Source organism: Tursiops truncatus, chromosome 8, assembly GCF_011762595.2.
Source record: "Tursiops truncatus isolate mTurTru1 chromosome 8, mTurTru1.mat.Y, whole genome shotgun sequence".
NCBI lineage: Eukaryota > Metazoa > Chordata > Mammalia > Artiodactyla > Delphinidae > Tursiops > Tursiops truncatus.
Window position 1 is genome coordinate 22,841,937 of NC_047041.1, and position 72,089 is coordinate 22,914,025.

The window sequence follows — 72,089 nt, forward strand, 5'->3', positions numbered from 1 at the left end:
AGGGAGAGGACTCAAACCAATAAAATAGAAATGAAAAAGGAGAAGTTACAACAGACACCAAAGCAATACAAGCATCCTAAGAGACTACTACAAGCAACTCTATGACAATAAAATGGACAAATTCTTAGAAAGGTATAACCTTCCATGACTGAACCAGAAAGAAACAGAAACTATGAACAGACCAATCACAAGTAATGAAACTGAAACTGTGATTAAAAATCTTCCAACAAACAAACGTCCAGGATCAGATGGCTCCACAGGTGAATTCTATCAAACATTTAGAGAAGACATAACACCCATCCTTCTCAAACTCTTCCAAAAAGCTGCAGAGGTGGGAACACTCCCAAACTCATTCTATGACACCACCATCACCCTGATACCAAAACAAGACAAAGATACTACAAAAAAAGAAAATTACAGACCAATATCAGTGATTATTATAGATGCAAAACTCCTCAAAAAAATACTAGCAAGCAGAATCCAGTAACACATTAAAAGGATCATACACCAAGATCAAGTGGAATTTAACCCAGGGATGCAAGGATTCTTCAATATACACAAATCAATCAATGTGATACACCATATTAACAAATTGAAGAATCAAAACCATATGATCATCTCAATAGGTGCAAAAAAAGCTCGACAAATTTCAACACCCATTTATGAGAAAAACTCTCCAGAAAGTGGGCATAGAGGGAACCTACCTCAATATAATAAAGGCCATATATGAAAAACCCACAGCAAACATCATATTCAATAGTAAAAAACTGAATGCATTTCCTCTAAGATAAGGAAGGAGACAAGGATGTCTACTCTCACCACTATTATTCAACATAGTTTTGGAAGTCCTAGCCATGGCAATCAGAAAAGAAAAAGAAATAAAAGGAATACAAATTGGTAAAGAAGACGTCAAGCAGTCACTGTTTGCAGATGACATAATACTATACATAGAGAATCCTAAAAATGCCACCAGAAAACTACCAGAGCTAATCAATGAATTTGGTAAAGTTGCAGGATATATAATTAATGCACAGAAATCTCTTGCATTCCTATACACTAATGATGAAAAATCTGAAACAGAAATTATGGACACACTCCCATTTACCATTGCAACAAAAAGAATAAAATACCTAGGAATAAACCTACCTAGAGAAACAAAATACCTGTATGCAGAAAACTATAAGACACTGATGAAAGATATTAAAGATGATACCAACAGACGGAGAGATATACCATGTTCTTGGATTGGAAGAATCAATATTGTGAAAATGACTATACTACCCAAAGCAATCTACAGATTCAATGCAATCCCTATCAAATTACCAATGGCATTTTTTATGGAACTAGAACAAATCACCTTAAAATTTGTATGGGGACACAAAAGGCCCCGAATAGCCAAAGCAGTCTTGAGGGAAAAGACGGAGCTGGAGGAATCAGACTCCCTCACTTCAGACTATACTACAAACCTACAGTAATCAAGACAATATGGTACTGGCACAAAAACAGAAACATAGATCAATGGAACAAGATAGAAAGCCCAGAGATAAACCCACACACCTATTGTCAACTAATCTAACAAAGAAGCCAAAGATATACAATGGAGAAAAGATAGTCTCTTCAATAAGTGGTGCTGGGAAAACTGGACACCTACATGTAAAAGAATGAAATTAGAACACTCCCAAACACCATACACAAAAATAAACTCACAATGGATTAGAGACCTAAATGTAAGACTGGACACTATAAAACTCTTAGAGGAAAACATAGGAAGGACACTCTTTGACATAAACTACAGCAAGATCTTTTTTGATCCACCTCCTAGAGTAATGGAAATAAAAACAAAAATAAACAAATGGGACCTAATGAAACTTCAAAGCTTTTGCACAACACAGGAAACCAAAAACAAGACAAAAAGACAACCCTCAGAATGAGAGAAAATATTTGCAAATGAATCAACAAAGGATTAATCTCCAAAATATATAAACAGCTCATGCAGCTCAATATTAAAGTAACTAACAACACAATCCAAAAATTGGCAGAAGACCTAAATAGACATTTCTCCAAAGAAGACATACAGATGACCAAGAAGCACATGAAAAGCTGCTCAACATCACTAATTATTAGAGAAATGCAAATCAAAAGTACAATGAGGTATCACCTCACACCAGTTAGAATGGGCATCATCAGAAAATCTACAAACAACAAATGCTGGAGGGGATGCAGAGAAAAGGGGAGCCTCTTGCACTGTTGGTGGGAATGTAAACTGATACAGCCACTATGGAGAACAGTATGGAGGTTCCTTACAAAACTATAACTAGAATTACCATATGATCCAGCAATCTCACTACTGGGCATATATCCAGAGAAAACCATAATTCAAAAAGAGACATGCACCCCAATGTTCATTGCAGCTCTATTTACAATAGCCAGGTCATGGAAGCAAACTAAATACCCATCGACAGATGAATGGATAAATAAGTTGTGGTACATATATACAATGGAATATTACTCAGCCATAAAAAGGAACAAAATTGAGTCATTTGTTGAGAAGTGGTTGGATCTAGAGACTGTCATACAGAGTGAAGTAAGTCAGAAAGAGAAAAACAAATATCGTATATTAACGCATGTATGTGGAACCTAGAAAAATGGTACAGATGAACCGGTTTGCAGGCCAGAAGTTGAGACAGAGATGTAGAGAACAAAGGTATGGACATCAAGGGTGGAAACCGCCGTGGGTTCGGGAAGGTTGTGTGCTGAATTGGGTGATTGGGATTGACATGTATACACTGATGTGTATAAACTTGATGACTAATAAGAACCTGCAGTATAAAAAAACAAACAAACAAACAAAAAACACTTTCTTTTCTTTAGTTTTTCTTTCTTTATTTCTTTCTTTCTTTCTTTCTTTCTTTCTTTCTTTCTTTCTTTCTTTCTTTCTTTCTTTCTCTTTCTTTCTTTCTGTTTTTTCTCACTTTGCTTCCAAGCCGTGTGGCTGACAGGCTTTAGGTGCTCCGGCCGGGTGTGAGGCATGTGACTCTGAGGTGGGAGAGCTGAGTTCAGCACATTGGCCCACCAGAGACCTCCTGGCTCCATGTATATCAAACGGCAAAAGCTCTCCCAGAGACTCCAATTCAACACTAAGACCTAGCTCCACTGAACAACCAGCAAGCTACAGTGCTGGACACCATATGCCAAACAACTAGCAAGACAGGAACACAACCCCACCCATTAGCAGAGAGACTGCCTAAAATAATAATAAGTTCACAAACACCCCAAAACACACCACCAGACGTGGTCCTGCCCAAGAGAAAGGCAAGATCCAGCTTCATCCACAATAACACAAACACCAGTCCTATCCACCGGGAAGTCTACACAACCCACTTAACTACCTTAACCCACTGAGAGCAGAGACCAAAAAAATGGGAAGAACGGCCTGGCAGCCTGCAAAAAAGAGACCCCAAATACATTAAGTTAAGCAAAATAAGAAGACAGAGAAATACACAGCAGATAAAGGAGCAAGGTAAAATCCCACCAGACCAAAAAAAAAAAAAAAAAAAGGAAGAGGAAATAGGCAGTCTCCCTGAAAATGAATTCAGAGTAATTATAGTAAAGGTGATCCAACATCTTGGAAATAGAATGGAGAAAATAAAAGAAACGTTCAACAAGGACCTAGAGGAACTAAAGAGCAAACAGACAATGATGAACAACACATAACTGAAATTAAAAATTCTCTAGAAGGAAGCAATAGCAGAATAACCAAGGCAGAAGAATGCATAAGTGACCTGGAAGATAAAATAGTGCAAATAACTATCACAGAGTGTAATAAAGAAAAAAAAAATGAAAAGAATTGAGGACAATCTCAGAGTCTCCTGGGACAACATTGAATACACCAATATTGAAATTATAGGGGTCCCAGAGAAGAAGAGAAAAAAAAAAGGGACGGAGAAAATATTTAAAAAGATTATACTTGAAAACTTCCTTAATATGGGGAAGGAGATAGTAAAGCAAGTCCAGGAAGCACAGAAAGTCCCATACAGGATAAACCCAAGGAGAAATATGCCAAGACACATATTAATCAAACTATCAAAAATTAAATACAAAGAAAAAATATTAAAAGCAGCAAGGGAAAAGCAACAAATAATGTACGAGGGAATCCCCTTAAGGTTAATAGCTGATCTTTCAGCAGAAACTCTGCAAGCCAGAAGGGAGTGGAAAGACATATTTAAAGTAATGAAAGTGAAAAACCTACAACCAAGATTACTCTACTCAGCAAGGATCTCATTCAGATTTGACAGAGAAATGAAAACGTTTACAGAAAAGCAAAAGCTAAGAGAATTCAGCACCACCAAACCAGCTGTACAACAAATGATAAAGGAACTTATCTAGGCAGGAAACAGAAGAAAAGGAAAAGACCTACAATAACAAACCCAAAACAGTTAAGAAAATGGTAATAGGAACATACATATCGATAACTACCTTAAATATAAACGGATTAAATGCTCAAACCAAAATATATAGGTTGACTGAATGGATACAAAAACAAGACCTGTATATATGCTGTCTACAAGAAACCCACATCAGACCTAGGGACACATACAGAGTGAAGGGTAGGGGATGGAAAAAGATATTCCATGCAAATGGAAATCAAAAGAAAGCTGGAGTAGCTATTCACATATCAGACAAAATAGACTTTAAAACAAAGACTATTAAGGAGACAAAGAAGGACACTACATAATGATCAAGGGATCAATCCAAGAAGATATAACAATTGTAAATATTTATGCACCCAAAACAGGAGCACCTCAATACATAAGGCAAATACTAACAGCCATAAAAGGGGAAATCGACAGTAACACATTCATAATAGGGGCCCTTAACAGCCCACTTTCACCAATGGACAGATCATCCAAAATGAAAATAAATAAGGAAACAAGCTTTAAATGATACATTAAACAAGATGGACTTAATTGATATTTATAGGACATTTCATCCCAAACAACAGATTACAGTTCTCCAGTGTGCGTGGAACATTCTCCAGGATAGATCCAATCTTGGGTCACAAATCAAGCCTTGGTAAATTTAAGAAAATTGAAATTGTGTTACGCATCTCCTCCTACCACAATGCTCTGAGATTAGAAATAAATTACAGGAAAAAAATGTAAACAACACAAACACATGGAGGCTAAGCACTACACTAATAGATAAGCAAGAGATTACAGAGAAATCAAAGAGGAAATTAAAGACTACCAAGAGACAAATGACCATGAAAACATGATGATCCAAACCTATAGGATGCAGCAAAAGCAGTTCTAAGAGGAAAGTTTATAGCACTAAAATCCTACTTCAAGAAACAAGGAACATCTCAAATAAGCAACCTAACCTTACACCTAAAGCAAATAGAGAAAGGAGAACAAAAAACCCCCAAAGTTAGCAGAAGGATAGATATCAGAAACATCAGGTCAGAAATAAATGAAAAAGAAATGAAGGAAATGATAACAAAGATCAATAAAACTAAAAGATGGTTCTTTGAGAAGATAAAAAAATTGATAAACCATTCACCAGACTCATCCAGAAACAAAGGGAGAAGACTCAAATCAATAGAATTAGAAATGAAAAAGGAGAAGTAACAACTGACACTGCAGAAATACAAAGGATCACGAGAGATTACTACAAGAAACTATATGCCAGTAAAATAGACAAACTGGAAGAAATGGACAAATTCTTAGAAAAGCACAAACTTCTGAGTTTGAACAAGGAAGAAATACAAAATATAAACAGACCAACCACAAGCACTGAAACTGAAACTGTGATTAAAAATCTTCCAACAAACAAAAGCCCAGGACCCAAATGGCTTCCCAGGCGAATTCTATCAAACATTTAGAGAAGAGCTAACACCTATCCTTCTCAAACTCTTCCAAAATATAGCAGAAGGAGGACCACTCCCAAACTCATTCTATGAGGCCACCATCACTCCTATACCAAAACCACACAAAGATGTCACACAGGGCTTCCCTGGTGGCGCAGTGGTTGAGAGTCCGCCTCCTGATGCAGGAGATATGGGTTCGTGCTCCGGTCTGGGAGGATCCCACATGTCGCGGAGTGGCTGGGCCCGTGAGCCATGGCCGCTGAGCCTGCGCATCCGGAGCCTGTGCTCTGCAATGGGAGAGGCCACAACAGTAGGAGGCCCGTGTAATTCAAAAAAAAAAAAAAAAAAAAAAAAGATGTCACACAAAAAAAGAAAACTACAGGCCAATATCACTGATGAACATAGATGTAAAAAGCCTTAATAAAACACTAGCAAACAGAATCCAACAGCACATTAAAAGGATCATACACCATGATCAAGTGGGGTTTATCCCACTTGATGCAAGGATTCTTCAATATATACAAATCAATCAATGTTATACACCATATTAAAAACTTGAAGGGAAAAAAACGTATGATCATCTCAATAGATGCAGAAAAAGCTTTTGACAAAATTCAACATCCATTTATGATAAAAACCCACCAGAAAGTAGGCATAGAGGGAACTTACTTCAACATAATAAAGGCCATATATGAAAACCCACAACCAACATCCTTCTCAACGGTGAAAAACTGAAACAATTTCCACTAAGATAAGGAACAAGACAAGGTTGCCCACTCTCACTACTATTATTCAGCATAGTTTTGGCAGCTTTAGCCACAGCAATCGGAGAAGAAAAAGAAGTAAAAGGAATCCAAATCAGAAAAGAAGAAGTAAAACTGTCACTGCTTGCAGATGATATGATACTATATATAGAGAATCCTAAAGATGCTACCAGGAAACTACTAGGACTAATCAATGAATTTGGTAAGGTAGCAGGATACAACATTAATGCACAGAAATCTCTTTCATTCCTATACAGTAATGATGAAAAATCTGAAAGAGAAATTAAGGAAACACTCCCATTTACTACTGCAACAAAACGAATAAAATACCTAGCAATAAACCTACTTAAGGAGACAAATGACCTGTATGCAGAAAACTACAAGACACTGATGAAAGACATTAAAGATGATACAAACAGATGGAGAGATATACCATGTTCTTGGATTGGAAGAATTAACATTGTGAAAATGACTATACTACCCAAAGCAATCTACAGATTCAGTGCAATCCCTATCAAACCACCAATGGCATTTTCATAGAACTAGTGCAAAATATTTCACAATTTGTGTGTAAACACAAAAGACCCCAAATAGCCAAAGCAATCTTGAGACAGAAAAACAGAGCAGGAGGAATCTGGCTCCCAGACTTCAGACTATACTACAAAGCTACAGTAATCAAGACAGTCTGGTACTGGCACAAAAACAGAAACATAGATCAATGGAATAGGATAGAAAGCCCAGAGATAAACCCATGCACATATGATCACCTTGTCTTTGATAAAGGATCTAAGAATATACAATGTAGAAAAGACAGCCTCTTCAATAAGTGGTGCTTGGAAAACTGGACAGCTACATGTAAAAGAATGAAATTAGAGCACTCCCTGACACAATACACAAAAATAAACTCAAAATGGATTAAAGACTTAAATGTAAGGCCAGACACTATAGAACTCTTAGAGGAAAGCATAGGCAGAACACTCCATGACATAAATCATAGAAAGATCCTATTTGAATCACCTCCTAGGGAAATAGAAATAAAAACAAAAATAAACAAATGGGACCTAATGAAACTTAAGGTCTTTGCACAGCAAAGGAAACCATAAACCAGATGATAAGACAACCCTCAGAATGGGAGAAAATATTTGCAAATGAAGCAACTGACAAAGAATTAATCTCCAAAATTTACAAGCAGCTCATGCAGCTCGATATCAAGAAAAACAAACAATGCAATCCAAGAATGGGCAGAAGACCTAAATAGACTTTTCTCCAAAGAAGGTATACAGATTGCCAACAAACACATGAAACGATGTTCGACATCACTAATCATTAGAGAAATTCTAATCAAAACTACAATGAGGTATCACCTCACACAGGTCAGAATGGCCATCTTAAAAAAATCTACAGACAATAAATGCTGGAGAGGGTGTGGAGAAAAGGGAACCCTCTTGCACTGTTGGTGGGAATGTTAATTGATACAGCCACTATGGAGAACAGTATGGAGGTTCCTTAAAAATCTTAAACTAGAACTACCATACGACCCAGATCCCACTACTGTGCATATACCCTAAGAAAACCATAATTCAAAAGGAGTTATGTATCACAATGTTCATTGCAGCTTTATTTACAATAGCTAGGACATGGAAGCAACCTAAGTGTCCATCGACAGATTAATGGATAAAGAAGATGTGACACATATATAGAGTGGAATATTAGCCATAAAGAGAAACAAAATTGAGTTGTTTGTAGTGAGGTGGATGGACCTAGAGACTGTCATACAGAGTGAAGTAAGTTAGAAAGAGGAAAACAAATACCATATGCTAACAAATATATATGGAATCTAAAAAAAAAAAAAAAAAAAAAGGTTCTGAAGAACCTTGGGACAAGACAGGAATTAAGACCCAGATGTAGAGAATGGACTTGAGGACATGGGGAGGGGGAAGGGTAAGCTGGGACAAAGTGAGAGAGTGACATGGACATATATACACTGCCAAATGTAACATAGATAGCTAGTGGGAAGAAGCCACATAGCCCAGGGAGATCAGCTCAGTGCTTTGTGTCCACCTAGAGGGGTGGGATAGGGAGGGTGGGAGGGAGATGCAAGAGGGAGGAGATATGGGGATATATGTATATGTATAGCTGATTCAGTTTGGTATACAGCAGAAACTAACACACCATTGTAAAGCAATTATACTCCACTAAAGATGTTAAAAACAATATTAATTTTTTTAAAAACCCTATGAATGTTTAAAAAAAAGAGTTAATTATAGCCCATACTAGGGTTACCAATGTGTTTTCCTAGAATATACATTGTAACAGGGCAAATTCTAATATTTTTGCTTTCCCACCCTGATTATATGTAGGACACTATATGTTCATTCTTGAGTATTGCTTCCACGGAAAGGGAGAAATTAGAAATCACTTTGCCAAGGTCATTGTTTTTTTTAAATAGTAAAGCAGCCAAGAGTGGGAACAACTGCCCCCTACTCTCCAAATCTATGTCTCCTTTAGACAATTTCTCTGAGAAATAAACCAAGACCCTTTGTCTCACGTCCGTCATACCTTTTAACTAAGGTTTACAAAATAATATTTTCAATGCCCTTGATGGTGTGATCTTCTCTCTCATATGCGAAGCACATCTGTTGAATTCAAAGACACCTGACTGCTTTCCCAAAGTTGACTCAGCAAGAGCACTCGGAACTCAAGTTAAGGCCCCAGGAGGGCAAGTGTTGGGAGTTCATGCTTTGCCCTTGGGAAGAAATCTCCTCCTGCCTACACTATTAGAAAATAATTCCTAACTGTTTTTTTACTGTATTTGTAAAAGGGCCTCAGGAGCCCAATCTTCCTGCATCTTGAGAAAAGAGGTTGGAATGAAATCAACGCTAATGTTACAAATAAAGTTATTATTCATTAGAAGAAAAATTGGAAGTTTGAATAACGAGTATTACAGCCATTGCCTGTTCCTAAAAGCATTTTCATACAGGGCAGATACTGGTTACAGCATGCTGTATTTATGTAATCCAACAGGAACAAGTTAATTTAATGACAGAGGGAAGAGAATGGATCTCAGAAAACAAGAGCCAGTGACATGTTACAACTTTTCTTTCTTTCTTTTGGTTTAACATATTTGTAAGCTGCCATTCGTTATAATAATTGACAAAACTGTGCAGACGTTTTGCTTTCTGGAAATTTGGATGTCATATGTCATGCCTAAGATTCATCAGTAATGAGTTAAATTGGGCTATTGGACTTGTGGAGGCACTTCTGTTCTTAGCCTAATGATTTGTTTATTTAACCATTTTTGTTAGAGAAAGCCCAGAAAAAAGGAGATTTGATTTTAAAAATTAATCTTGAGAATAAATGTGTAAATACAAATACAGTGTTTTGTGGCCAATTCAGTTCTCAATCAATACCATTTTGAAATGCTAACTGTAATGAAGACAATGGACACTAATTAAATAAGCAAGATACACATCATCATGAAAAGGCCAGCTTATTAATTTTCTGATGGTTATACTTAGAACAATAGCAACAAAATAAGTCTTTTGCATCCATTGAACCTCTGCGCAGGCTTTCAGTACTAGATGTTATAAAATAGACAAATCTTCTAAACATGCCAGTCAATCGGAGGTATATTTACAAGATGATTAACTCTCAGGTCTTTATAAGGTCTTTGGAAGCCTACAGAAATTAGCTTTTCCCTATGTTTTCTTATAAGACATTGTTTAAAATAATCTCACCCACTAATAATTAATATTTCTTGACCCTTCTATGTCTAAAGTTAGATAGCCCAGGGTTCAAGTGCAAATTCTCCCACTTATTAGCTGTGTGATTCTGATATCTTTTATATCTCTGTAAGCTTGGCACAAATAAGTATTAATATCTATTAACTTCTATTATTATATTATTATTATTACTATAACAGCCATCAGTGCTGGCTGTTCAATGGTGGTTTCATCACCCCTTGTTCTACTCTGATCCCTCATCTGACCATGCATGTGCATTCAATCTTACTTTAGTTTGTGCAGTTACTCAGTGCTTATGCTTGGGTCAGAATGTGCCTGGCCACTCTCCACTTCAACCTTGTCACTTGGTGGATGGAAGATTGCAGAGGGTAAAAAGGATCATAGTTATTTTGAGCCCATTATACAGCAGACATCTCACTAACCATGTAGCAAATGTTATCTTATCATCATTTAACTCTTATAGAACTGTTAGGTAGGTGTTATTACCTCCATTTTTAAAATGAAGAAATTGAAATTTTAAAATGGCAAGGTAACTTGCCCCAAGTCACAAAGGAACAATTGGTAGGATTCTGACTCAAGTCAAAGTCTCCACATCATGAAAACTTACTTTATTAGGTCAGACTGCTTTCAGATGTCAGGAGCTCAGTCCATTAACTAACTCAGTGCCTAACATAACACTAAATGCTTAGTAAATAATATTTCTGATGGCTGTTATAGTAATAATAATGATATAATAATAGAAGCTAATAGATATTAATACTTATCTGTGCCAAGCTTACAGAGGTAAAAAAGATATCAGAATCACACAGCTAATAAATGGGAGAATTTGCACTTGAACCCTGGGCTATCTAACTCTGAAAAACATATCTTAAATTTCTATGTCATAGTACTCCCCTAAAGCCTTAGCAGTATAAATTAACATCCTCAGAATGAAGGCTGATGGGAAGGCCAACATGCTTTACAAATAAGCTTTGTTTTTCTAAGGTCCTTTAGGATCTGTATATTTCATAATTGGAACCGCATCTGCACTCCCCGTGACCGGTCTTCAGTGAGTGTAAAGGCTGCTAGTCCTGTTCGTATCCTGCCGTTGTTTGTTCATGATTACACATCCCATTTAGGTTGATTTTTCAACACTCAGCATCCTGTGGGTGCTCTACTGGAACTACCAACTGATGTACAAATACAGAAATTTCTATTGGTTTTGTGATTTTCTTTATTCACAGACATATTTTGGTCACATTTTAGTCACTTCCTCCTTAGCCTCTGCTTGCATAATTACTCCTCCTTATATATAGGACCTTGCAATTTTTATTTTCTGCTACATATCTTTATTTATTTATTTTTCTTTCATAATTGAGAATTTATTGGTTGTTTTGAGAATCAGTACTCAGACATTTCAATTTGTACACAATTCTTTTTTTTTAAAGTTAATTAATTAAATAATTTATTTTTGGCTGCACTGGGTCTTCGTTGCTGTGCACGAGATTTCTCTAGTTGCAGCGAGCTAGGGTTACTCTTCGTTGCAGTGCCCGGGCTTCTCATTGCGGTGGCTTCTCTTTGTTGCAGAGCACGGTCTCTAGGCACGTGGGCTTCAGTAGTTGCGGCATGTGGCTCCATAGTTGTGGTGCACGAGCTTAGTTGATCTGCGGCATGTGGGATCTTCCTGGACCAGGGCTCGAACCCGTGTCCCCTGCATTGGCAGATGGATTCTTAACCATTGCGCCATCAGGGAAGTCCCTGTACACAATTCTTAACATATATACCAAAAATCTAAAAAATCATGTAGTTATGGTTCTTTCCTGAAAAGTTATTGCAGCGACTTTCCAGCTTAAAATTTGGAGGCAAATTTTCCTTAACAGGATAGCAAGTACCAATATCTTCAAATATTGATATGCTGTTCCGTCATAAGTCCCACTAACTCACAATTTAATATCATATACTGTATATACTCAAATTGTCAATCATTCACAGTACATTAACAAAGTTACTAGAACTGTACTACCACGACCAAAGATGTTACAGAACACACAAAATTCTGACCAGGAGAGCCAAGATCAAGGAGTGAGTGGTTTGCTTTAGGAAAAATTCTACCGAAAACAATATGGGAAGAGAAGTAATTTAAAGTTGGGGGTGGGAGGGAGGGATGAATTGTGAGATTGGGGTTGACATATATACACTACTGATACTATGCATAAAATAGATAGCTAATGAGAACCTACCGCAGAGCACAGGGAACTCTACCCAGTGCTTCGTGGTGACCTAAATTCGAAGGAAATCAAAAAAAGAGGGGATGCATGAATATGTACAGCTGATTCACCTTGCCACACAGTATAAACCAACACAACACTGTAAAGCAACCACACTCCAACCAAAATTAAAAAAAAAAAAAGTGTTCAAGACATTAAATGCACAACTGACTCCAAATGCCATTTAGTATGCTTTGTATTATAGGATATAATAGCTACCCCCATCTGTGGAATGTTAAGCTGACACCGAAGACAATCAAAGCCTCCCATATTCAATATCTCACTATTTTCTGGTTGTACCAAAAAATAAACACCCAGCAAATGATCTCACCTTAAAAAAAAAAAAATTACCCTTAAAAAATTTTTAAGGGTAAAAAATTGGGGATGAGGGGGTATTCCCTCCTTTTTAAAAATGTTTCTAGAGCTACTAAAAAACTGGCATTTACAAAATAGTTGATAAAAATATTCCTCTGGATTGTGCAAGAAGAGAGACAGGGACCACTGATAGGACCAGGTGTGTGATATTAATCAGACTTGGCTTCTTTCTTTCCGGCTTCATCAGAAGCTGGGCTCTCCTCGTTTTTAGTTTCTGCATTTTCTGCAGGTACATCTTCTTTAGTCTCTTGGTTAGCCTCTTCAGTCTGTTTTCCCTTTGCTCCCCTTTTCCCTTTTGTTTGCACTTTTGTCTGAAGATTTATTCTTTCCTGCCTCCTTTCTGGGCTTCGTTTCCACTTTTGCAGGAGCCGGTGTAGCTGACAACCTCGCCGATCTCCTCTTGGGCTCCTCCTCCGCCGCCCCCTCGGCAGAGCTGAGCTTCCTCTCGGGCACCATGGCGGCGGTGAAGCTGCCACTTCCCGCAGCCCTGCTGCATATCGCGGCTGCCGGGCGACTCGGCGGAAAATGCCGGCGGGGACAAGAGTTGCTGCGGCCAAGGTGGTGGCCCGGCCCACCCGATCTGACAAAACCCGCCGGCCCAGACCTTGCACTTTCCTTCTTCTCTTCGGTCATCTTTTATGTTAGTCAGATCATCGTGGTCACACACAAGCGGTCACTGGTGTTATGACCTTTAGCATCAGAAGAGTCATTCAGCGGCAGTAGAAGTAAAAGTTAAAAATCACTTGCCACTTTCAGTAAAGGAAGAAAAATGTAGCTTAAAAAGACGTTTATGAAGTAAGCTAAGCTTTTAAAAATTTCTGTATGGTTCGGACTGGGATGGTGTAAATATACTGTACATCCATGGGCAATTATAAATTAAACCTGAGCTGTGAAATCTGACCTCTTTACCTACCTGATCATGAACAAACGTGAGAAAGAAAAACACTTAGATTTGAATTTCTTTTTTGATTCTTCTACATCTCACAGTTTGGCAGAATTGCTAATAAGGAGTGAAATGTCCAAAGAGGTTGCCTCAGAAAGGCAGAGAAGCAAAGAGGCTGTATGATCCACACTGAATAATTTTGTCTCAAGGAATCAGATGTGCGATGTGCTGCCTAATTATAGGAAATGGCAAATTGAGAAAAACACTGTAGTCATGAAAAATCCCCAGAAGATATCTGACAATGTCCCAGAAATCTGTTTCCATTCCAAATGCTGCCAAATTCTTAATGGCAGAAGGAAATCAAACTTTGACTCTCCTTGTGAGTCATGAAATCAAACCCAATGGACAAAAGGCTGTTCTTGCCTGGGTTATGACACCAGCTGTCTGAAGGGACTGTTCTAATTATCACTAGTCTTATTCGTTCCAAGGTTTTTTTTTTTTTTTTTGCTTAAACGTGACCATATATGGACATGTCCCCTGAAAACTGCAGTTAATGCATTTTCTTTCCCTAGGTACACAGCTGATATTAAGAAAGTATGCTGTGTTCCCTCCTAGAATCGAAAGGATAAGAGGGCATTGAGAATAGTGATAGAAATTTTAAATAACCGAAGGGAGTGTTTTGAAGTCTGAGGCACAAATGTCCCTCATTAAGCACTGAATTAAGAGCATTCCCTGGACAATTACTACTTGAAGGAATGGGCAGAACATCTGCAGAATGGGGGTCACTGTAGCAGGCTAGCCCATGAGAGCTTCAATATCCAACGACTAAAAGCAATTCTGAGATTGAGGACCAACCGTGTTTGCACAATAGAATCTTCTAGGGAATTTTTTTTTAAAGTACTTATGCTTAAACTTCACCCCAGATCAATTATACCATAGTTTTTGAAGTGGTACCCATATATTTTAAAAACTGTCTAATGTGCAGCCAAAGTCATGAACTATTGGATGAAAGTCTACAATAAAAAGATGCAATGATTTCTTAACTCTTTTTGAAATTCTGATGAAAGTCATAGATTATTCATTTTACCAGACCAAATTAACATAGGGAGATATATGGTTAGATAGATAAAACTAGGACTCATGAATACCATGAAAGATCACTCATAGACCTTGTAGGAGCCAATGAACCTCAGGCTAATAACCACTGGTTAGAGTTCTAACAAAGCTAGAGGCTCAGGTGGCATAATTTACCCATCAGCCAATGTGTTTATTGTTTATTTTCTTTGTTAAACACATTGGCCTGGAAACCTTTGGAGTAGGGTTCAAAAATTATATTTAATGGATCTTTAGAGGGTTCACAACCTACTGTGGGACATAGGACATGCACACAAATATTTCACTACAAGGGAGTAAAAAGCACCCAGATGGTTAGCACAGATTAGATCTGCTCCAGTAGTTTAAAAGAACAAGCAAGTCCTTCCATCTGGGAACATGAGGGAGAATTCCATCAAGAAGGCAGAATGATCATCTCAGAAGGCAAATGTCAAATGCACTGGAATTATAGGATTCCCACACTGTAAAGACTCTTCCAGAAAGGCCTGCTGACTCAAGGTGGGAAAGAGGTCTGGCACAGTTAACACTTTATGCCTTTCAGACAAATCTAGTTTTGCATGATTATTTTTTATCATTTGCACATTTTTCCTCACCCTACCCCATCCCCAAATAAACAAAAATGCTTGATCATATCTCTAAGCATTTTTGAAATAAAGTGATAACTAGTATTGATGGACAGTTTTTATTTTTTGATCCTGAATCTATACCTCTTCAAGCAGAGCATGAATTTGAGAGCTCACCCATAGTATGGCACATCTGTAGCAGATAGAACTACTGCTCCCATCTCTTCTAGTCTAACACTGTAGGTATGAAGTCTTCATAGTACTTCTAAATGTGGTTAATGTTTTTCACAAGTGTCCCTTAAAAAATGAAATAGTACTATCATTTTGTGCGTTTAAATGCATTTGCATTTCATTCAAGGGAAATGAGTTTTCTGTTTTAATTTCATCTCAATTCCACTTAAAGCCTAGCTCATTTTGTCATTGAACATTTTTTTAAGTGTTAGTTGTGCTAAATCACTCAATGGGAATTTGAAATTTGGGTAATATTTTTCAAGCTATGAATAAACTTGCATCTGCTGCTGATTCTCAAATCTATAGATTCCTTTCTCCGCCCCTAAGTTAATATTATTAATTAATTTATTTATTTTTGCTGTGTTGGGTCTTTGTTTCTGTGCGAGGGCTTTCTCTAGTTGTGGCAAGCGGGGGCCACTCTTCATTGCAGTGCGTGGGCCTCTCACTATCGCGGACTCTCTTGTTGCGGAGCACAGGCTCCAGACGCGCAGGCTCAGTAGTTGTGGTTCACGGGCCCAGTTGCTCCGTGGCATGTGGGATCCTCCCAGACCAGGGATCGAACCTGTGTCCCCTGCATTAGCAGGCAGATTCTCAACCACTGCGCCAGCAGGGAAGCCCCAATATGAATGCTTTGTATTTCTCAAGGTAAATTTTCATACATTATTTCACATGATTTTTGTAATAACTCTACAAGGCAAATAAATCAAGTCCTGTTATCTGTATTTTACAAACAGAATACTGATAGTCAGACTTACCTGATTTAGATGTAGGTTTGCCACTGAATTAGAGTTAGAACCAGATCTTCTGTGTACTAGTCCAGTGCATTTTAAATGTATTATTCTCGCTTTCCTTGTGTCCATTTTGTTAAGGAAAATAAGCAAATTTATCATTTCTCGACACTGAAAAAATATCTTATAATTTGGTTGCCATATATATTAGGAGATTCAAGCTGAATTCTACTAGTTCTAATGCCTATCATGTGACAAGCACTGGGGCATGTGTTTACCAATATTATTTCTAATCTTCATCTTAATCTTCACCTTCATTTTACAGAAGAAAAAATGAAGCTTGCAGACACTAAGTAACTTGTTAAAGTCACATACCTGCTAAATTTCTGCCCTTCTTCGTTCTCCCTCAGGCTATGGCTGACTTGGCAAATCCATCTAGACTAGCCTTTACTCTAGAACCCATGGCCAGATGTCTTACCAGATTCCCCCAAATATCCTATAACAACATTATTATTGTTGTCATTGTCAAGACAAATACTTATTTACTGTTTATATCTAGAAAACACTTCCTTAGACATTAAAAACAGAAATATGAGTGCAGTGTTTGTCTTCTAGAAGTTAAGCATCCAATAAAGGGATATAGTGCATACATAACAGCACAAAAATCAAACAATAGAACAACAGAGGGTCGCATTCCCCAGGTACAAGATAAAAGTTTCAAACTTTAGCCTGTAAATACCATCAAAATACAAAGGGGATCAATGTAGACTGAGATAATAGAATATCTCAGAAAGGAGATAATATTTAACAAAAGATGGAATTCAGATAAGAGGAGAGAAATGAGAGGGAATTATATGTAGGAGCAATTCTAAAAAGATTAAGGAAGTCAAGAAATATAGTATGTTCAGTGGATTCTAAGATGATTCCTTTGGTTGATTTATCTGTTAGATTGGATACGGCTGCAAGTAACTGAAACCTCAATTTACAGTGGCTTAAGCAAACAAGGGTTTGTTTTTCTTATATAACAAGATGTATAACCATTAGAAGGTGGTTGCTGGAACTGTTTCAGCGGCTCAATGATGCTGTCATTTAGCATGTTAGCTTTCATTGTTTATGTCTGCAGCATCATGGTCATGTGAAAGCTGCTGCCATTTGACATATCTGTTCTGATTTGAGGAAGGAAAAGTGTGGTGAGAGAGAACACATTAGCAGCATCTGCTCTTTTCCTCTGGGAGAGGCTGTGACATAGAGAACCAGATTGCTGTGCTTGATTTGGATCATAGAAGCACATTACTGTCCCAACTAAAGCCAGGGTTTCAATAGTAAGGAAAAAGGGGAAATTAACATTGAGTGGCTAAATAACAGTGTCTGTAGCACTTGATTATCAATAATAGAAATGTACTCAGTTCCTTCAGTTAGTGGCATTTTTTTGCACAAAATCGTGAAGCAGTAGAAAGCCCGGGTAACAGTCTCAACTGAGCAGAGTTAGAGTTCCTAAGGAACTGGGGTGTTATTAGGGGTACCACAGCATCCTTTTCACATAGCAGCAGCTCTAGTGGTTGGGTCAGCCTTTAGTTCCTCCAGTAATAGGTGACGATAGCTTCCTATTTATGAATTCCATCCATTTTCTCATCTCTGTCTCTTCTCCTATTACTTCTGCTGTTTTTTCTCTATTACCGTGTAAGTTTCTGTATTGAGCTCCAATCTGACTAGAGTTGCCAGATGAAATACAGGACACTCGGTGATTTGAATTTCTGATAAACAGCAACTATATTTTTGTATAAATATGACCCATGCAAATTTGTGACGTACTCACACTAAACAATACTGTGTTATCTGTCTGAAATTCAAATTTAATTGGGAGTCCTGTATTTTCTTTTGCTAAATCCAATAGTCCTAAAGCAGATCTATTTGGCTAATCACCAGTTAAGACTGTCTCTGGTGGAATACTTCTAATATCATTCCACCTGATAGACCTCTGGCTAGCACATAGATAGCAGCCTCTGGCTTAGAAATCTATCCTTAGCACAGTCATCTTAGATCACTATGGTAGGCTTATGTGGGCAATGCATGGAAACATATACTTAAGGAATTTCTTGATTCTTCAGCTCATCAAGCCAGTCTGTGGGAACAGAATTCCCAGAGTACTGAGTCTTGTTCAACAAAAAAACATATTTCTACCCTATGCTGTTTCTTTTAGATAGAAGATATGCAGGTTCAGGTACACTGGTTTCCCTCCATCTCTTTCACCTTTATTTGTATCAGTCAAAGATTCCATAGCATCTTTTTTTCTAGGCACAAAATCAGCTTATATTCCAGCAGGCATTTGTTGACCTCTACAATGGGTAGGGTGTGCATAGAATAAAATGTTTTCTTTTGCATTATGCACATAATTCCCTCTAATTTCTCTCCATTTATCTGAATTCTGTCTTTTGTTAAGTATTTTCTCTTTTCTGAGAGAGCCAACAATATCTTCTCTGTGCCAAGAATACATGGTAGATGCTGGATTGGACAAGTAGGAGAATAAGACATAATCACTAAGCTCAAGGAACCCTAAAATCTACCCTAACTGACTTCAGTTTTATAATCTAATTACACAATCTTATTGTCTAATCTTGTCATTCTCTCTCCTGTTTCTTTTTTTCGCTTTGATCTAGAAGTATAGATTTATAAACCATTGATTCTTAGGTTTCAAAAATATCTAATGTAAGAAGGAAGCATCTTTAGAAATCCCATTTCTGACTGGCCTTCCAGACTAGATCAGTGTTTTACTCATGTTCTTTTTGGTGTTCATTTCTCTGCATCATCTCTCTTTTTGCTCCAGGACTGCTGATACCGATAATACTTCTACACCAAAAGCAAAAAACCTTAGCTCCCACAGAATTATAATCATAGAATCAAAGAATAACAGTGGGTGCTACAATGAGTTCAACTCATCCTATTCTCTGCCCAGTACAGAAGTTCCCTTTCAGTCTCTCAGACAGGATTGTTAAACCTCTGTGTCAACACCATATCGTGTAGCCTATTAGGTTTGGAAATATTATCAAATTACAATAAATCATTTCTTATGGTGGGCTGACATTTTCCTTTTTCTAACAGTTATCCTTTCATCCTCAGAATGTGTGCAATCTTTCTGTCCTATATAAGCCCTTCTTACATTAAAGATGCTCATCAAGCTCCTTGATCAAGACTCCTCCATTTCCTCCCTTTCTTTGACTTTTCCTTAGGTCAAAATTTCCAGATTCTTCCCCATCCTTGTCACCTTTCTTCAAAATGACCTTCAGGGGCTTCCCTGGTGGCGCAGTGGTTGAGAGTCTGCCTGCTGATGCGAGGGACACGGGTTCGTGCCCTGGTGCGGGAGGATCCCACATGCCGCGGAGCGGCTGGGCCCGTGAGCTATGGCCGCTGGGCCTGCGCGTCCGGAGCCTGTGCTCCGCGACGGGAGAGGCCACAACAGTGAGGCCCGCGTACCGCAAAAAAAAAAAAAAAAAATGACCTTCAATATTATTTATTGAGCCCCCAAATGTAGAATACAAGAAAGTGTATCACTACATACTCTGCCGCAGGAGTGTCACCTTGTAATTGCAACTCTTACAATTGGTTATAATGAGGAAAGTAATTTTTGAGCTCCAAAAATTTTGAGTCTAATTTTTCCAAAAATTTCCAAAATTTTTTAATTTTGAGTCTAATTTTTCCTATGTGTTAGCATGATATAGAGGAGAGAAAATGGCTTCTAGAACTAGTCTGATCTGCGGTAGTATTTGAACTCTTTTCTTGAGACCTTGTACACGTTTCTTTACCACTTATAACTTCAGTTTCCTCTTCTATAAAATGGAAGTAATAAAACCTATCTCCTATGAGAATAAAGAAAAGTATGCTAAGTGCCTTGAAAAACACTAAGTTGGGGCTTTGTAAATCATTCTTGCTTCCTCTACTTGGGGACCGCAGAATAAAATGGCATACCCATAGAACATCACGGGAAAAAAAAAACCTTGCTTTTCCTATATTTTTGATTTTGATGGGAAAGTTCATGGTTAAGGATTTTCTGCTCATTCTGCTGATTTCAGAGCCTTAAAAGGCAGGTTTGTGGGTCTAGTAGTCCCCTATGATTGTTGTCCCCACTTCTTATTCATGACCATTAATGCAATGTGCCCTATTTGGCCTGAGATGCAGCTATTTTCCAGTCCTGCAGAAAATCACAGAAGGAATTATTTTCCGTAGCTCATTTCTTTACTTCCCCCGACATGATTTATTTCAGCAGGCATTAGACACAAGGAAGCAGGATGATTGTCATTTCCCCTCTCACTTGAGGAAGCAGTATATGTTGCTGCCATGAGAATTGGTCACTACAGGTAATAGAGGCAGCATACCAGTAACTAAATAGTAATGGGATGACAGCCTCAGCTTTTTAAATGACTGTGAGAGCCACCCTGGTTATTTTCTTAAAGGAGGTGAGATGTAAATATTCTAGCACATGTTTTGCATATCTGTGCTGAATCCAATCCATTTTAAAATTAAAACCATTTCTTTTTCTTTTTATTTTTTTTAATTGGGACTGAGGGCAAAAACTCAGGACCTGGTGAGGAAGGGTTTTTTAAATTAATTAATTAATTAATTATTTTTGGCTGCATTGGGTCTTCATTGCTGCGTGTGGGCTTTCTCTAGTTGTGGCGAGTGGGGGCTTCTCATTGCATTGGCTTCTCTTGTTGTGGAGCACAGGCTCTAGGCTCATGGGCTTCAGTATTTGTGGTCAAGCCATTTCTTATTGTATATTTTAGTGAATCAAAGTCTCATTTTTTTTCCGCAGAGATAACATATCTTTAAGCAATTGTGCATTATGTAAAAGGAAACCCTATTATCCTATGCATGTCATCGTGGAGCATGGTGAAAATTATCCCAGAGCCTGTGTTAAAGAAACAGTATCTGAAATGTGCCTAAATTCCCTAGTGATGAAATTTGCGGGCTATATTTTGATAATATCAGTGAAATTTATTTGATCTCCACAATCTCTTCCTCTGGGGAACAAGGTAGAACTCCCTTTTCCAATTCAGAACAGATCCTGCTTTCACTATGCCAGAATGGAAAGAGTTTGAGGGCTGTGGTGGCCACATGGTGGCTCTGGGATTTGTGCCAAAGCTGTGCCTGGCATGGGACTATGACAAAACCCTGTTCATTTGGGATTCAGAACACAGGAGCAAGAAGATACATTTACCCTCAGGCTGTTCCTATGTGACACTAAAACAGCTAGTCAATCCAGTAAAAAATATAGCCCTGATGCTTACTTGGCAACAGGTTGTCCAAGCCCCTGTCACATTAGAGCTGGACTTGGAAGACACTCAAAACTTGCGTATGAACTATTGGGCACAGGGGACTATTTTCTGGCTGAATATATTGTCCTAATGACTTGAATGCCTTGGTAATGAGCAGTTTAAAAGTGTGTGCAGACTGCTAAACACTGCATGCATATTTTCTCTTGCCTGTTTTATCTTCTATGTGTAAGGCAGCATGGATTATGGACAGAATTATGTCTGAATCCTGACTCTAGTTTTGTCACTAAAAGGCTATAGGCAGCTTGCTTAATCTGTCTGAACATCATTTTCTCAATCTGTAACATGGACATAATGATATCTTTACGACACCTTTCTCTTAGGTTTTGAGGATAATATATATCATATATAAAAGATGTATATATGATGATAGATAATAAAGAATAATGTTTATATATACAATAATAATATATAGGATAAAATATGTTTAGGAATATATATAACATGCATATATATGTATATATGTGTGTGTATGTGTATATATATATATATATATATGCAAAACGCATAACAATATGCTTAGCACACATTTAAGGTACTCAAATTTTATTTCCCTTCCAAATTCCCTTCTCAGATATCCATAAATGAACTATAGTGGACTCATGTCATATGTGCAGTTTATTTAACTGCAGTTTATTTAACTGCAGCTATAAGCACTCAGAAAAAGGAGAGGGGGAGAGAGAAACAGACAGACAGACAGACCGTCATTTGCCAGTTTTCATTTTACTTCTTTTAATGCAAGGCACGAACATGCACCACTAGAAATACTTGATTTCACATTTTCTCTAGCAACAAGGGAACGGCCGTGTTCTGTTTAATACGATCTCTGAAAAAGTCCTTGGAGAGGGCATCTACATAGCCTCTCTGGAAAAGGTATTTTTTCCTCTTAACCTTTTTGCCCTTCTTCCTTTTCTGCCTAAGTGTGAACGTGAGGCCTGAGCCCACATCATCTTGAGCGCACGTGGCTCTAAGAATAAGGACAAAGGTCAATGTGCTAAGGACAGTGAAGAATTAAAAACCAGGTCTCTGGTTGTGTGGCTGAGCCCCACAAAACCAGCTCTAGACTTCCTATGGAGCTCTTCTTATCACATGGAGAAAGTCAGTTTCCATTTGCTTATGCCACTGGAGTATCTTTGTCTTGTGTTGTTCTAAGTTGAGGCAAACACAATCCTAACAGAAACATGTAGATGATTTCACCTGCCAATCCTTTCAGTGATCATTTGCTCTGCATGATAGGAGATAGAAGAGAGGCAGATCTGACTCTGCCTTTTGTAGTATATGCATCTCACTGGTCTGCTGTGAGTCTAGTTTATAGGTTTCATATTTTTCATATAGCTTGACCCCCAACACAAGTCATGGTTTCCTGGGATGCTCATCTGAGAGCAGAATCTATTCGGATACTGGAGGAAAACCTGCTGTGTTGGACTTGCTGAGCGGTGCAAGTTGCCTTCCCAAGGGAATTTTCATGGATAGTTTTCTCCATAGGGAATTCTGGAATCATGCCCTGAGCCTAAATCTAACTCTTGGGTAAGAGGTGGAAAGAGTGCATTGAACTGGGGAGCTGAGTTGGCAGTGACTGAAAGCAGAGAACAAAGCTGATGTGTGTGTGTATTTGTATGCTTATCTGAATCCGTCCAACCCTAGATGTGTGTAATTCCAAAATACTACAGTAAAGTGAATTTTTCTTACAAGAAAAAAAGGAAAAAGTGGAAGATATATTCTAAAATGCTTTTAAAACCCAGTTTATGTTCTTTTATGTATTAACATAAAAAGTAAACATTTTCAGGAAGTGGCACGTATGATTATATAATGATATATCCTGAAATAAACAAAAACTGTTACCAAAAATGCCCAGTGGTATTGCAGAAAGCATTAGTATATAATCTTCAGTTCGCTGTACAGTAGAAACTAACACAACATTGTAAAACAGCTATACCCCAATAAAAAAAAGAAACTTCAACAGTGTTGTTCTCTACTTTCTGCATTACAAGAATCCCTGATTAGTTCAATATATATGGAATCCTCATATTCAAAGTGTTTGAAAATTTTCACTCTTCTAAACCTAAAATTTCTTTAAATTCTTTAAAAAATATTTTATTGAAAATGATGTCCCCATTAGTTGCTTCTTCTAGAGCAATGTTTTTCAGATGGCAAGTTGTACCACATTAAACATGAAATATTCAGGTGGTTGTGATTCTCACTTAAGAATTAAATAGAATGTAAAATCACGTGTAATAAGGGTATATTTTGTGATGTTTGTTTTGGTTTTATATATGCATGTATGTATTTAATGGGTCACAGTGTTAAGTATACTCTTAATTGTAGATTTCCCTCAAAGTTTGAAAGCCACACTGTTCCAGAGGGTCAGTATACACCCAGGTATGAAGGGCCCTCTAGAGGTGGTGCCCAACTTGAGTAAGATAGTAATTTGGTGCTGTCCAAACACAGAGGATATTTGAGGAGGCAAGAAGCATCACGGATACTATAAGAGCATCTAGTGGCTGATCCTACCCAGAGCAGGTGGGATTGCCACATTCTGGGAGTTACTACGGACATGAACAGCTATATCTAGAATATCAGACCTAAAGCCTCCTTACTCTTTGGCCTCATACCTTTCAGACATCTCAGAATAAGTTGTTAGTTAGGGAGAGAGAGAGAGAGAGGTCAGGCTCTGTATCTGTTTATTATCTGGGAAACATTTGTTATTTTCTATCCAATTACGTATCACAAATAGGGAACCACTAATTGCCCAGGGGATTTGATTCATTTGGATCCTCAACACTCAATACTTTTAATACTACATTGTAGTTTATCCAAAAATCTAAGTTAAATTTATAAAATCATTAAAAAGGTAAAATAAAATAATTGAAGTAAACTTAAAAACTCCAACTCTATTAGATAATGAAACGAACTTCTAACATCAAGGCCTGGTATCTAAGCTTCTTGGCTTAGTCCAAAATTGTACTTCTGTGATTTTTTAAACTTAAGTTATATCACGAAATCATAATATTATTGACTATAATGCTAACTCATAATTAAGTGGATGGAAAAGGTAAGCCATTTAAAGTGACTAAATGGTGACTAAATCCTCAAATTTCCAACAGAAAATAATCCGGGACACTGTTGTCACATAAGGGGTACTCAGTAAATATTGATTAATAATAGTACATTATCATATGGAATATAAAACTGTTTTCCACCCAAAACATCCAAAACATATTATTGTCTCTAATGCTAAGTTAGCGTTAGAGGCAATGATATTATCATGACATGGGATAGCTTATTTTTTAAAAAAACATAGAATATATTTTTGACTAAACCATGAAGTCTAGATACCAAGACGATGTTAGGATTCTATTTTGTTATCTAATATCTATTTTGTTATCTAATATTCTTGTTCCACTTTACCTCCAATAATTTATTTTACCTTTTTATGATTTTATAAATTTAGTCTGGATCTGTTAAATCATTTTGGATAATTATGCTATGAGGTAGTATTAAATGTATTAGGATTAGGATGTCTTTTTTTTTTTTTTTCCTAAGCACTGCTTCATTCTTCCTCAGTGACTTTGAGACAGATACTTTTCTGGGTTCTGTTACCTCCTCTGTAAAATAATGGTAGTGGGATTCTTTATATCTAAGGTTTTCACTTTCTGGCTCAAAAAACTCACTAATTTAAGAGAAAAACTTCATTTTATCATATTAATGATTAATTGAGACAGAGCAGGGATTTCATAGCCAACTGCAGATCATAAATGCTTTTTTAATCAAGGTGAACTATCGAAATTTTACACATGTGATTTAATGTTTTGATAAAAGTATACACGAATATAACCAACACCTCCATACTCAAGATATAGAGTATTCTCATAATTCTCAGAAATTTCCCTCCTTGTCACTTCCAGGCAACTCTCACAACCCATGGGCAACTACACTTCTGATTGCCACCACCATTAATTAGTTTAGCATAACCTTGAACTTTATATAGATAGAATCATTAAGAATATAATATTTTGTATGTGAATTCTTTCACATTAAATTTTTTTTTAGATTGGCCTATGTTATTGTATGTATCAGCAATTCATGTTTTTATTGCTGAGTACTATTCCATTATAACAATGTATACTAAAATTGTTAATATGTTACCCTGTGCATGGGCATTAGGTTATATCCTCTTGTAGTCTACTATGAATAGACTATTATGAATAGACTGCTGCTATAATGTTATTTATACAAATAATTTTGAGGACATATATTTTCATTTCTCTTAGGTAGCTATCTAAGAGTGAAATTGCAGGGCCACTAGGGAGGAGAAACTTTAACATTATAAAAAACTGCCAAACAGTTTTCCAAAGTAATTTTGATGTTTTACACATCTTCGAAAGATATATGAGTTTCAGTTGACTCATATACTTGCCAAATATGTGTTGTTGTTATTTTTAATTTTAGCCATCACAGTGTGAATAGTGATATCTCATTGTGATCATAATTTGAATTTCCCTGATAATAGTGATGCTGTACATCTTTTCATTCCTTATTTGTCATGGATATATCTTCTTTACTGACCTATCTCTTCAAACCGTTTGCCCATTTTTATTCAGTTTTTATCTTTTGTTATTAATAGCTAGAAGTTCTTTTATACATTCTGGATAGAAATTCATACGCATATATTTTCCCTTTGAACTTGGTGCCTGCTTTGTATTTTTGAATGGTGTTCCTTAAAAGCAGAAGTTTTAAAATTTTTAAATTTTAACAATGTTTTCTTTTATTTTTTGTTGACATATAAACACTACCAAATGTAAGGTAGATGGCTGGTGGGAAGCAGCCGCATAGCACAGGGAGCTCAGCTTGGTGCTTTGTGACCACCTAGAGGGGTGGGATAGGGAGAGTGGGAAGGAGACGCCAGAGGGTGGGGATATGGAGATATATGTATACATACAGCTGATTCACTTTGTTATACAGCAGAAATTAACACAACAATATAAAGCAATTATACTCCATAAAGATGTTAAAAAATAAAAAGAAAAAAATAAAAGAAAGCATTAAAAGTTTAAAAAAGTTTTCTTTTATTATTATTGTTTTTCGTGTTTTCTCTAAGAAATCTTTGTCTCTAAGCTTTCTTCTATAGTTTTAGCTTTTATTTTTAGGTATTAATTTTTGTTTATCATGAAAAATTAATTGAAAATATTTACTTTCCGATTGAAATTTCTTGGTTCATTTGTTGAAAATCAATTGACCATATACTTGTAGATGTATTCTAGAATCTCTATTCTGTTCCATTGATCTATTTTCTATCCTTATGAAAATATGGCATAAGGACATGCCAGTATTAATCATAGCAATTTTATAGTTATATTTATGATTATGTTTACGTTGTTTTGAAAGTAGTTATTGTAAATCCCCCTACTCTGTTTTTTTCAAGATTATTTTGACTCTTCTACATCCTTCATTTTTCCATATCAGTTTTAGAATTAGCTTATAATTTCTGCAAAAAAAAACACTGCAGAAAAAAATCCCAATTTTTATTGTAATTGTATCAACTCTACAGGTCACTAAAAGGAGAATTGATATCATTGACATTATTGTGTCTTCCAACAATGAATATGATATATCTTAACTGGTTGGAAATTTAAATTTTCTCAGCAATGCTTTGTCATTTTCAGTGTAGAGATATTGCATATCTTTTGTTAAATTGATTATTAAGTATTTTAAGTTTGATAAAATTGTGACAAACTGCTTTTTCCTTAAATTTCATTTTCTAAATGTTATCTTTGTATTATAAATACAGTCAATTTTAGTATATTAATCTTGTATCTTGTGACCTTACTTATTATTTCTAGTAGTTTTTTCTGGGTAATCTACATGAGCAATCCTGTGGCCCACAAATAAAGATGGTTTTGCTTCTACCTTTTACAATGTATTCCATTCTTTTCCTTGTATTATTGCACAGGCTAGGATTCTCATTACAATGTTGAATAGAAATAGTAATTGATCTTGATCTTGATCTTAGGAGAAAAGTGTTTATGTTTCATCATTAAGCATGAGGGTAGCTGTGGGCTTTTCATAGATGTCCTTTATCACATTGAAGAAATTTCCTTCTCATCCTAGTTTGTTTGAGCATTTCTGAGCATTTTATCATGCAAGGGTGACAAATTTTGTCAAATGCTGCTTCTGCGTCCATTGATAATCATTGATTTTTATGCTTTATTCTAGTAATGGGTTCAATTACATTGATTACTTTATAAATGTTAAACTAACTTGCATTACAGAGATAAAACGCCCTTTAGGCATGGCTTTTCATCCTTTAATACATTGCTACACTTGATTTTTTATATTTTGTTAACATTTTTTGCAATTATGTTAATGGAGGCCATTGATCTGTAATTATTTTTACCTATAATATCTTCTTCAGGTTTTGATAATAGGGTTATGCTGACGTTATAAAATATGTTGGGCTGTGTTCCCTCTTCAGCTTGAGATCCATAACCCAACTTCCTTTCAGGAACTATCTGTAGGCAGAAATCTAGGGCAAATAAGGGGATCACCTCACACGTTCCTTCTCTCAAATATCATGTTCTTATACTGCTTATTGTTCAATGATTGAAAGCATACATATCTATCTATCTAGATATTTCCAGTTTTATCATGGTTTATGGCAGGGGTAAGTCCAGTGCTAGTTACTCTATCATGTCTAAAAGCAGAATACATGTTGTGGATTCTTGTTAAAAAAACAAGATTTTTAAATTTCTAGGTATAGTTAGTTTTATTTGTAACTCTGAATTAGTGAAACCACATTTTTTACAGTTTAATAAAGAAAGTTCAGAAATATTGCTGTGACAGAAGGATCTGTACATAGAAGAAACTGCAGTGTAAATAATAGATACTAGAAAATAATGAATGCTAGGAAAAAGAGTGAGATAGGAATAGAATTTCTGATTGGAGTTGGTCATTTAACTCAATAAATACTTACTGAGTAAGTATTATATAGAAAACATTATACCATTCTCTTTGGTTTGGTTTATAGGAAGAAGTGCTATGGAGAGACAAAGGAATTAGGGAGTTGTGAAAAGAGAATGACTTGCATATATGTTAGTATCCTATATGTTTATATTTATCAAGTGCCTGGAGATTAATTCATTGGTTTGTCTATTAATTTAGTAAATACTTTTTGAACATTGACTTTGTGTCATGCACTCTGCTAGATGTTGGAGACACAGTAGTAGATGTTATTGAACAGGACTTTACACATGTACTGAATAATGCAAAAACCTGTAGCAACTAGAAAACATTGAATGTTTCCCACCTCATTCACATTTGATGTAGTTATTATTTCTTTTATTTTTTATTGTGAAATGGCTTCCATACCAGAAAACCTATTACACAGACTTTCTGTTCAAGTTTTGTAACTAAGGGTTGAGAAAAAGAGAGTTTAGGCTGAAATTATTTATACATTCATCATATATTTCATGTGACTTTGAATCCTGACAAACATATACAAAATAAGTAGATGAGACTTCTAGATAGCATGTAGTAGATTAGAACAGAACAAAACTCTAATTATAAAACTAGAAAAATTCAGTTGATTTGCAAAGTCATATTTTTAAAGATACCTAAGAACTGTGGAAGCAATGAGGAGTACAAAAAACTAAAATTACAGAATGGTGAGAACTGTTCTAAGTCTTTTAGGGTTGAGGAAACAATGGTTCTTCAAGGTCCTCAATAAAAGTCCAGGATGGCCATGCACAAAGAACAGGGATGAATCATAAGTATACAGAGTTTTACTGAAATCTGTCTACTCTTAGGTCAATTCTTGATTGGATTGAGGTTATCGAACTCTACTGAAGGAAAAAGCAAATTATCTCTACTAGAAGATAACATCATATATGGCAACTATGGTTCTTTAATTAATAATGACTTACACTACAATAAAAAATTAGCAAACATACAAGAGCCAAAAATATCTGGTTGATAATCAAGGTAAAACTGTACATCAAAAGCAAAGATACATATAGGTCAGATGTGATAAATATGGTCAAGAAAATAGTGGAAAAGGGAAAGACAACAGATGAATAACTAGATACTTAAACTGAGAATAGGAATTTTGAAAAAAGAATTAAATAGACATTAAGTAATTAAAAGTTTACAATATATTAAATCAAAACTCCTTAAGTCAAAAACCAGACTGGACATGGTTGAAGGCGTGGTTAATGAATTCAAACACAGACATAGAAAAAACCACATCATAGCACAGAGGGAACTAGAATGGAAGAAATCGAAGAGAGCTTGAGAAACATGTGGGATATAGTCAAAAAGTCTAAGATGTGTGTAATTAGAGCCCCAGAAGGACAGAGAAGAGAAAATGGGGAGAAAGGTATATTTGAAGAGACAATGGACAACATTTTCTGTAAGCAATAAAAAATATTAGAGCTGACTTATCAACAAAAATGATGGAAGCCAAAGACAATAAAAAGACAGTTAAAGTAAGTGAAAAAGAACTGCTTACCTAGAATTTATAAATAGCAAAAAATCCTTTTAGAATAAAGGGAAAGTAAAAGCATTTTTAGGGTAAAAAGCTGAAATTTTATCACCAGAATATCTATTATTCAGACTGAACAAAAAATGATTCAAGGTGGAACTACAAAATTACTGAAAAAAATAAAGATTACTAGAATAATTAAACCTGTGAGTTGATATAAAAGAATGCTAACTATTTACAAGAAAAAAATAATGTCTTCTGGGTTTATAACATATGTAGAAATTATGATAACAATATCATAAACTCTGAAAGCAAAGAAAGGGAGTTAATTTTTCTTTAACTGTTTGAGCAATGGTAAAAGTAATAAGAAGGTAGACTGCAGTAAATCAGTGATGTATTCTGTAATTTCTAGAATAACCATTAAAATAATTATACAGGAATATAAAACTAAGGTTTGATAGAGGAGAAATAATGAATAAGACATACTTGATTGATCCAAAAGAAAAGGCAAGAACACAGGAAAACATGGAAAATTTTAAGAAAATTTTTCTAAAAATTTGGTACACTTAAATCCAAATGTCAGTATTTACACTGAAGTTTAATTACACATATCACTTGGTTGTCTATTGAAAAAAATGTATAACATCTACAATTAAAGACAAAGTGAGAAATATGTTTATAAATATTATATATAGTAATAAGGATTGAGCTTAACCTCTAAACATAAACAACTAGAAAACAATTATTTTCAGACATTAATCAGGCAATGTAGAACTGTGAATGAGAGAAAGGAAATACATAAAATGAATCTTTTGATTACCTTGGATTTCTGCATTGAGGAAGTTTCTGGACCATGGCACAGGGAGGGAGAACATAACTAGAAACTGATTTGTTTGTTTATTTGTTTCCTTAATAATATTGGTTTTTGAATGTCAAACCAGCCTTGCATTCCTAGGATAAAACTTGTTTGGTTACAATGAATTATCATATATATATATGTATATTCCTTCTTAAAGAAACAGCTTTTGGTTTTATTGGCTTTCTCTATTTTTTTTTCCTTTGTGCAGTGTGTCTTTTTTTATTTCATTGATTTTATCTCAACTTTTATTATTTTTCATTTTCTATTTAGTTTTAATTGGCTTTTATTTTTCTAGGTTCTTAAAGTTTATAGTATACATCTTTAACATATCGAAGTTTGTTTAAATGATAATATGCCACATTCATTACAGAGTAAAATCCTTACAATAGTTATACTTCTAAATCTTTCCTTCCAGCCTATGTGCTATTTATTTGACACATTTAATTTTTATACATACTATAAATCCCACACTATGCTCATTGTTGTTATTTTAGTCAATTATCTTTTAAAGATATATAAACAAAATAATTGTGTATATTTCTTAGTAGTTATTATTTCCAGTGTTCTTTATTTCTTTATACAGATTTATAATTCCACTTGGTATAATTTTCCTTCTGTCTGAAGGACTTCCTTTAACATTACTTGTGGTGTAGTTCTGTCAGTGATGAATTTTTTTCTACTTTCTTATGTCTGGAAAATTCTTTATGTCACTCTCACTTCTGAATAATATTTTTGCTGGTTAAAGAATTCTTTTTGTCTTTCAGATTTTTTCAAATCAATTTTTTTCACTCAGTATTTTAAAGATATTGCTCCACTGTCTTCTTGTTTACATTATTTGCAGTGAGAAATGTGCTGTCATCTTAATCTTTGCTCCTTAGTACATAATGTCTTTTTTTTTCCTAGGGCTGCTTTTAAGATATTTTTCTTTATTATTAGTTTTTAGCAATTTGATTATGATGTGCTTTGGTGTAGATTTTTTTTCAAGATTATATCAATCAGTTTTATTTTATTTATTTTAAATATTCCTGTTCCCTGTTTTTGGAATTATTGGGCCTGTGGATTTATAGTTTTCAACAAGTTTGTAAAACTTTTAGCTATTCTATATATTTTTTCAAATATTTTTTCTATCCCCCACCTTTCCCCTATTCTTTGGGACTCCACTTACCTATATGTTAGGTGAACTGAAGTTGTTCTACAGGTCACCAATGTACTGTTTGATTAGAAACCTTTTTTGTTCACTCTTGTTTTATTTAGGATAGCTTCTCTTGATATGTCTTCAAGTTCACTAATATTTTCTTCTGCAGTGTAAAATCTGCATTTTTAAAATCTCTGACTTTGTAGTTTTCATCTACAAAAGTTTTATTTAGGTTCTATAATCTCTCTTTACTTAAATTTTCAAATATATGCAATAAAGTTATTCCATAATGTCCTTGTCTGCTAAGTCTAAACTCTGTGTCACTGCTCGGTTAGTTTCACTGAATTGATTATTTTCATTGAGAATCTTATTTCCTGCTTCTTTGTGTAACCGTCAATTTTTATTGGAGGACAAACATTGTGGATTTTAGCTTCTCACATGGTGGATATTTTTGTATTCCTATAAATATTCTTGAGATTTGTTCTGAAATGCAGCTAAGTTACTTTAAACAATTTGATCCTTTCATATCTTTTTAAGATTTATTAAGAAGAACCATAGAATTTCTCAGACCAGGACTGTTTTCCACTCTTGAGGCAGGACCCTTCTGTGCATTCTATACCATGCCCCATGAGTCATAAAGATTTCCAGTCTGGCTGTGGTAATAGGCACTAGTCCTAGCCATATGTGAGCACTGGACACAGTTATTCCTATTCCTTTCAGGTAGTTCTTTCCCCAGTCACAGATTGTTTTTCACAGGTATGCATAAATAAGTGCTTTACTGAATACTTGAAGGGGACTTTCTGTAGATCTCTAGGTATCTCTGATTTCTGATATGCTGTCCTATGAATTCTAACCATCTTGGCCTTTCTGGACTTTCAGCTTCATTTTGCCAACACAGGGAGTTTTCCAGGTTCTTCCTGATTTCCCCTTCTTGACGCTGCAGCCTGGAAATTCTTTCAAGGCATTAAGATGAGGCAATTATAGGTCTCACCTCATATGTTTCCCATCTCACAGGGATCACTATCCTTTATTGTCTGATGTCCAGTGTCTTCAAACCATTGTGTGATTTGTATTGTCCATATTTTTGGTTTATTCAAGAGGGTATTTATGGTCCCTCTATTTTGGATGTAAATGGAAGTCCTCTCTTTGTTAGATTTTCTATTACCACAATGCCTAGTGCTGCGCTGATTAAATGTTTATTAAATGAAAGAGTTTATAATGAAAGCAGTGTTTTTTTTATTTCCAATGTCAACAGTATGAGCTATTTCACTAAGAAGGGACTATTGGAACTAAAAATACTATTAATTTGCAGAATAAGACCCAAGAGCTAAGAATTACTTATACTAGTTGGTGCAATATTCAGATCTCATTAGGTAGGGGAACTTCATAGAGACTTGCAAAGACTATTTCTGTATGCAAGATGGGGAGACATCCTTTTACTCCTCTGAGGGAAATTTTTATGGGAAAATGAGATGCATTAGCCTTGCTTTTCCTCCCTGTTTCATGCTAATAGCAGTTATACATCTCAAAAAAAAGGAAGCAGAGCTGAATGAATTTTCCCAGGATCTAGAGCACAAAAAGTATAAAAGATAGCAAAATGGGATTAGGCTTTATTTATTTTCTGTACCATATTCTTCAGATACATGAAAGTCAGCCTATAAGAAGTACCAACTCTCTTTAATGATATCTCTTCTCTCAACCCTAGCAGCCTTTTCTAACTATGTAAGATGCCACTTTCAACGTGTTAAAATATAAAAGATATGCGAAATTTTATGTATTTATATAACCTGAATTAAAATTATGGTCTAATATTCTAATAAATCTTTCTTTTCATAAGGGTCTGAGGTCAGTAGGTATGTTAATTTTGACTAAACTCAACCTTACACAGTGAAGTTTCAGCAAGCCTTTTTATGAGCTGGGAAGCAGGTCTGGAACCATGTCCTGCATTTTGGTAGTAATAAGTATAGTGTTTACTTAGTTAGACCCTATAGGGACTTTGGTCTCATATTGCTAGAGAAATAATTAACGCTAATATGTGTAAAAAGATTCCAAGTTTTACTTGTTACTTTTCTATATCTGGTCTCATACTTTGAGGAAGAAAGACATTTTATTACAACTCTTTGGCTTTGAGCAAATAATAGAAAAAGTTGTTTTAGAGTGTGTTGGGGGAATGGTCAGTTACATGCCCACAGCAGGGCAAAACAGCTGTTACTTATTTTTTTTAATTAAAATTCTGTAAGCCTCTAGCTTCGAAAGATCTTGGGGTTTTACGTCTCTGGAAGGCTTATGGTACCACAGTATGACTGTCTCGGGACTTGTAGTTAGTCCAGTCATAATTCTCTTAAATTGTCAGTTACCTTTCTGGTTTGCTATTACAGACTCAGCTGAAAACAGCTTGCTGGTTTGACTGAACCATCAGACTTTAAGCTGTTCATTTCTTCTTTTGTTTTTTTTTTTTTGTTTTTTTTTTTTTTTTTTTGTGGTATGCGGGCCTCTCACTGTTGTGGCCTCTCCCGTTGCGGAGCACAGGCTCCGGACGCGCAGGCTCAGCGACCATGGCTCACGGGCCCAGCCGCTCTGCAGCATGTCGGATCCTCCCAGACCAGGGCACGAACCCGTGTCCCCTGCATCGGCAGGCAGACTCTCAACCACTGCGCCACCAGGGAAGCCCTAAGATGTTCATTTCTTATACCTTCCATAGGTCTTCCAGGAAACCCAGAGGCATTGTTCAGAGAAACTAGTTAACTGGCAAAATAAAATTAGTCATTCTTTCTTTGGAATGATCTTCCATTAAAGGAGATCCCACCTTCTGACCTCAGAATCTTCTGAGAATTGATCATAAAAATGCTCAAGGAGAATAGTCTCTGAGAGTAGTGATGGGAATTTTTGGATAAAGAAAAAATGTTGACAGTTGTTGAGCTTATTCCTTTCTTGGGGTTCTAGATACAACTGCAAAGCTTTTCTCAATTCATTAGTTGTATAAATATTTGTTGAGTACTTTCTATGTGGCAAAAACTTTACTTGGTGCTGGTGATCATGGCAGCAACACAGACCTGGTCCCTGCCTTTATTAAGCTTACAATTTAATGGGAGTGATAGATAGTTTTTAAAAATTAATCAATTCCAGTTGTGACAAGTATTGTGAAGGAGAGGTGTAGGGTGCTGTGTAGTCTGTAAAAGGGGGAACCAACACACTCTGGTAGGGACTGGAGTGGGTGGGTGGTCACAGTCTCTCTGAAGAAATGCCATTTTGGTTGAATATTGTACAATAAGTAGGAGTCAGCCATATGACAAAGACTGAGGTCTTCCTTCCTTTCCCTCCAGTGCTGCTGGCAGAAGTTGTCTGAAAAACACTGGTTGCCATTAAACTATGAAAGGAGTTTCATGTACAAGGAAAGGATGGGGCCTGAGAATCCGATGCCATGGCCAGCCTCATTAGTTGAGTGCAAGCCTAAGGCTAAGCTCCATACTAAGCAAGAGAAGCCGGGAACAAAGGGATATATGAATTAGCTGTGTACTCAGCACAAAAGTGGAGGTCATATAAGTTTTCCCATTAATAATAACAACAAAGTATAAAGCAGATAAAATTATCTTCATTTGATCTGTGAGAGAAGTAAAGCATAGAGAGTTAAAGCCCTTGCTTCATATTCACAGATAGTGAGATAGGATTCAAACCCAGATCTCTGGTTATTCCATGTTGCCTTCCAAGACTGCAAAGGAAATAGGCTATCACGTTAGGTCCTGGATGTGATTGATTTAGTTAAAACCCTTAAAAGAGCATGATAGTCAAACATTGTGTATTTATTTATTGTGTTTCCTTCACTAGACTGAAAGTTCTATCAGGGTAGGATCATGGCTTCCTTTGTTCACTGTTCTTTACCCAGTGCCTTGAACATTGTATGGCAAGTAGTAGACATTCCATAAATATTTTTGTGTAAGTAGATTTAAGGACAAATAAGACAGTCTAGAAGTGGAGAAATATCTGTAAACAAGTAACTGAGATATAAGGTAGAAGATGATAAGACTGGTAAGAGAAATTCATCTATAGCATTCTGGGAGTTCAGAAAAGAGAGGCACCTCTCTGACTGGAGGAATCAGGACATTCTTCCTGGCATGTGACTCAGTCTTGAGAATGAGTAAGACTTAAGAGAATACAGATGGGAACAAGAGTGCACAACACTCTTATGCACAACAAAGAGATAGGATGAAAAGAGATAGGATGATCAAGCATAAAAAGACTGGGAATCTAAGATCAAACATAGAGAGCAGCAGGAATTTAGTTTGACTGAAATACAGCATAGTATGAAAGAATGTTCTGGAAGTTTATACTGAAAAAGCCCCAGACTCTAAGGAACCTAGAGTCTGGCTGGGAAGAGATATAACTGTGAATTCACATAGCAAAGGAGAAGATGAGATAGGAGTTGTTCTAAGTATCCGTTGCAGCATAACACACCACCCCAAAACTTAGTCTTACAACAACAATGATGATTTATTTAGCTCCTGAATCTGCAATTTTAGCAGGGTTTAGCAGAGAAAGTCTGTTTTATGGGCATTAACCAGTAGAGTGGTTCAAGAGTGGGAGGGAGGGGTTGGAATCAATTAACAGTGATTCATTTACATGTCTTAGGAGGTTGATGTGAGCTCATAACTGGGACCTCAATTCCTCCTCTGGGGCTGCCGGTGGAAATGCTTACCTATGACCTCTCCATGTGCCTTAGGCTTCCTCACAACATGGTGGCTGAGTTTCAAATGCAAGCATCCAAAGAGGACCAGGTGGAAGGCATATTGCCATTTTACAACTTAGCCTCAGAAGTCACATAGTGTCACGTTGCTTGTAGTTACAGTCTCACTCAGAATCAAAGGGAGGACACAAGACCCTACTTCTCAATGGGAGAGTGGGACAGTGATGGTTGTGCATTATTGCCCTACTTTCCAGAATGACCTGCCCACAATAGAGATCTCACATTATTCACCTTGTTCAGACATTTGAATGGATCTCAACAGCCCTCAGAATAAGCTCCAGAGCACTAAATGGAGCTAAAATGTCTTTCATAACCTGGCCTCTGGTACTATGTCAACCTTACATCACTTTGTAAGCAGAGCATCTGGGACGGAATATATTGGTTCAGCCATATTTGGAAAATACAATTTAAAGGTGTGCAAATCTGCTGGTATTAAGGGGTAAATGGAGGTACAAAAATATTTGCCCTTGCCTCAGAGGAATATACAATAGAATGTATTGGTGGCAGGGAATGGGATGGATGTATGTGTGTGTTGGGTGGGGAGAAAGCCATGCATACAATACCAGTAGGAATCCATAAGTAGGAAGTGCTGGTTCAGGTCTGAACTGGTCATGCTCTTGAGAGAAAGAATTCACTTGTGTTTACTCATTGAACTTGCACAAACAAGCCTGCATATGTAAGACACTCAATCCAAGATTTAGTGAACAATAAAATCTGTTGTGGAAACAAAGAAGGCATAGATCTGTATCAGTCAAGTTTTAAGAACACTTTGGGCGAGTGCTACTTGCTATTCAGTAGACCAGATTAGTTCTGCCAAACTTTTGGAATGCCAGGCCGACATCCCTAACCTCACCTGTACTCCAGAGTCAGACAGAAGGTGCAGCAAAACCCTTCCATTAGTTGCTTATATAGGTGCTCAAATATCTGAGCACAACTGTTTTCAAATATTTCCCCTGTAGCTTCAAATCCTGCATGATACGTGACTATTTTCCTGTGATAAAGTCCAGTCCTACGTATGTGAAATTCATAACCCTACCTAGGTTACTTAGTTCCCTTAATGTCCATATTATCCCTAAAGTTCTTTTTCTCTCTCTCATGCTCTCTCTTAACTCATTCTAATGTAAGTGGAGCTGACAGCCAGAGGAATCAGAAGAATCCTCTCAGGTCTGGTAGAAATCAAACTAATGAAAGGAAAAAGCAAATGAATGAGCATGTGTGTCAGGTGTGGACAGAACTGGGGCAAAGGTGCATATGAAGGTGAGCAGGAGACCAAGGGAGACTGTGTTGTTAAGAGAAGTCTGTGGGGAGAAGAAATCTCTGAGCTTAACATGAAGTGTCCAGTTCCTTGACAGCCTGAGTCCCTGCACTGGAGCAGATTTAAAACAAGTGTACGAGAAAAATCCCAGCCTTGTGGGTGGATACACACTTGGCTCACCACAGAGATCAGGTGGGCTCACCTTCTATTCAGGCCTTGTTTTTGTTATTGTCCTCAGCTTTCACCCAATAATTGAAGCCTCTCTCCTGGCTGGATGGTTTGGTTCAGGTGGCTGTACTCAGCTGGCACCACCAACTTAGCTGCTCTCTAGGAGCTTACCCTACAATATACAAGCATCACAGGAATCACTAGTCCTCCCACCTGAGACTGGCCTCTACACAATGATCTCTTTATTCTCTTTGCACATGACCTCTTCTTGACCTTATGCCTGAAACTCAAGATTCTGCCTTTAGTGTCTCCTCACAACATGGTTCCTGAATCCTCTCTTCTGTGGTCACTGGCCACCTCACTCCTACGGCCCTGGGTATAACCATTTGCATTCCCTCACTTTATCTCATGGGAACATGGCAGGAGAGAAGGGAACCAGAAGAAAATATGATTCCTGTCCCCAGTAGAGGTGGAAATGAACTGCATATGCAAAGGAAAGTAATGTTTTGCATTGCCTTTTGACTCCACATATGTTCTTGATTAGATAATATCATAAATCCTTCCAGTAAGAGGCAGTATCTGCACACTATTCCACTGTTAAAGGCGTAAATTATGAGTTATGTACCAATCTGGCCTCTGGCCTCCTAGTTGAACTCCCCATCTCTAGTCTCCTTATTCCAATCCTTCCCCACAATGTTTCCAGAATGACCTGCCCACAATAGAGATCTCACATTATTCACCTTGTTCAGACATTTGAATGGATCTCAACAGCCCTCAGAATAAGCTCCAGAGCACTAAATGGAGCTAAAATGTCTTTCATAACCTGGCCTCTGGTACTATGTCAACCTTAACTATTGCTGACAACCATGTATTCTCTGTTTCTTCTCTGTGTCTATATATGCAAGTCTATGTTATGTACTTCTTGTATTAGAGCCATTATAAAGCTAAATCATAATATACTATTTAGTTGTCTTAGTACTAGATGAAGTAAGTTCCCTGAAGATAAGGACTATGCCAAGTTCTTGTTCACCATAGTATACCAGCTCTAAGAACAGCACTTGCACATAAGGAGGGTCTCAACAACACATTGTTGCTAAATGGATGGATGACTTAGACACTGCAAAGTCAAACCTTATATGGAGATTAAGTATGGTTTAAATATTCTAATGTACATTGGAGATGTGTATAGGTGTTAAGTTGACAAGGGGTGGTCTTCTGATAGCTATTTTATCTGTCAACTTGACTGGGCTAAGGGATGCCTAGATAGCTGGTAAAACATTTCTGGGTATGTCTGTGAGGGTGTTTCTGGACGAGATTAGCATTTGATTCAGTAGACTGAGTGAAGAAACCTGTCTTCATCATTTGGGCTGTTATCATCCAACCCACTGGGGGCCTGAATGGAATAAAAGTTTGAAGGAAAGGTGAATTCTCTCACTCCTTGAGCTGAGATGTCTATCTTCTCTTGCCCTCAGACATGAATATAGGCATTCCTGATTCTCAGTTTGGTCTTGGGCTGAGAGTTGCACCATTAACTTTCCCTGGTTCTTGGGCCCTCAGACTCAAACTGAATTATATCAGTCTTTTCTGCTTCCCTAGTTTTCAGACAGCAGATTGTGGGACTTCTAAGCCTCCATAGCTGCATGAGCCAATTCCAATAATAAATCTCCTCTTATATCTATCTATGTATCCTAGTGGTTCTGCTTCTCCCAAGATCTTAATACACTAATCATCTCTCCCACAGCCAATAACGTCAGACACCAAAAAGATAGATTCCAAGGCAGACTCAAGACTCAAACCCAGGTGTATCTTACAACAAATCTCATCACTTAACCCCAATCTGTGAGAGGAGACACAGGAGGTTGTGCCTAACTACCTGTGTTCATGTGTTCCTTGGTCTTTGTAATTTGGGAAATATCATCTCTGTTTCTGCAGCATAGTCTTCCAAAGCCAATCCTACTCCAGTACAAACATATTTTGAGTCTAGTGTCATAATTAGGAAGGCTGACAAAAAGAAGTTAGGATAGAACAAGTCAAAATACTGGTGGCTTAAAATAGAGAGTTTATGTCTCTCTTACACAGTGATCTTTATGCAGGAAGGTCAGGACTGACATGGAGGCCATATGATATCAGGGACTCAGGCTTCTAGTAGAGATTTGCTATCATCAACATGCAGCTTCCACCATTGATCTAAGATGACTTCATGGTTCCCACCTTTAGCCCAGAGAGTGGAAAGGAGGAAAAAGAAGTGGACGACACAACTGGTAGTTGTAAACATCACTTCTCTTCATAATCCATTAGTCAGAATTTAGTCACATGGCTACATGTAGCCGAAAGGGAAGCTGAAAATGCAAATGTCAAGCAAAACCCTGAGGTTCTATTACTAATAGACAGGGAGGGTAGATATGGGGAGATCACATGCTATCTCTGCCACAGACAATAAAATTAATGAATATTAAATTTGACCAAGCATGGATGTGTCTTAAAGGTTCAGAAGAGGGTGAGCATTGATAAGACAAGGACAGTAAATTTATCTATTCATTTTCTCACACAGGTTAAGACTGGTCACCATTGGAACCAGGCTGTTTTTATCTCAGAACTTCAATCTTCCATGTTACTTTTTATATTAATTTTTTTAATTTAAAATTTAAAATATCAAAATGTATAAATTTATGTATATATTTCAGTTGAAGGAAGTGTTAGATATTTATACAATAACAGTTTTTGGCAAATACCTACCACATATGTGGTAACATACAATCAAACACATAGGCAATCATTTATTTAGTAATAATAGCAACATATATGTGTTTATACATACACACAGCAATGTATATATATATATATTATATGTAATTATATATTAATACTTATGATATATTAATATATTAATTTTTATTTTACTATGGAAATTGCAAATATAAGGTAATATAAGAATCTAATATATTTGCAGATGTAGAAACTGGGGCTACCACATTATTGAAAATAAAAGCTTCACAACATTTATAATTTTTTCTCAGGATATAGAATTAATTATATCTGAAATGTAAAACATTTCACAATCTTTTCTTTATATTTTATCTCATTTCACATTACTTCAGCTGAAGAGGAAAGAATTTTCAAAGAGTGTATTGCATGGATGTGCTCTCATTCTAAAGAATTTAGCCTATATGACTCTGGTTATAGAAACCTAAGAAGTTAAGAATAGAGGAAAAAAAGATGAAAATCTAAGCAGAGTGGACTTCTAAATCTATATCTATGCAACCAGACTTTTAAAAAATAACATTTTCTAAATTAGGGCAGATATGAAAAAGTCACAGCATGCAAAGGTCCTTGATGTGCCATGCATTCTTTAATTCTTTAATTAGACATACCTCTAACACTAGACTAAGAGGCACCAGTACCTCAACCATGCCCACATCAGGCATTAGTAATCAACCACTGCACTGCACAGTCTGCTTCTAGCCAGACACTTTCAGCTGGTGAGAATTAATATGTAAAATGACATCTATTTGTCATCTGCCTTTTCATGCAAGCCTTTAGTCTAAACTCACTTAACGGATACATTAGTATACTGGAGTTGTAGAGATAAACAGTTATTTCCCTCAGGAGGAAACTAGGAACAAGGGTAAATATAACACAGTTTGATAAGATGATTAGAGATGAGCATGGGAGACTATGTGAACCCAGAGGAAAGCAGAGGGGAGGGCAGAAGTGACACAGGGAAGATTTCATGGAAGAGGAAGCCATTAAGCTCATATACTCAGGATAACAATTTCTGACACAGAAACCCAAGTCATGTGTGTCATTGTTTTCTCTGACCCACTCTACACAGTGAATTTGACAGTGATGGTTGTGCATTATTGCCCAGGCTGAGACACTTTCTCTTGCAGCTATGAATGAATCACTATGCCTGAGAGAACCTCCACAATCAAACTGACCTCCAGCACTACTGAGGGCAGAGAATTTCCATGGGAATCAAGTGATAATAACACAAATTTTGAAAGCTCAGCAAAATAATCATCATCTTGAAAAATTTCTCTCTTACACAAAGTGGAAACAAAACTTAGTGTGCAGGGTTGGATATTTCCTGGGTCAAAGCAACCACACTATGATGAGTTCATTCCTGTCCCCACCTCATAAAATGACATGTGGCTTATGGGCTCATAAAATAAATGATGAACATCTGGTCTGGCTCCAGAGGGAGAGAAAAGATCCAGCTACCTCCGACTTCAATGACTGCAGTGATCAGGAACTATTCTCTGGCCCAGAGCTTCCTGGGAAGCTACTGAAGCATTTAGGATAGGGGAGGGAGTGGAATGGAGAGGGGAAAGAAAGCTACATGATAATTCATAGTGGCAGTAAGGCTTAAAATAATATTAAATCCTTCAAATAATGTAAAGAGCAATTTCCTAAGGATGCTCTATCAAAAGGCAAAAAGAAAAAAATTTCCACATGAATAGTTTATTACACTTAATCTCCCTAAAATCATTTCCCTTCAATCCCATTGTGGCCGCAGGGGAAGACATTGGGGTCTGGCTCCTGACCTTGGCAGGGTTGGCCTAACTTACATGAAGGAGCCACTTACTAGAACCAAAGCAATTAGAGTCTATTAAAAAGCAATGCCTCGGGCTTCCCTGGTGGCGCGGTGATTGAGAGTCTGCCTGCCGATGCAGGGGACACGGGTTCGTGCCCCGTTCCAGGAAGATCCCACATGCCGCAGAGCGGCTGGGCGCGTGAGCCATGGCCGCTGAGCCTGCGCGTCCGGAGCCTGTGCTCCGCAGCGGGAGAGGCCGCAGCAGTGAGAGGCCTGCGTACCGCAAAAAAAAAAAAAAAAAAAAAAAAAAAAAAAAAAAAAAAAAAAAGAAGCAATGCCTCTGAAGGGGAACTTCGAGATGGTGGAGAAGTAAGACGTGGAGATAAGCCTCCTCCCCACAAATACATCAGAAATACATCTACATGTGGGGCAACTCCTACAGAACACCTACTAGACACTGGCAGAAGACCTTAGACTTCCCAAAAGGCAAGAAACTCCCCACTTACCTGGGTGGGCAAAAGAAAAAATAGAGACAAAGAATAGGGACGGGACCTGCACCTCTGGGAAGGAGCTGTGAAGGAGGAAAAGTTTCCACACGCTAGGAAGCCCCTTCACTGGTGGAAACGGGGTGTGTGTGTGTGGGCGGGGGGAAGCTTCAGAGCGAGCCACGGAGGAGAGCACAGCAATAGGGGTGCAGAGGGCAAAGTGGAGAGATTCCCGCACAGAGGATCGGTGCCAGCACTTACCAGCCTGAGAAGCTTGTCTGCTCACCCGCCAGGACGGTTGGGGGTAGGAGCTGGGGCTCAAGTTTTGGAGATCAGATCCCAGGTAGAGGACTAGTGTTGGCTGCGTGAACACAGCTATAAGGGGGCTAGTGCACCACAGTTAACCAGGAGGAAGTTCAGGAAAAAGTCTGGAACTGCCTAAGAGTCAAGAGAGCATGGTTTCGGGGTGCACAAGGAGAGGAGATTCAGAACACCACCTAAACAGCTTCAGAGACGGGTGCGAGCCACGGCTACCAACACAGACACCAGAGATGGGCATGAAACGCTAAGGATGCTACTGCATCCAACAAGAAACCTGTGTGCAAACACAGGTCACTACCCACACCTCCTCTCCCGGGAGCCTGTGTAACCTGTCACTGCCAGGGTCCCATGATCCAGGGACAACTTCCCCAGGAGAACACACTGTGTGCCCCAGGCTGTTGCAATGTCATGCCAGCCTCTGCTGCCACAGACTCGGCCCCCCGCATCCCATACCCCTCCCTCCCTTAGGCCTCAGTGAGTCAGAGCCTCCGAAATAGCTGTTCCTTTAACCCCCTCCTGTCTGGGCAAAGAACAGATGCCAGAGGGAAACCTACATGCAGAGACTGGGCCAAATCCAAAGCTGAATCACAGCAGCTGTGCGAACAAAGAAGAGAAAGGGAAATTTCTCTGTGCTGCCTCAGAAGCAGTGGATTAAATCTCCACAATCAACTTGATGTACCCTGCCTCTGTGAAATACCTGAATACACAACGAATCATCCCAAAATTGAGGTGGTGGACTTTGCGAGCAACTGTAGACTTGGGGTTTGCTGTATGTGAGTGACTAATTTCTGATTGTTATGTTTATCTTAGTATAGTTTTTAACACTTTTTATCATTGGTGGATTTGTTTATTGGTTTGGTTGCTGTTTTTTTTTCTTTTTTTGCTTATTTTTTTATATTTTAATAATTTTTAAAATTTTCTATCTTAATAAATTTTTATTTTATTTTATTTCCTTTGTTTTCTCCCTTTTCTTCTGAGCCATATGGCTGACAGGGTGTGGGTCCAGCTGGTAGTCAGGCCAGAGCATCTAAGGTGGGAGAGCTGAATTCAGGACATTGGACCATCAGAGACCTCCAGGCCACACCTAATATCAAATGGTGAAAGCTCTCCCAGAGAATTCCATCTCAATGCTATGACTCAGCTTCACTCAATGACCAGCAAACTCCAGTTCTGGAAACCTCATGCCAAACAACGAGCAAGATAGGAGCACAAACCCATCCAATAGCAGAAAGGCTGCCTAAAACCATAATAAGTTCACAGACACCCCAAACACAACAGTGGCTGTGGTCCTACCCACCAGAAACACAAGATGCAGCCTCATCCACCAGAACACAGGCACCATTCCCCTCCACCAGGAAGGCTACACAAACCACTGAACCAACCTCACCCACTGTGGGCAGACACTAAAAACAATGGGAACTACCAACATGCAGCCTGCAAAATGGAGACCCCAAATGCAGTAAGGTAAGCAAAATCAGAAGACAGAGAAATACACAGCAGATGAAGGAGCAAAGTAAAAACCCACCAGACCAAACAAATGAAGAGGAAATAGGCAGTCTACCTGGAAAGGAATTCAGAGTTATGACAGTAAAGATGATCCAAAATCTTGGAAATAGAATGGAGAAAGTACAAGAAACATTTAGCAAGGACCTAGAAGAACTAAAGAGCAAACAAACAATGATGAACAACACAATAAATGAAATTAAAAACTCTCTAGAAGGAATCAATAGCAGAATAACTGAGGCAGAAGAAAGAATAAGTGACATGGAAGATAAAATAGTGGAAATAACTACCACAGAGCAGAATAAAGAAAAGAGAATGAAAAGAATTGAGGACAGTCTCAGAGACCTCTGAGACAACATTAAATGCACCAACATTCAAATTATAGGGGTCCCAGGAAAAGAAGAGGAAAAGAAAAGGACTGAGAAAATATTTGAAGAGATTACAGTTGAAAACTTCCCTAACATGGGAAAGGATATAGGCAATCAAGTCCAGGAAGAGCAGAGAGTCCCATACAGGTTAAACACAAGGAGAAACACTTCAAGACACATATTAATCAAACTATCAAAAATTAAATACAAAGAAAAAATATTAAAAGCAGCAAGGGAAAAACAAGAAAAAACATACAAGGGAATCTCCATAAAGTTAACAGCTGATCTTTCAGCAGAAACTCTGCAAGCCATAAGGGAGTGGCAGCATATATTTAAAGTGATGAAAGGGAAAAAACTACAACCAAGATTACTCTACCCAGCAAGGATCTCAGATTTGATGGAGAAATTAAAACCTTTACAGACAAGCAAAAACTGAGAGAGTTCAGCACCACCAAACCAGCTTTACAATAAATGCTAAAGGAACTTCTCTAGGCAAGAAACACAAGAGAAGGAAAAAACCTACAATAACAAACCCAAAACAATTAAGAAATTGGGAATAAGAACATACATGTCAGTAATTACTTAAATGTAAATGGATTAAATGCTCCAACCAAAAGACATAGACTAGCTGAATGGATATAGAAACAAGACCTGTATATATGCTGTCTACAATAGACCCAGTTGAGACCTAGGGACACATACAGACTGAAAGTGAGGGGATGGAAAAAGATATTCCATGCAAATGGATATCACAAGAAAGCTGGAGTAGCAATTCTCATATCAGACAAAATAGACTTTAAAATAAAGACTATTACAAGAGACAAAGAGGAACACTACATAATGATCAAGGGATCAATCCAAGAAGAAGATAGAACAATTGAAAATATTTATACACCCAACATACAAGCACCTCAATACATAAGGCAAATGCTAACAGCCATAAAAGGGGAAAACGACAGTAACACAATAATAGTAGGGGACTTTAACACCTCACCTTCACCACTGGACAGATCATCCAAATATAGAAATAAATAAAGAAACACAAGCTTTAAATGAAACAAACAAGATGGACTTAATTGATATTTATAGGAAATTCCATTCAAAAACAGCAGAATACACTTTCTTCTCAAGTGCTCATGGAATATTCTCCAGGATAGATCATATCTTGGGTCACAAATCAAGCCTTGGTAAATTTCAGAAAATTGAAATTTTATCAATTATCTTTTCCTACCACAATGCTCTGAGACTAGATATCAGTTACAGGATAAAATCTATAAAAAATGCGAACACATGGAGGATAAACAATACACAAGTAACTAACGAAGACATCACTGAAGAAATCAAAGAGGAAACCAAAATATACCTAGAAACAAATGAAAATGAAAACAGAATGGTCCAAACCTATGGGATACGGCAAAAACAGTTCTAAGGGGGGAGTTTATAGCAATACAATCCTACCTCAAGAAACAAGAAGCATCTTAAATAAACAACCCAACCTCACACCTAAAGCAATTAGAGAAAGAACAAAAAAACCCCAAAGTTAGCAGAAGGAAAGAAATCATAAAGACCAGATCAGAAATAAATGAAGGAAACAATGGCAAAGATTAATAAAGCTAAAAGATGGTTCTCTGTGAAGATAAACAAAATTAATAAACCATTAGCCAGACTCATCAATAAAAAAAGGGAAACAGCTCAAATCAACAGAATTAGAAATGAAAAACAAGTAACATATGACACTGCAGAATTACAAAATTTCAGGAGAGATTACTACAAGCAACTATATGCCAATAAAATGGACAACCTGGAAGAAATGGACAAATTCTGAAAAATGCAAAACCTGCTGAGACTGAACCAGGAAGAAATAGAAAATATAAACAGACTAATCACAAGCACTGAAATTGAAACTGTGATTTAAAAACTTCAAACAAACAAAAGCCCAGGACCCGATGGCGTCACAGGCAAATTCTATTAAACATTTTCAGAAGAGATGGCACCTATCCTTCTCAAACTCTTCCAAAACACAGCACAGGGAGGAACACTCCCAAACTCATTCTATCAGGCCACCATCACCCTCGTACCAAAACCAGACAAAGATGTCACAAAAAAAGAAAACTACAGGCCAATATCACTGATGAACATAGATGTAAAAATCCTCAACAAAATATTAGGAAACAGAATCCAACAGCACACTAAAAGGATAATACACCATGATCTAGTGGGGTTTACCCCAGGAGTTGAAGGATTCATCAATATATGCAAATCAATCAATGTGATACACCATATTAACAAATTGAAGGAGAAAAACCATATGATCCTCTCAATAGATACAGAAAAAGCTTTCAACAAAATTCTACACCCATTTATGATAAAAACCCTCCAGAAAGTATGTGTAGAGGGAACTTACCCCAACATAATAAAGGCCATATATGGCAAACCCACAGCCAACATCATTCTCAATGGTGAAAAACTGAACCATTTCCACTAAGATAAGGAATAAGACAAGGCTGCCAACTCTCACCACTATTATTCCACACAATTTAGGAAGTTTTAGTCACAGCAATCAGAAAAGAAAAAGAAATAAATGGGATCCAAGTTGGAAAAGAAGACATAAAACTGTCACTGTTTGCAGATGACATGACACTATACATAGAAAATCCTAAAGATGCTACCAGAAAACTACTAGAGCTAATCAATGAATCTGGTAAAGTAGTATGATACAAAATTAATGCACAGAAATCTCTTGCATTCCTAAAAACTAACGAGAAACAATCTGAAGGAGTAATTAAGGAAACACTCCCATTTACCATCACAACAAAAAGACAAAAATCATAAAATACATAGGAATGAACCTACCTAAGGAGACAAAAGACTTGTATGCAGAAAACTATAAGACACTGATGAAAGAAATTAAAGATGATACAAACAGATGGAGAGACATACCATGTTCTTGGATTGGAAGAATCAACATTGTGCAAATGACTATACTACCCAAAGCAATATATGGATTTAATGCAATCCCTACCAAACTACCAATGGCATTTTTCACAGAACTAGAACAAAAAATTTCACAATTTGTATGGAAATATAAAAGACCCCCAATAGCCAAAGCAATCATGAGAAAGACAAATGGAACTGGAGGAATCAAGTTCCCTGACTTCAGACAATTCTACAAAGCTACAGTCATCAAGACAGTATGGTACTGGCACAAAAACAGAAATATAGATCAATGTAACAGGATAGAAAGCCCAGAGATAAACCCAGGCACACATGGTAAACTTATCTTTGATAAAGCAAGGATATAAAATGGAGAAAAGACAGCCTCTTCAATAAGTGGTGCTGGGAAAACTGGACAGCTACATGTAAAAGAATGAAATTAGAACAGTCCCTAACACCATACACAAAAATAAACTCAAAGTGGATTAAAGACCTAAATGTAAGGCCAGACACTATAAAACTCTTAGAGGAAAACATAGGCAGAACACTCTATGACATAAATCAAAGCAAGATCCATTTTGACACATCTCCTAGAGAAATAGAAATAAAAAGTAAAATAAACAAATGTGACCTAAGGAAACTTAAAAGCTTCCGCACAGTAAAAGAAACCATATAACCATATAACCCTCAGAATGGGAGAAATATTTGCAAATGAAGCAACTGACAAAGGATTAATCTCCAAAATTTATAAGCAGCTCACGCAGCTTAATATCAAAAAAAACAAACAAATCCAAAAATGAGTAGAAACCCTAAATAGACATTTCTCCAAAGAAGATATACAGATTGCCAACAAACACATGAAGGGATGCTCAACATCACTAATCATCAGAGAAATGCAAATCAAAACTACAATTAGATATCACCTCACACCAGTCAGAATGGCCATCATCAAAAAATCTAGAAACAATAAATGCTGGAAAGGATGTGGAGAAAAGGGAACCCTCTTGCACCACTGATGGGAATATGAATTGGTACAGCCACTATGGAGAACAGTATGGAAGTTCCTTAAAAATCTACAGATAGAACTACCATATGACCCAGCAATCCCATTACTGGGCATATACCCTGAGAAAACCATAATTCAAAAACAGTCATGTACCACAATGATAATTGCAGTACTATTTTCAATAGCCAGGACGTGGGAGCAACGTAAGTGCCCATCAACAGATGAATGGATAAAGAAGATGTGGCACATATATACAATGGAATATTACTCAGCCATACAAAGAAACGAATTTGAGTTATTTGTAGTGAGGTGGATGGACCTAGAGTCTGTTATAGGGCGAAGTAAGTCAGAAAGAGAAAAACAAATACCATATGCTAACACATATATATGGAATCTAAAAGAAAATGGTTCTGAAGAACCTAGGGGCAGGACAGGAATAAATACGCAGTCGTAGGGAATGGACTTGAGGACACTGTGAGGGGAAAGGGTAAGCTGGGATGAAGTGAGAGAGTGTCATGGACATATATACACTATCAAGTGTAAAACAGATAGCTAGTGGGAAGCAGCCACATAGCCCAGGGAGTTCAGCTCGGTGCTTTGTGACCACCTAGAGAGTTGGGATAGGGAGGGTGGGAGGGAGACGCAAGAGGGAGGTGACATGGGGATATATGTATATGTATATATATGGCTGATTCACTTTGTTAGAAAGCAGAAACTAACACAACATTGTAAGGCAATTATAGTCCAATAAAGATGTTAAAAAACAAAACAAAACAATGTCCATGTCCTGGTATCCATTAATTCTTTAGGCTCCATAAGCACGTTTAGAAGAATAAACTTCTTAGATAGCTTTGTCAGAAGAGAGACCAGAAAGAAGGGGATGAGAACAGATGAATTAAAATGGTAGAAATTGGAAGAAAATAAGGACTCAGAGGAAGAGTCATTTGGAGGGATGTCAGATCAGAAAATGGCATTCAAATACAGGATCCTTCTCAGGGAGCATCGGGAGGGCTCTGCTCTCCAAAGCAGGGGTGACCCAGTTAGTCAGGGAGGTTGACCAAGACAAAGCTGAAGGTTTACCAAATTCAGACTCAAGTGGATATAAGTCTAGCCTTGGCCGCTTGAATACAGTACCTCAATACCAAGGAGACAGGCCAGGGAGTGCAAAAGAACAATGGAATCAGAGGTGAGAAAACTTTCATCCCATCTCCTCTAGTTACTAGCCAAGTGGGCTGGAATGGCTGGGTCTGTTGCCTTTTCTGATCAGGAATTTCCTCATCGTGCTCTCTCTACCTTCTCCTCTGATCATAAGATTTCAGCGGCAGTGCACAGGAAAGACTTTTGTGTAAACTATAAAATGATGTGTGAGGAAGGCACTGACACTAATGTGATTATCCACTATTTCTACAAAAAGACACCTCAAATGTAGGATGATGGGTCAACAGTTTAATCTTCCTATACTCTATTCAAAGCAAAATCTGACATTTAATTTGAGATACACTTTTTCTTTCCTTGATGGAAAGAAAGGGGAAAAAATGAGGAGGATTGTTCTTTTGAAAGATTTGCCTGTACTCTTAACTAATTTGAAACCCCAGCTTCAAAAGCAGTGAATTGTTTTATTTAATCAGCAAGAAAACATATCCCGCAAAAGGCAGCTCCCTGAAGGGGAATCTGCTCAAACACCATTTCCATGGCTGCCGCTGTAACAATATTTTTTACTGAACTAAGCATTGCTAATTTTAGCCACGGATTATCTGGAAAGCAAGGAAGAAATAGTTGAAAGGCAATTTTTACCTGAGCCACACTGAGCCTCTGAGAACTTTTACTAAGAAAAAGATGCTGCTAGAAAAAGCAACTACGTAACTCCAATGCCTTGGGGACATTTGTCAACTGCTCTCCATCAGCCTGTGCAAGAAGGAGGGAGGTACCATTTTTCTAATTTAGGAAGAAATTGAAACTCAGTGGTGAAATGATTTGATTCAGATCATTACAGTTTATATAAGAAAGCAGTGTATCACCCCAGCAACCTTAATTTCCAGCCTGGCCTCTGGTCCCAGACCTTTCCGTTAATGGCATGACATTTGCTTAGAGAGCTAAGCTATTTTGGATGCTGGTTTCAGTAAGCTGCCTCATGAAGGGACTTGAAAAAAAGAGATCTGCATTAAATGGACTGGAAGTAATATCTGCAACAGGTTACTTTGATTTTGAACAAGAAAGTAAGGTAAACAATAGTAATAGATAGACTCTGTCCCATTCATGAAGAGTCCGAGATTGCTTAAATAAGTGACCTTAAATTACCTGCAAAGGAGTCATAGAGAGGCAGATACATTCCTTATGATCTTAGCTGCTGTATCCTCCACAAGCAACAAATCCTCCAGGCAACAATGAATATTTTTCAGACTGCATTTGGAGGTGTCTAGCTCCAGGTGTGGGATACAGAAGTAGTTCTTGTGTGATCTCTGAATTAGGAGGAATGGGGCCTAGATAACCAAGTCAGGTCCCAGTGGGTACTGACCAGCTGCTTTTACAGAAAGTGAAGGCAAAAGTGTAGGGATTGTTCTTGTCACCTAGTAGAAATCCTTGGTGGGTTTCCAGGCCCAGGTTCCCCCAGGCTCACTCCTCTGGGGTTGGTGGCTGCAACTCTGAGGGTTAGATATAGTCAGGGAAGGACTTTGGAAATCTCAGAATGCTCTGTTGTTTTCCTTCACCGAATACTTCTTTCAGATCCTCATTCATACTAAGGAATAGAGAACTAATAAAAACAGTATTAACCTGCAGGGAATTTGTTTTTCTCACTAATCTAAGCCAGAAGCTAAAGAGAACTATTGGCAATCAGAGTAGCATGGAAGAAAACTTTTTGAAAAGTTTTCTAAGACATTGGCTGACTTCTGCACGAGTAAACTTGGCAGGCTACTGGGGGAGATGGGCAAAACGAGACAGTCAAAACCTGCCCTCCCCCAGGGTTCTCTCATGATCCAGGGAAATTGATTCCTATGGGATTCCACAAGATCACTCGAGTAGAACTAGACTCCATAAAGCAAGCCTGTGGAATATTCAAATATAATGTCTAGGCTGGCCTTGTCCCTGAATTGATTTATTCCCAGCATGCGAGGGGTCCCCAAGCTTTTTTCTTGTCCCTGGGTGCCATGTGATGACACAGATGGTGCTCATATACCCAGCTCAGAGTGTGGTGGAGTCCAAGAAAAAACTCTTCCTGGAGGAAATAATTTCTGCATAGGGTCTTAAAGAATTAACAGGTTAATCTGGGGAAAAGGAAAGAGAAAGCATTCCAGGAAAGAGGACTATCAAAAATTAGGGTACAGGAGAATACTATTCAGCCATAAAAAAAAAAAAAATGACATCCTGCCATTTGCAAGGATGAACCTTGAGAGCATTATCTTAAGTGAAATAAGTCAGGCAGAGAAAGAAAAATACCATATGATCTCACTTATATGTGGAATTCAAAAAAAAAAGAAACAAGCTCATAGACAGAAGGGATTGGCTGTTGCTTAAGGGGATGGGGGTTGGGTATGGGGTGGGGTGGGGGGTGAGTGAAATGGCTGAAAGGGGTCAAAAGGTACAAACTTCCAGTTATAAAATAAGTCATGACAATGTAAGGTACAGCATGGTGACTGTTGTTAACAATATTGTATTGCATATTTGAAAGTTGCTAAGAGAGTAGATCTTAAAAGTTTTCATCACACACACAAAAATTATTTTTAGCTATGTATGGTGATGGATGTTAATTAGACTTATTGTGATGATCATTTTGCAATATATACAAATAATCATCGTTGTACACCTGAAACTATAGCTGGTTTGTGAAGTCTCATCTCTAAGGCATTCCATGAGTGTAATCTTGGACTGACCATAGAACCTCTCTGAGTCTGAGCTTTCCCACCCACTGGATGTGAATAACCATGTCTCTTCTAACCATTTTACAGCATTCCTAGCAGATACAAGACAATGAATGTGAAAGTTCACTGTGAGCTATAAAACCCAGTACACACGTGAGGATTTCTTAATAAAGCAATTCCTTTACTGACTCTATTTCTCATTTCTCCACCTGCAAATTGCAAATCTCCTCAATGCAGGGGATTGTGCTTACAGATTACATAATTACTGTAGAGTTTGCCGTCTTTGAAAAAGCAAGGGGCTGTTTGGGATGCATGATAATCTTGCTAATCAGCAGCTCTTGATTTTTCAGGGAAAGTTTGTGTTGTTTGGGGTTATCCATAACATTTACTTCTCTGCTTCTCTTTCCTGTTGTCTGCCCTTGCTCATTTTATTACTTATTAGTAGCTTGCTGTGAGGTAAGGAGGAAACTATAAAGGGGAATGAAACACAAGCCATAATATAATGCAACTTTTTAGTGAAAATAGCATCAGTCAGGGAAGATGCTGGAACTTGCTGGAGATCCAGTTAATCTGTGACTTTTATTTCTCCTTGATATAATGCCTGGGCAAAGTGTATGCACTCTTCCCACACACTCAGAGATGTGGTGTTGCTGCTTAAGGCTCATGAAACAATTGTGTTAAGAATGTGGCCTGCAATTTCAGGTTTCACTTCTCATTGTTATGCTCTGAGTTGAAAACATCTCCCAAAAGAGTGAAAATATCCTCTATGCATGCTGACACTCCATTATATATCATACCTTTGAGTTTATAAGCCTGGTCTGAGTCGCATAACCACCTTTCCATGACATGAGGCTCTTCCCATACCTGAATCTAGTATCTCTGACATAGATTGACATTTCCCACTTCAAGTTGAAGATGGAAAAGCCTACTGTCCATGGTTATTCCTCCTGGGAATCGTGGGGCATGAGGACTTCTCAAGGTGGTTTCAACCAGACAGAAATCCAAATCCTGTTAATGGTCTTCAGAGAGAGAGAGAGAAGTTTGCATGCAGAAATAGAAGAATGTGGTGTCACTCTATTACATGATGACAGTCCAGGCTACCTTAGTCAGGTCTTTAGTTTCAAGTAACAAAATGCCAATTCATATTAGCTTAAGGAAAATATGGACTCACTGAAGGATAGGAGCTCCGGGGACTTGTACCCCCTCAGGACATTCTCTCTCTTCCACACCTCCTTTACCAACTCCATTCTCTTTGGCTGGTTGTCTTTACACCCCATGGTAACAAACATCACCAGACTTTATCTTTCAAGCCTTATAACCAGAGGAGAGGGCTCTTGCCTCTCTAAAGGAATAATTCTTTTCCAGAGGGGGGTTTGTTTGTCAGTATGCCTGTTGGCTTTCAAAGAACTAGGACTTTAAGGTATGTCCTATTTTCTCCATGATTTTCCTAATGCATATGAACACAGGTGTGTGATACATATGTAAATAGATACATATAAATGATTAAAGAACAAAAATTTAGGAAGGCAGCAGGAGGAGAGACTTTAGCCTCACTTACTGCCCATGAGCGGATGGGAAAAGTTTTGAGTGAGACACAGAATTCTGTCTCTCCAATTTCCTTGAGGAATGACAGGTAATAAAGAAACATACTGAAGTCCTATCTGGCAATTATCTATACTTGTTTCATATGTGTATTTGAAAATTTAAATGAACCATTTTATAAAAATTCTTCCAAAGAACAAGATCAGTAATTCTTAACTAATTCTGATGTTGAATGTATGAAAGTGTAATCTAAATAAACTTATTCAGGAAAGTACCTGAAGGCAGCTAACAGGTGAGTGCAGCTAATATTTAAATTTCTGTGCTCACAGAATACAGTGTGAATGACACATGGAGTTGTACAACATGGCAGTCTTGTGTGTGTTGGGGGGTGTATGTGTGTGCAGATGTGGTAGAAACTGCAAGTTGCCTACCCAATGTCCATTCCACCTTTCTTCCCAACTAATAGAATGCTCCTTTTCCTTCTGGGTTATAGAATGCCCAGCTAAAAAGTTACATTTTCCTGGTAGCTTGGTGTCAGTGGGATATAAGCAGAAGTTGTTGGTGGAACATCTAGGAAAACTCCTTTGCTCTCCATCCCTCTTCCTTCCTCGATATGGATATGATAGCTGCAGCTCCAGCAGCCTATCTGAATGACTAAGAGACATGGGAAGGATGGCAGAGAACAGAGATAGAAAGTGCCTGGGTCATCAAGACCATGGAATGGAGTGGTTATACCTGCCCTAAACCATCTAACCTCTACACCATTTTTAAAAAATAAGATCTGCTTTTTTTATGTAAAGCCATGGATGGTTTCAATTTTCTCATTTATCTAGCCAGTTAAAGAGTGACCCTTATAGAACCGGTGTAGGGCAGGACATTTGGATGGATAATCAGCACAGCTCAAGAAAGTTCTCATGAGGCTAAATTCTTTGAGATTTCTGGAATTTTTATGTGACATGACTTCTAGACATGAATGAAATCCTAGGTTTCTCCAGAGTTAGGAATAGAGGGAAGGCAGAAATAGAACGCAGATATCCTGGCCACTGCTTTCTCTACAATCTCCATACCCAGGTTTAAAAACAAGTTGACACAGTGCTGGTCCAAGAAGTACAGGGTTTGTGTTATGGGACAGTGAGAACAATAAAATGTGTACACCCGGGTTCAAAGTTTCATTCTTCCATCCACTAACTATATGGCTTTAGACAAGTTATTAACTTCTCTGTGACATTTTCCACATCCGAACATGGAGATAATAAAAGCTTTCATTGGGTTTTCAAGTGTACAAAAATCCTAGATTTTATGAACATCTGAGGTGAGAATTTGGACTGCTGTGCAGACAGTAAGTGAGCCACTAGCATGGAGAACCAGGACTATCTCTCAGTTATTGAGCACACAAAGTCCAAAGAGCAAGTCAGAGAAAATTTAAAAGTCCAAGGTTCTGAGGTCACTTTTGTGCAAAACTATAAACACATAAACTCAATACAATGGACAAACCCAGACCATTAGACACCAGGCTCTAGTCATATCACAAATTAGAGCACTCTTCTCCCATAGAGAGAAGTCAGTGAGAGAGAGGAGAAAAAAAAAGGCAAGCAATTTCCCCACAATTCTGAGAATTCTGAGAGGTCAGAAGTTCTTATTTTATGGGCCCAGGCAGAAAAGCAAGAAGAGCTAGATACTTCTTTACCCTACATCTGGCTTTCAGGGTTGGAACAAGGATTAGATTATATAATCAAGTATATTTTCTAAAAAATCCATGTATTTTTGTAACAGAGAAATCCTGAAAAGCAATTTGACTGTAACAAAAATAGAAGAATGCATCATTGTCTTCTGGACTCTGCTGTCGCTTGGCTTCCCTTCATCCAGGAACAATCCACCGCCTTTCTCATAGCCTACTTTCACCTTGAAAGTTGCACAGGGTAAAAGGAAGAGAAAAGCATGGGAGGTGAGAAGAATGGAAAGGCTGCAGGCTGGCTTCAGGTTCAGTTCTTAATCTCCTGTGTGGATGCTCATGGTTGGGAAGAAATAAAAGTAGTGAAGGCCATTGCTTTACCTTAATCTTAAATCTTATATTAGAAAAGCTTTCAGATAGAAAAAAGAAAGAGTTAAATAAAATCCCTTGCCAAAAAGAGTTGCACTGAAGCTTGAAAATGGAACTTATATCTAGTAATATATTTGGGGTTATAGCAAGAGTCCTGAGATACAAATTCATTCATTTTATCTTCCAGTGTCTCACGTTCATGTAAATGGCTCAGGGCACATATTTGAAAATTCTCATGGAAAAAAAGTCACATTCTAAAGTACACCCAGATTATGGTTATAAAACTAACTTATTTTTAAGGGGGGATGACCAAGCATTCCAGGTTTAAAGTGGAAATGAGATGAAAATATTTGGAGAACAAAGTGTGATTGCATTCCTGAAAAATTTAATTAGGTCTTTAAAAATAACTGAAACTAACAAATACCCAAAATCCAAGCAGATCTCAAGAACTAATCAACATAAGACGATACAGGAAGCTTCAGTTGAAAACATTGAAAACTAATAGGATTTGAAATGTAAATACCTGGGATTTTTGTGCACTGCTTGGTTTGTTTTTTAGTGAGAATAAAAAGTACAGCATCTAATTTATTTAATATTCCTAAAATATTTGTTTCTTAACTATCAACAAAACGAAAAGGCAACCTACTGAATGGGAAAAATATTTGCAAATCATACATCTGATAAAGGGTTAATATCCAAAATACATAAAGAACTCATACAACTCAGTAGCAAAAAAACCAAATCTGATTAAAAAATGGGCAGAGGGTCTAAATAGACATTTTCCAAAGAAGACATACAGATGGCCAAAAAGCACATGAAAAGATCATTAATAATCAGAGAAAGGCAAATTAAAACATGTAAAGGTGCTCAACATCATTAATGATTAGGAAAATGCAAATCAAAACCACAGTGAGATATCACCTCACACCTGTCAGAATGGCTACTATCAAAAAGACAAGAAATAATAAATGTTGGCAAGGATGTGGAGAAAATGAACACTTGTGCACTAATGGTGGGAATGTAAATTGGTGCAATCACTATGGAAAACAGTATGGAGGTTCCTCAAAAAATTAAAAATGGAACTACTATATGATCTGTAATTCCACTTCTGGGTATTTATTCAAAGAAAATCAAAATGCTAATTCAAAAAGATATATGCACCTTCATGTTCATTGTAGCATTATTATAATAGCCAAGATATGGAAACATGTGTCCATCAACGGATGAATGGATAAAGAAGATGTGGTATATATATATATATATATATATATATATATATATATATATATATATTTACAATGGAATATTACTCATCCATAAAAAAAGAATGAAATCTTGCATTTGTGACAACATGAATGGACCTCAGGGGAATTATGCTAAGTGAAATAAGTCAGAGGAAGACAAATATCATATGACCTCTCTTATGTAAGGAATCTAAAAAACAAAAACAAATATAAACAAACAAATCCAACTCATAGATACAGAAAACAGATTGGTGGTTGCAAGAGATGGGAGGTGGCGAGTAGAACAAAAGGGTAAACCATTTTTTAGTTTAAATAAATAAATTGAATAAAATTTTTCCAAATAAAATAAAAATGAATTAGTTTATATTGTGCATTTAAAGAATATATAACTTGATTCACTTGCTCTCTCTTTCAATTTAAAAAAAAAACATAATACTGACTGGAAGGGTGTGGATAGGAAGAGTCTTTTTTTCTCTAGCTATTGGAAATACTTATTATAATGCCTTGTGAAATATAACCTAAGCTGCATTTTAATCAAACTTTGTTTTCTTTCTGAGGAGAGCATCTTGGAGAATAATTTGGCTTCATTTCCCACAATAAAATGGCCTTTTGTGGATTATTTCAAAATATACCTCACAAACATTAGAAAGAGTAGCCAAGTTACCAGCTTCCGAAGTTGCCTGTGGTCTTCAATGAGGGAGATTCATTCTTAGTGGAACCATCCATATCAACTATCAAGATGAGACTATATCTGTATGACATGAGTAAAGCTTTCCTCGTCTATTTTGACAAAGTCTTCAATGGCAATTTATATAACTGGCTGTCAAAATCCTGACTTTTGTTGCAAACAGAATGAGCCAGATTGGGGGCAGGATAGAAGTCTACACACCCACATGGCATGCCACTTCCTTTTCTCAAAATATTCAAGGCTTTCCCATTGCTAATAGGTAGAGATCAGACTTCTTACCTGTGTGATCTGGGCTCCAACCCACTTCTCTCTCATTTCTCATTTTCTCAAGCTTGTTTACAACCAGCTTCAAATGTGCCATGTTCTCTTTCTCTCATCCCCTGGCCTTCAATCTAGTTTTTCTGCTTGATATCATCTCTCTTTACCCCTTCTCTCATCTTTTGCCAGTTGCCTGGTTTAATCTTCTGGTGTAGGTTTATATGTCACTTCCTTCAGGATGTCTTCTGTCATACCCAAAGTTCATGTCAGTTTTTACCTAAATGCTTCCATAGCACCCAACACATCCAGCATATCTCTTACCACAGCTCTTTCACACTGTTGTAATTGCCATCTCCTTGCCTGCATATCCCACTAGATGAGAAATACTGTGATCATGATGTCCTGTATCTTATACAATATTTTGTCCAAAGTGCCTACCATAGACACTCAATAATTTTTTTTTGAATGAACAAATTTCCGATCGTGTGAGGTGGTACCAGTATTAGGGAATTAGAAACAAAAATGGACAGGTGGAGTGTTAAGGAAGGCCAAGTAGAGGTTTGACCCAAAACATAGTGTATATTGGGTAGATATTTTAGTGGTGCCAGCTAAGGGCTGTAGGTAGATGTCCCTGAGACAAGCAAGGCCTGCATCAGGGGTCTGGCTTTGGGTTTCAAGTACCTCATGTGGGAATTAGCATTCAGAGCCCAGATCTGGTCCTCGAGAAGATTGCCCAATGCAAGAGAGAAGTCTAGTCCTGAAGGAACCTGTCTGGGTCAAGATACTAAGCTAAGGTAGGGATCCAATTACTGGAATTAGTGTTTAACACAAATGTTTAGGCATTAAGAACAAAGTGAGAACACATCTATTATGCCTGCAGCACAAGGTCAGAAGAGGGTTAGAACAAGACCAGTGATACAGAGCCTAGGAATCTTGTATTTCCTAAAATTCTTGAAAATAATTGGTTCTAGAGCCTGGGGAAAAGCTAGGCCTGCAGATGGAAGTGAAAGGATATGATAATCTGAGGAATTTGAGGACAAGGACTGAGGAATTCCTTACACCTGTCAGGGAATTCAATCATCAGGAAGGCCAAACTGACTTAAAGCCAGGCTGCATATAGTGGTTACTTCGCACAGACTATCCACTGAGCAATCCACATTGAGACTGGCAAGGGAAGCCAGGTAAGAACAGACTCCCAAGTCTGCAGTGTGCACTGTATTTATTATTCCCTCTGAGGATTGTCTACTTATTCTAGGACAAAGTTGCAAAGAACTCTTGTCCTTCTCAGGCATGTGTGATGGTACTCTTGCCAAACAATATATTTAAGGTGCATCCCATGTCCAATTCAGTCTGAGTCATTACAACTTTAGGAGAGCTATCTCATGGTCAAAGAATTTCAGAGGAGTAGAATTTGTTCATGGTACTTCACTAGATGCCATCCTGGTCTCTACCATTTTAGACAATCCTCCACTAAAAAACTCCCTGGATAAGCCAGAAAGGAATCATTTTAACTCAGGCCAACTAGAAAATATATTAGCCTTAAGACAAAATAAGGCAAAGCAACCAAAAATATTGTCAAACATGTAATAGAATAAGGGCATTCATAATGATAACCTTATGGAGAGTTTTGCCAAGAAATCAATACTTCCTAATGTTGTATTTAAGACCTGGAATTGGATCTAATTCAAACTTCACAAATTTTTCCGTAATGTTGACATATTTTTTCTTTCAACATGAAAATAAAGGAAGGGGACTCAACAGTAGTGAGCCAATGCATTCTAAGAGACTGGAACAGTCAAAGAATTTCTTGATTTAAGAATTCCAGAGGCGACATTCAAGATGACGGAGGAGTAAGACATGGAGATCAGCTTCCTCCCCACAAATACATCAAAAATACATCTACATGTGGAACGACTCCTACAGAACACCTACTGAATGCTGGCAGAAGACCTCAGACTTTCTAAAAAGCAAGAAACTCCCCATGTACCTAGGTAGGGCAAAAGAAGAAAGAGAAAACAGAGACAAAACAACAGGGACAGGACCTGCACATCTGGGAGGGAGCTGTGCAGGAGGAAAAGTTTCCACACACTAGGAAGCCTCTTCACTAGTGGAGAAGGGGGGGAAGGCAAAGGGAAAGCTTCAGAGCCATGGAGGATAGTGCAGCAACAGGGGTGCAAAAGGCAAAGTGGAGAGATTCTCGCACAGAGGATCGTTGCTGACCAGCACTCACCAGCCCAAGAGGCTTGTCTGCTAACCCGCCGGGGCAGGTGGAGGCTGGGAGCTGAGGCTCGGGCTTCAGAGAGCAGATCCCAGGGAGAGAACTGGGGTTGGCTGTGTGAACACAGCCTGAAGAGAGCTAATGCACCACAGCTAGCCAGGAGGGAGTCCAGAAAAAAGTCTGGAACTGCTTAAGAGTCAAGAGACCATGGTTTTGGGTGCATGAAGAGAGGAGATTCAGAACACCCTAGACAGCTTCAGAGGCGGGCATGAGCCACAGCTAACAGCGTGGACACCAGAGATGGGCATGAAATGCTAAGGCTGCTGCTACATTCACAAAGAAGCCTGTGTGCAATCACAGGTCACTATCCACACCGCCCCTCCTGGGAGCCTGTGCAGCCCGTCACTGCCAGGGTCCCATGATCCAGAGACAACTTCCCTGGGAGAACACAAGGCACACCTCAGGCTGTTGCAACATCTTGCTGGCCTCTGCTGAGGCAGGCTTGCCCCGCATCCCGTACCCCTCCCTCCCCCTGGCCTGAGTGAACCAGAGCCCCCTAATCAGCTGCACTTTTAACCCCCTCCTGTATGGGTGAAGAACAGATACCAGAGGGTGACCTAGATGCAGAGGTGGAGCCAAATCCAAAGCTGGACCCCAGGAGCTGAGAAAGGGAAATTTCTCCATGCAGCCTCAGGAGCAGTGGATTAAATCTCCACAATCAACTTGATTTACCCTGCACCTGTGGAATAGGTGAATAGAAAATGAATCATTCTAAATTTGAGGCAATGGACATTGGGAGCAACTGTAGACTTGGGGTTTGCTGTATGTGACAGACTAGTTTCTGATTTTTATGTTTATCTCAGTAGAGTTCTATGCACTTGTTATCATTGGTGGATTTGTTTATTGGTTTGGTTGCTCTCTTCTTTATTTTATTACTTTTTTATATTTTTAATACTTTTTTATTTTAATAACTTTATTTCATTTTACCTTATTTTTCTTTCTCTTTTTTTTCTCACTTTTCTTCTGAGGCATGTGGTTGACAGGGTCTTGGTGCTCTGGCTGGGTGTCAGCCCTGAGCCTCTGAGGTGGGAGAGTTAAGTTCAGGACACTGGACCACCAGAGATCTCCCAGCCCCATATAATAACAATTGATGAGAGTTCTCCCAGAGATCTCCTTATGAACGCTAAGACACAGCTCCACTCAATGACCAGCAAGCTCCAGTGCTGGAAACCCCATGCCAAACACCTAGCAAGATGGGAACACAAACCCACCTATTAGCAGAGAGGCTGCCTAAAATCATAATAAGTTCACAGACATGCCAAAACACACCACTGGATATAGTCATGCCAACCAGAAAGACAAGATCCAGCGTCATCCAACAGAACACAGGCACCAGTCACCTACACCAGGAAGACTACACAACCCACTAAATCAACCTCATCCACTGGGGGCAGACACCAAAAACAACAGGAAATGTGAACATGCAACCTGCGAAAAGGAGACCCCAGACATAGTAAGTCAAGCAAAATGAGAAGACAGAGAAACACACAGCAGATGAAGGAGCAAAGTAAAAACCCACCAGACAAAGAAATAAAGAGGAAATAGGCAGTCTAACTGAAAAACAATTCAGAGTAATGAAAGTAAATATGATCCAAAATCTTGGAAATAGAATGGAGAAAATTCGAGAAACAATTAACAAGGACCTAGAAGAACTAAAGAGCAAACAAACAATGATGAACAACACAATAAATGAAATTAAAAGTTCTCTAGAAGAAATCAATAGCAGAATAACTGAGGCAGAAGAACGAATAAGTGACCTGGAAGATAAAATAGTGGAAATAACTACCTCAGAGCAGAAAAAAGAAAAAAAGGGTGAAAAGAACTGAGGACAGTCTCAGATGCCTCTGGCACAACATTAAATGCACCAACATTCAAATTATAGGGGTCCCAGAAGAAGAAGAGAAAAAAAAAGGGACTGAGAAAGTGTCCAAAGAGCTTTTAGTTGAAAACTTTCCTAATATGGGAAAGGAAATAGGCAATCAAGTCCAGGAAGAGCAGAGACTCCCATACAGGATAAATACAAGGAGAAACATGCCAAGACACATATTAATCAAACTATCAAAAATTAAATACAATGAAAAAATATTAAAAGCAGCAAGGGAAAAGCAACAAAAAACATACAAGGGAACCTCCATAAGGTTAACAGCTGATCTTTCAGCAGAAACTCTGCAAGCCAGAAGGGAGAGGCAGGACATATTTAAAGTGATGAAAGGGAAAAACGTACAACCAAGACTAAGCTACCCGACGAGGATCTCATTTAGATTCGATGGAGAAATTAAAACCTTTACAGACAAGCAAAACCTAAGAGAATTCATCACCAGCAAGCCAGATTTACATAAAATGCTAAAGGAACTTCTCTAGGCAGGAAACACAAGAGAAGGAAAAGACCTACAATAACAAACCCAAAACAATTAAGAAAATGGTAATAGGAACATACATATCAGTAATTACCTAAATGTAAATGGATTAAATGCTCCAACAAAAAGACATAGACTGGCTGAATGGGTACAAAAACAAGACCCGTATACATGCTGTGTACAAGAGACTCACTTCAGACCTAGGGACATAAACAGACGGAAACTGAAAGGGATGGAAAAAAATATTCCATGCAAATAGAAATCAAAAGAAAGCTGGAGTACCAATTCTCATATCAGACAAAATATACTTTAAAATTAAGACTATTACAACAGACAAAGAGGGAAACTTCATAGTGATCAAGGGATCATTCCAAGAAGAACATAGAACAATTAGAAATATTTATGCACCCAATATAGGAACACATCAATACATAAGGTAAATGCTAACAGCCATAAAAGGGGAAATAACAGCAATACAATCATAGTAGGGAACTTTAACACCCCACTTTCAGCAGTGGACACATCATCCAAAATGAAAATAAGTAAGGAAAAACACAAGCATTAAATGACACATTAAAAAAGGTAGACTTAATTGATATTTACAGGACATGCCATCTAAAAACAACAGAGTACACTTTCTACTCAAGTGCTTATGGAACATTCTCCAGGATAGATCATATCTTGGGTCACAAATCAAGCCTTGGTAAATTTAAGAAAATTAAAATTCTATCAAGTATCTTCTCTGACCACTATGCTATGAGATTAGATATCAATTACAGGAAAAATAAAACTGTAAAAACAACAAACACATGAAGGCTAAACAATACACTACTAAATAACAAAGAGATCACTGAAGAAATCAAAGAGGAAATCAAAAAATAGCTAGAAACAAATTACAATGAAAACAGGATGACCCAAAACCTATGGGATGCAGCAAAAGCAGTTCTTTTTTTTTTTTTTAACATCTTTATTGGAGTATAATTGCTTTACAATGGTGTGTTAGTTTATGCTTTATAACAAAGTGAATCAGTTATACATATACTTAAGTTCCCATATCTCTTGCCTCTTGCATCTCCCTCCCACCCACCCTCCCTTTCCCACCCCACTAGGTGGACACAAAGCACCGAGCTCATCTCCCTGTGCTATGCAGCTGCTTCACACTAGCTATCTATTTTACATTTGGTAGTGTATATACGTCCATGCCACTCTTTCACTTTGTCACAGCTTACCCTTCCCCCTCCCTATATCCTCAAGTCCATTCTCTAGTAGGTCTGTGTTTATATTCCCATCTTACCCCTAGGTTCTTCATGACCTTTTTTTTTTTTTTTGCTTAAATTCCATATATATGTGTTAGTATATGGTATTTGTTTTTCTCTTTCTGACTTACTTCACTCTGTATGACAGACTCTAGGTCCATCCACCTCACTACAAATAACTCAATTTCCTTTCTTTTTATGGGTGAGTAATATTCCATTATATATATGTGCCACATCTTCTTTACCCATTCATCTGATCATGGACACTTAGGTTGCTTCCATGTCCTGGCTATTGTAAATAGAGCTGCAATGAACATTTGGTACATGACTCTTTTTGAATTATGGTTTTCTCAAGGTATATGCCCAGGAGTTGGATTGCTGGGTCATATGGTAGTTCTATTTGTAGTTTTTTAAGGAACTTCCATACTGTTCTCCATAGTGGCTGTATCAATTTACATTCCCACCAGCAGTGCAAGAGTGCTCCCTTTTCTCTACACCCTCTCCAGCATTTATTATTTCTAGATTTTTTTGACGATGGCCATTCTGACTGGTATGAGATGATATCTTAATGTAGATTTGATTTGCATTTCTCTAATGATTAATGATGTTGAGCATTCTTTCATCTGTTTGTTGGCAGTCTGTATATCTTCTTTGGAGAAATGTCTATTTAGGTCTTCTGCCCATTTTTGGATTGGGTTGTTTGTTTTTTTGTTATTGAACTGCATGACCTGCTTGTAAATTTTGGACATTAATTCTTTGTCAGTTCCTTCTTTTGCAAATATTTTCTCCCATTCTGAGGGTTGTTTTTTGGTCTTGTTCATGGTTTCCTTTGCTGTGCAAAAGCTTTTAAATTTCATTAGGTCCCATTTGTTTATTTTTGTTTTTATTTCTATTTCTCTAGGAGGTAGGTCAAAACGGATCTTGCTGTGATTTATGCCATAGAGTGTTCTGCCTATGTTTTCCTCTAAGAGTTTGATAGTTTGTGGCCTTACATTTAGGTCTTTAATCCATTTTGAGTTTATTTTTGTGTATGGTGCTAAGAAATGTTGTAATTTTATTGTTTTACATGTAGCTGTCCAGTTGTCCCAGCACCACTTATTGAAGAGGTGTCTTTTCTCCATTGTATTTTCTTGCCTCCTTTATCAAAGATGAGATCACCATATGTGCATAGGTTTATCCTTGGGATTTCTATCCTGTGCCATTAATCTATATTTCTGTTTTTGTGCCAGTACCATACTGTCTTGATAACTGTAGCTTTGTAGTATAGTCTGAAGTCAGGAAGCCTGATTCCTTCAGCCCTGTTTTCCTTTCTCAAGATTGCTTTAGCTATTCAGGGACTTTTGTATTTCCATACAAATTGTGAATTTTTTTGTTCTAGTTCTGTGAAAAATGCCAGTGGTAGTTTGATAGGGATTGCATTGAATCTGTAGATTGCTTTGGGTAGTAGAGTCATTTTCACAATGTTGAGTCTTCCAATCCAAGAACAGGATATATCTCTCTACCTATTTGTATAATCTTTTATTTCTTTCATCAGTGTCTTATAATTATCTGCATACAGGTCTTTTGTCTCCTTAAGTAGGCTTATTCACAGATATTTTATTCTTTTTGTTGCAATGGTATATGGGAGTGTTTTCTTGGTTACACTTTCAGATTTTTCATCATTAGTGTATAGGAACGCCAGAGATTTCTGTGCATTAATTTTGTATCCTGCTACTTTTCCAAATTCATTGATTAGCTCTAGTAGTTTTCTGATAGCATTTTTAAGATTCTCTATGTATATTATCATGTAATCTGCAAAGAGTGACAGCTTTACTTCTTCTTTTCTGATTTGGATTCCTTTTATTTCCTTTTTTCTCTGATTGCTGTGGCTAAAACTTCCAAAGCTATGTTGAATAACAGTGGTGAGAGTGGGCAACCTTGTCTTGTTCCTGATCTTAATGGAAATGGTTTCAGTTTTTCACCCTTGGGGACCATGTTGGCTGTGGGTTTGTCATATATGTCCTTTTTTATGTTGAGGAAAGTTCCATGTATGCCTACTCTCTGCAGCGTTTTTATCATACATGGGTGTTGAATTTTGTCGAAAGCTTTCTCTGCATCTATTGAGATGATCATATGGTTTTTCTCCTTCAATTTGTTAATATGGTGTATCACGGTGATTGATTTGCGTATATTGAAGAATTCTTACATTCCTGGAATAAATCCCACTTGATCATGGTGTATGATCCTTTTAATATGCTGTTGGATTCTGTTTCCTAGTATTCTGTGGAGGATTTCTGCATCTATGTTCATCAGTGATATTGGCCTGTAGTTTTCTTTCTTTGTGACATCTTTGCCTGGTTTTGGTATCATGGTGATGGTGGTCTCATAGAATGAGTTTGGGAATGCTCCTCCCTCTGCTATATGTTGGAAGAGTTTGAGAAGGATAGCTGTTAGCTCTTCTCTAAATGTTTGATAGAATTTACCTGTGAAACCATCTGGTCCTGAGCTTTTGTTTGTTGGAAGATTTTTAATCACAGTTTCAATTTCAGTGCTTGTGGTTGGTCTGTTCATATTTTCTATTTCTTCCTGGTTCAGTTTTTGAAGGTTGTGCATTCTAAGAATTTGTCCATTTCTTCCAGGTTGTCAATTTTATTGGCATAGAGTTGCTTGTAGTAATCTCTCATGATCTTTTCTTTTTCTGCAGTGTCTGTTGTTACTTCTCCTTTTTCATTTCTAATTCTATTGATTTGAGTCTTCTCTCTTTTTTTCTTGGTGAGTCTGGCTAATGGTTTATCAATTTTGTTTATCTTCTCAAAGAACCAGCTTTTAGTTTTATTGATCTTTGCTATCGTTTCCTTCTTTTTCATTTATTTCTGATCAGAACTTTATGATTTCTTTCCTTCTGTTAACTTTGGGTTTTTTTTTGTTCTTGTTTCTCTAATTGCTTTAGGTGTATGGTTAGGTTGTTTATTCGAGATGTTTCCTGTTTCTTAAGGTAGGATTGTATTGTTATAAACTTCCTTCTTAGAACTGCTTTTGCTGCATCCCATAGGTTTTGGGTCGTCATGTCTCCATTGTCATTTTTTTCTAAGTATTTTTTGATTTCTTCGTTGATCACTTCATTAATGATTAGTCTACTGTTTAGTTTCCATGTGTTTGTATTTTTTTACAGATCTTTTCCTGTAACTGATATCTAGTCTCATAGCATTGTGATTGGAATAGATACTTGATACAATTTCAATTTTCTTAAATTTACCAAGGCTTGATTTGTGACCCAAGATATAATCTATCCTAGAGAATGTTCCATGAGCACTTGAGAAAAATGTGTATTCTGCTGTTTTTGGATGGCATGTCCTATAAATATCAATTAAGTCCATCTTGTTTAATGTATCATTTAAAGGTTGTGTTTCCTTATTTATTTTCATTTTGAGTGATCTGTCCACTGCTGAAAGGGGGGTGTTAAAGTTCCCTACTATGATTGTGTTACTGTCAATTTCCCCTTTTATGGCTGTTAGTATTTGCCTTATGTATTGAGGTGCTCCTATGTTGGGTGCATAAATATTTACAATTGTTATATCTTCTTCTTGGATTGATCCCTTGATCATTATGTAGTGTCTTTCTTTGTCTCTTCTAATAGTCTTTATTTTAAAATCTATTTTGTCTGATATAAGAATTGCTACTCCAGTTTGCTTTTGATTACCATTTGCATGGAATATCTTTTTCCATCCCCTCACTTTCAGTCTGTATGTGTCCCTAAGTCTGAAGTGGGTCTCTTGTAGACAGCATATATATGGGTCTTGTTTTTATATCCATTCTGCCAGTCTGTGTCTTTTGGTGTGAGCATTTAATCCATTTACATTTAAGGTAATTATCGATATGTATGTTCCTATCCCCATTTTCTTAATTGTTTTTGGTTTTATTGTAGGTCTTTTCCTTCTCTTGTGTTTCTTGCCTAGAGAAGTTTCTTTAGCGTTTGTTGTAAAGCTGGTTTGGTGGTGCTGAACTCTCTTAGCTTTTGCTTGTCTGTAAAGGTTTTAATTTCTCCATCAAATCTGAATGAGATCCTTGTTCAGTAGAGTAATCTTGGTTGTGTGTTTTTCTCCTTCATCACTTTAAATATGTCCTGCCAGTCCCTTCTGGCTTGCTGTTACTGCTGAAAGATCAGCTGTTAACCTTATGGGGATTCCCTTATGTGTTGTTGTTTTTCCCTTGCTGCTTTTAATATGTTTTCTTTGTATTTAATTTTTGACAGTTTGATTAATATGTGTCTTGGTATGTTTCTCCTTGGATTTATCCTGTATGGGACTCCCTGTGGTTCCTGGACTTGATTAACTATTTCTTTTACCATGTTAGGGAAGTTTTCATCTATAATCTCTTCAAATATTTTCTCAGTCCCTTTCTTTTCCTCTTCTTCTTCTGGGACCCCTATAATTTGAATGGTGGTGTGTTTAATGTTATCCCAGAGGTCTCTGAGACTCTCCTCATTTCTTTTCATTCTTTTTTTCTTTTTCCTGCTCTGCAGCAGTTATTTCCACTATTTTGTCTTCCAGGTCACTTATCCGTTCTTCTGCCTCAGTTATTCTGCTATTGATTCCTTCCAGAGTATTTTAATTTCATTTATTTGTTGTTCATCGTTGCTTTTTTCCTCTTTAATTCTTCTAGGTCCTTGTTAAATGCTTCTTGCATTTTCTATATTTCCATGATATTGGATCATCTTTACTATCATTATTCTGAATTCTTTTTCAGGTAGATTGCCTATGTCCTCTTCATTTGCTAGATCTGGTGAGTGTTTATCTTGCTCCTTCATCTGCTGTGTGTTTTTCTGCCTTCTCATTTTGCTTATCTTACTGTGTTTGGGGTCTCCTTTTTGCAGGCTACAGGTTCGTAGTTCCCGTTGTTTTTGGTGTCTGTCCTCAATGGCTAAAATCGGTTCAGTTGGTTGTGTAGGTTTCCTGGTGGAGGGGACTAGTGCCTGTGTTCTGGTGGATGGGGCTGGATCTTGTCTTTCTGGTGGGCAGGTCCATGTCTGGTGGTGTGTTTTGGTGTGTCTGTGGCCTTATTATGATTTGGGGCAGCCTCTCTGCTAATGGACAGTGTTGTGTTCCTGTCTTGCTACTTGTTTGCCATATGGTGTCCAGCACTGTAGCTTGCTGGTCATTGAGTGGAGCTGGGTGTTGGTGTTGAGATGGAGATCTCTGGGAGATTTTCGCCATTTGATATTACGTGGAGCTTTGAGGTCTCTTGTGGACCAGTGTCCTGAAGGTGGCTCTCCCACCTCAGATACACTGCAGTGACTCCTGGCTGGAGAACCAAGAGCATTTCATCCACACGGCTACTAGTGTTGGAAGGTCTCCTGCAGAGGTGGAGGGTGGATGTGGCTCACCATGGGGACAATGACACCTGCAGCAGATGTTCTGGGAAGTACTCCTTGGCATGAGCCCTCCCAGAGTCTGTCATTATCCCCAACAACCAAAAGCAGTTCTAAGAGGGAAGTTTATAGCATTACAATCCTACCTCAAGAAACAAGAAACCTCTCAAATAAACAACCTAACCTTACACCTAAAACAATTAGAGAAGAACAAAACATACCCAAAGTTAGCAGAAGGAAAGAAATCATAAAGATCAGATCAGAAATAAATGCAAAAGAAATGAAGGAAACAATAGCAAATATCAGTAAAACTAAAAACTTGTTTTTTGAGAAGATAAAGAAAATTGGTAAACCATTTGCCAGACTCATCAAGAAAAAAAGGGAGAAGACTCAAATCAACAGAATTAGAAATGAAAAAGGAGAAGTAACATATGACACTGCAGAAATACAAAGTTTCATGAGAGATTACTACAAGCAACTCTATGACAATAAAATGGACAACCTGGAAGAAATGGACAAATTCTTAGAAAAGCACAATCTTCTGAAACTGAACCAGGAAGAAAGAGAAAATTTAAACAGACCAACCACAAGCACTAAAATTGAAACTGTGATTAAAAATCTTCCAACAAACAAAAGTCCAGGACCAGATGGCTTCACGGGTGACTTCTATCAAACATTTAGAGAAGAGCTAATACCTATCCTCTCAAACTCTTCCAAAATATAGCAGTGGGAAGAGCACTCACAAACTCATTTTATGAGGCCACCATCACCCTGATACCAAAACCAGACAAAGAAGTCACAAAAAAGGGAAAGCTACAGGCCATTATCACTGATGAGAATAGATGCAAAAATCCTCAACAAAATACTAGCAAACAGAATCCAAGAGCACATTAAAAGGATCATACACCATGATCAAGTGGAGTTCATCCCAGGAATGCAGAGATTCTTCAATATACTCAAATCAATCAATTTGATAAACCATATTAACAAATTGAAGGATAAAAACTATATGATAATCTCAATTGATGCAGAAAAAACTTTTGACTAAATTAACACCCATTTATGATAAAAAACTCTCCAGAAAGCAGGCATAGAGCGAACTTACCCCAACATAATAAAGGCCATATATGGCAAACCCACAGTCAACATCATTCTCAATGGTGAAAACTGAAACCATTTCCACTAAGATCAGGAACAAGACAAGGTTGCCTAGTCTCACCAGTATTATGCAACATAATTTTGGAAGTTTTAGCCACACTAATCAGAGAAGAAAAAGAAATAAAAGGAATCCAAATTGGAAAAGAAGAAGTAAAGCTCTCACTGTTTGAGATGACATGACATTTTACATACAGAATCCTAAAGAGGCTACCAGAAAACTACTAGCGCTAATCAATGAATTTGGAAAAGTAGCAGGATACAAAATTAATGCACAGAAATCTCTTGCATTCCTACAAACTAATGATGAAAAATCTGAAAGAGAAATTAAGGAAACACTCCCACTTACCACTGCAACACAAAGAATAAAATACCTAGGAATAAACCTACCTAAGGAGACAAAAACCTGTATGCAGAAAACTATAAGACACTGATGAAAGAA

The 72,089-nt window shown here is 37.5% G+C and overlaps 1 pseudogene; it reads right to left on the reverse strand.

The window, feature by feature from the left end:
- Window positions 1-13,143: 13,143 nt before the first annotated feature.
- LOC101324870 (non-histone chromosomal protein HMG-14 pseudogene) lies at window positions 13,144-13,450 on the reverse strand (annotated as a pseudogene).
- Window positions 13,451-72,089: the final 58,639 nt, after the last annotated feature.